The sequence below is a fragment of the Elephas maximus genome, chromosome 21 (assembly GCF_024166365.1).
Source record: "Elephas maximus indicus isolate mEleMax1 chromosome 21, mEleMax1 primary haplotype, whole genome shotgun sequence".
NCBI classification, from domain to species: domain Eukaryota; kingdom Metazoa; phylum Chordata; class Mammalia; order Proboscidea; family Elephantidae; genus Elephas; species Elephas maximus.
The window spans coordinates 49,856,836-49,917,783 of NC_064839.1; the positions used below are offsets into that span (position 1 = coordinate 49,856,836).

Sequence of the window (60,948 nt, forward strand, 5' to 3'; positions counted from 1 at the left end):
AAGTCAATTCCAACTCACAGCGAGCCTGTAGGATGGAATAGAACTGCCCTATAAGATTTCCAAAGCTGTAATCTTTACGGAGGCAGCGGCCATATCTTTCTTCCGTGGAGTGGCTGGTGGGTTTGAACCGCCGACCTTTTGGTTAGCAGCCAAGTGCTTAACCACTTCACAACCAGGGCTCCTAATGACTGTCTACCATACACTATATGTTACGGATCAAATTGTGTTCCCTCAAAATATGTGTTGAAGCCTAACCTCTGTACCTATAAATATGACCCTGTTTGGAAATACTCTTTTGTTATGTTAATGAAGTCATACCAGAATAGTGTGGGTCCTAAACCTAATCACTTCTGAGTTATAAAAAAGAGATTAGACACAGAGATATACACAGGGGGAGACAGATGCCGAGGAACGCCAAGGATGGCCAAGGGCTGACAGCAGTCGTCACGAGGCTTACAGAAGGAAAAGACATAGCTGAGACCCTGATTTAGACTTTTAGTCTCCAGATCTGTGGGACAGTAAGTTTTTGTTCTTTAAAGCCACCGACTTGTGGGATTTCTGTTACGGCAGCCCTTGGAAACCAAGATACTATCCATAAAGCATTTCACTTCATCTTCACAGTCACATTGCTGTCTCCATCTTACAGGTGAGGAAATTGAGGCTCAGAAAGGTGCAATAACTCGACCAATGTCCCTCAGCTACAGAATGGCAGAAGTGAGATTCAAATGGATATCTGGTGGGGAAGACCACTTCCTTTCTACTGGGGCTTTATCCCCGGTTCTCTCAAAGCCGCAATATTTTAGTGATGTCGTTAAGGTGTTCGTGCAGTTGGAGGGCAACAATATCAGGCAAGGGATGGGGGCTTACCCATAGAATGATTTGCAAGCAGGCACAACAAGGACTGTCTCTCCACGGGGGCCATCCGCTCCCTGCCGCTGGCCCAACACTTCACTTAACACAACCAATGGCTGCATTTACTTGACAGCCACTGTTGCCGACTGAATCGTGTTCCCCAAAAATGTGTACCAACCTGGCTAGGCCATGATCCCCAGTGTTGTTTGGTTGTTCGCTACTTTGTGATCTGATGTGATTATCCTCTGTGTTGTAAACCCTAACCACTATGATGTTAATAAGGCAGAATTACAGGCAGTTATGTTAATGAGGCAGGACTCCATCTACAAGATTAGGTTGTATCTTGAGTCGATCTCTTCTGAGAAATAAAAGAGAGAATCGAACTGAGAGGAGGGGGACCTCCTATCACCAAGAATGAAGAACCAGGAGGGAAGTACGTCCTTTAGACCCGGGGTCCCTGTGCTGAGAAGCTCCTAGTCCAGGAGAAGATTGATGACAAGAAACTTCCTCCAGAGCCAACAGAGAGAGAAAGCCTTCCGCTGGAGCTGGCACTCTGAATTCGGACTTTTAGCCTCCTAGACTATGAGAGAATACATTTCTCTTTGTTAAAGCTATCCACTTGTGGTATTTCTGTTATAGCAGCACTAGATAACTAAGACAGTATCCACGGATGTAGCCAATCCTGTTGGGTTTCTAGAGTAGTGGTTCTTAACCAGCAGTTCTAGCCCCCCCGGGGTGTGCTTAGGGAGTTTGGGGAAGGGGGGTCGTCCATTGTCATAATGACTGGGGCAAGCAGTGTCTTCAAAGGGATCTTGCGATGCACGGAACAGTCACAACCAAGGAAAAGCTTTCACTGCCCAGCAAACCTTCCATTATCTCAACGGGCATTCACGAAGGTGGACACTTCTGCTAACATGCAAACACAAGGCATCTTTTATCCAGCTTTAATATACACAGAATATATTAGCTTGTATTCACATGTGTATAATGTGCAAGGACCTGCAGTCTGGTCAAGGAATTGAGGGTATAATGAGAGTGTGTAAGAGGAATTCTAACTCCTTCAAGTGGACAGAGGAAGGCTTCCTTGAGGAAGTGATGATGGAGCAGAGGTTAACCAGGGAAAGGGGGAAGGGAGAGTGATCCAGGCAGAGGGAACAGCATGTGTAAAGGCCCTGGGGCGAGTGAGGCAAGACATGCAAAAGAGACCATCAACGAGATGGATTGACACAATGGCTGTAACAATGGACCGAAACACAGCAATGGCTGTGAGGGTGGTGCGGCACCAGGCAGTGCCTCGTTCTGTTGTGCAGAGTGGCCATCACTCAAAGCTGACTCACAGCACTGAACAACTTTCTTTTTCATTCTGCCTTATATCACTGCTAATTTTTCCCCCTGGGGACACCATGTGTGTCTCTGTAGGGTTTTGTTTTGTTCATTTGTTTGTTTTTTATTGTGGTGAAAATGTACACAACAAGACATACACCACCTCAACAATTTCTGCATGCATAGTTCAGTGACAGTAATTACACTCTTCAAGTTGCACAACCATTCTTGTTTCCCTTTTAACATAAGCTCACTGCCCCCTAAGCAAAAACTCCTCCTTCCCCCTCCCTCCCATCCCTGGAAACCACTAATAATCTTTGGTTTCTATATCATTGCTTATTTCATAGCTGCTAATTTCTTTTCACAGCTGACTTCCACATTGAACTGAAAGCTTCTTGAAGACCAAGACCATGTCTTATCCAGCACTGTATACTCCCAGCACCTAACACAGTACCAGAATCGCAATTCACAATTCAAAAAAAAAAAAAAAAATTAGGTGCCATTGGTTTGAGGTCAGGAAAAACTATAAAGGCCATTCAGATTGGGGGGAGTTGGAGGTGGGGGTGTAGGCAAGGCTCCTGAGTACCTGTGCATAACCTACAGCTTCTTTAGTTTCATGAATCATTTCCTTTCTTGGGGCCTCAGTTTCTCCCTCTTTAGCATACCAGCTTTAGATGAGCAGATCAGGAAGGGCCCTGCCTGCAATGGCAAATAGAACCTCAATGTGTGGTACCCCTCAAAGCACGGAAATCCATGCTGTTTTAGTTAGTAAGTGCTGCTACAACAGAAATACCACGACTGGGTGGTTTTAACAAACAGGAATTTATTATCTCACAGTTTAGGAGGCTTGAAGTTCAAATTCATGCCACTGGCTCTGGGGGAAGTCTCTCTGTTCAATCTGAGGAAAGGGTCTTGTCTCTTCTTCAGCTTCTCTTCCTGGGTTCTCTGACGAACCTGTGGTGTGCATCTTCCCCTCCCTCCATGCTTGCTCGCTTGCTCTGCTCTTTCATATTTCAAAACAGATTGATTTAACACATACCCTACAGTAATACTGTCCATTAACATAAAAAAGAGAACCCATTCCCAAAAGGGGCCATAACCACAGGCATAGGGGGTTAGGATTTACAACACATGTGGCGGAGGGGGGGACACAATTCAATCCACAACTCATGGCCTCATTAACAGTAAACATGACTGTTACTGAGACTCATTTGGATGCAGATTGGATGACTAGACATCAGACACTGGTGATCTATTTTGAATCAGAAACTGACCATTTGAGAGGCAGAGAAGGACAGACACATAGTGACTGGATAGGACAGTGTGGAGTGTTCCACAGGGTTTCTAAGGCTGTAATCTTTCCAGGAGCAGACTGCCACATCTTTCTCCCACTGAGCGGCTGGTGGGTTTGAACCACCAACCTTTTGGTTAACAGCCAAGCACTTAACCACAGTGCCACCAGAGTAGGACAGGGAAGAAAAATCACAACCAGCTGCCAAACAAGATTAGCTCTGAGGCTTCGAGCAGGAGAGGGTCTTCACCCTCCTGGAGGGCAAACACTGTTTACTTCTTATTCCCTCTGAGGAAACTGAAGAGCTTGTGCAGACTCAGAAACAATGGCAAAGGGACCAGCAGAAGGTTCTGGGGGTTCTTTGTGCCATCCCACAGGCTTTCAAATGCTGGCTGCTATAGGCCTGATCCTAAAGAGAATGCTTTTCAGATCTCTGCGTTAACTACCATCAGTGGACAGACATTATCTATACTTACATATCAGCTTCCCAGGTTTTGCTGGTTTAGAGTCAAGTGAACAAATGTCTAGCTATCAAGGAGCACAAATAGCTCTGGTATGTTTTAAATTTTGCAAACGGCAAAGCTTGCCTGTTTAGAGAGGTGGATGGAACCCACAGCAATTAGTGTTTTATAATTTGTTAATGTTTCAGATGCACAAAGATACAGCTTAAAACGTGTACTTTAATGTCTTCAGTGAGAGAAGAAACACATTTGAAGAAACCATAATCAGGTTAGGCATATTAATATGATTGTGTATTTTTACAAAACGTAAAAAAACTCTCGTTGTGTTTCAAAAAAGGACACCTGAAGCCTGTATCCGTTTTACCACTAAATTGTCCTGTCTTGGATACTAACGACGGGCTGATTGGGGTTTAATTATGGAGGCTGGGGTTGGGGAGACTAGCTGAATGTGGGGGATGAAGCTGGGAACCCACCTGTGGGAGACGGGTTATTGGAAGGCTCCACCCAGCACACTGGGCTTGGTGAAGTCATCACACTCCGCGCGGTCTTGCAGACAATGTGGTCTTGTTTTTATCAAAACATGTACAGCCTTGCCCTAACCAGGTTCAGGATAACAACTGATAGTTTTCTTGCCAAAACGTCTCTTCCTCTGGAAATACCAACTCTCCTTCACCTAGGCCTGGGTATTGTGAACGGTTACCACGCTGGAAGTTCGGGTCTACCCAGAGGTGCCTGGGAATAAAGGCCTGACAATCTACTTCTGAAAAAGCAATCACTGAAAACCCTACGGAGCGCAGTTCTACTCTGACACACATGGGGTCATCATGAGTCAGAATCAACTAGACACCAACTAGTTTGGTATTTTTGGTTTTGTGGAAGGAGTGTTGAGGAATTCGTAGACTGTCTGGAAAAAAACCCATACCCCTAGTCATTATACTCCAGTCACACTGGCTTTCCATGGGTTCCAACTGCTGAGAGAGGTCTTTGGATGGCGCAGTTTGTACTCGACTACTAACTGAAAGGTTGGTGGTTCAAATCCACCTGGCGATGCAGTGGAAGAAAAGCCTGGCAATCTGCTTCCATAAAAGATTACAGCCAAGAAAATCCTATGGAGCTCAGTTCTGCTCTGCACCACATGGGGCCACCATGAATCAGGATCAACAGCAAAGTGTTCACCCCTGAGCCTTTGTCTTGCTGCTCCCTGTGCTCTTTCAGATTGTGCCCTTGTAGGGTAATGCTATTCAGCTATATGCATCCCCTCCCTAATGGAGTCAGCTTTGCTCTCCCCAGAAGCATGCTGGGGATGAATTCGTGATGGACTCGGGCTAAGGTAAAAGGCCGGGAGTGGCATGACTGGGCCAGTGGCCAAGGCCGAAGAATACCTTAGCAACAAGAAGGAAAACATCTGGGCCTCGACGTGAAGTCCCTGGGAACACTGACTGCCCAAGGACGTGGGAGAAAACAATGAGCCTTGGTCCCAACTGGAACGCTATATAAGCTTGGGTCCCTTGCTAGGTGGTTGCGGAAAATACTCCAGCCGGCCACCACTGGAAAGCAGCTGCTTGCCCGTGTCAGTAGTTTCCCTGAATAAATGTATGAATCTGGAAAGGGCTACGTGTCAATTCTTCGGATTTTCTGCCAGGACGCACAGTGAGGGTCTGTCCTTGCTGGGACTGCCCCTCGACAGCCCTCACGGTCACCTCTGCTGAGAAGCCTTCCTTGACTGCCCTACCCAAAGTGTGCCCCAATATTCTTTACCACATCATCATGTTTATTTCCTCCACAGCACTTGTAATGCTCTGTGATCACTTTGTTTCCATTGCGTTCTTTGTTTGTACATTTATTTTTTGTCTGAATTCCCCTGTTAGAGAGTGAGTTCTATCACTGCACACTCAGAGACAAAGACACTGCCTTACAGTAGTAGCCTTACACAGCAGGCACGCAATGCATATTTATTTTGAATAAATGAATGAATGTGCCTGTTAAAAAAAAAAAAAAAAACTCGGGTGCTTCTCCTCCACCCACCATTTTATTATGAACATTTCCTAACATACAGAAAAGTTGCAAGAATTGCCTAGTCAGCACCCATACCAGCCCCTAGAGTCTACAACTGTCAGTACTTCGCTAGAGTTGCCCCGTCACATATCTATCCTTCAATCCACCCTTCTTTCCATCCATCAATCCATCTTACATTTTGATGCATTTTAAAGTAAGTTGCAGACATTGTTATGGGTTGAATTGTGTAAATCCTAACCTCTATGCCTGAGGTTATAATCCCATTTGGGGATGGGTTGTCTTTGTTATGTTAATGAGGCAGGATTAGTGTAGAGTTTGTCTTGAGTCAGTCTCTTTTGAGATACAAAAGAGATTAAACAGACAAACGAAGAAGCAGAGATGGGGGAGGAGAGATGCCAAGCCTCATGGTGATCTTCAAGGATCCAGGAAACAGAAGCTCCAGAGACAAGGACCTTCCTCCAGAGCAGAGAGAGGAGGCCTTCTCCTAGAGCCAGCACCCTGAATTTGGACTTCAGCCTCCTAAACTGTGAGAAAATAAATTTCTGTTTATGAAAGCCATCCACTCGTGGTATTTCTGTTATACCCACTAAAAAAAAAACCCACTGCCGTTGAGTCGATTCCAACTCCTAGCGACCCTATAGGACAGAGTAGAACTGCCCTGTAGAGTTTCCAAGGAGTGCCTGGCAGATTCGAACTGCCAACCTCTTGGTTAACAGCTGTAGCACTGAACCACTATGCCACCAGGGTTTCCATTTCTATTACAGAAGCACTAGATAACTAAGACAGACATCTTCACCCCTAAATACATGAGCATGCATATTTTTAAAGAGTTCAATACTTATTTATGATTTTTAACGCACAATTTATCTACATCGAAATGCACAAGTTTAAAGAGTGCCATTTGCTGAGTTTTAATGAATGTATACACCCATGTAACCAAAACCCCTATCAAGATATACAACATTTCCATCACCTCGAAAAAGCTCCCTCATGCCCCTTCCTAGCCACTCTCTGCCCTTGTTCTCTCCAGAAGCAGCCACTTTTCTAATTTTTTTCACTCATTTTGTCTGTTTAGGACTTCATATAACTGAAATCATATACCGCATACTTGTTGAGTCTGGCCTCTCACTCAGCTTTGTGTTTTGGAAATTCAGCCAGGTCGTTGTGTTTATCAGTAGTTCATTCTTTTTAACTGCTGAGTAGGAATCCACTGTCTGAATGTATCACTTAAAAAAAACAACTCATTCTCCTGTTGACGGGCATTTGAGTCGTTTCCAGTTTGAGACTATTATAAATAAAGTTACTGTGAACGTTTGCGTACAAGTTTCTGATTAACACGTTTTCATTACTCTTGGGTACATACCTAAGACTAGAATTGTTTAGTCCATAGGGTAGATGAATATTTAGTTTTGAAAGAAACTTCCAGACTTTTTTCTAAAGAGTTGTGCCAGGAAACTGTGTAAGGGCACTGTATTTCTGTTACGACAACGCTGAGCTTTGGATTATATGCCTACAAATGAGACTCTGAGAGTCTTTCACATCTGAGGTTGTGAGCTTGTCTTGTAATGCTGGCGTCAGTGTTTTTCTAACACCAAATTCTCTAAGTAATTAGGTACGCAGAAGACTGCTGAGTTGGCAAACCCTCCCTTTTCCCAGAACTTCTGCAAAGATCCGAAATAATAGGCAAGTAATCTCACCACAGTGTTACGGTAATACATGTAATTAACATAGTTTCAAGGCAGTAAATTCCAGGGTGATGCCCATCTGATCTAGCTTAGGGGGCAGACTATGAGAGGGGCCTTTCTACTGGGCCACCTTGAAGCGTGCCAGTGACAAAAGCCACAAGGCATTTCCCAAACACACACACACACACACATTCTGAAAGCCTTGGGTCACGCAATTACCTACCCTGTGCCTTTACTGAACAACAAAAAACGAGTTGCTGGTTGCCCTCAAGTGGACTCGGACTCACAGTGGCCCCACGTGTGTCGGAGTAGAGCTGTGTTCCACACGGTTGGTTTCAATGGTAGGTTTTTTGGAAGTAGATCATCAGCCTTTTCTTCCAAGGCACCTCCGAGCAGATTCAAACCTCCGACCTTCCACGTTTCCACCACCCAGGGACTCCACCTTTACTGGAGACCTTAGAAAACAGGAAAATAGCCTTGAGCCCCAGGCATGGTGGGGAAGGACCTTAGGAGATAAAGAACAGGATGTGGTGGTTTCCCTGGATTCTCTTTGGATTGAAAATGACCGAAACTAACCCAAACAGGCATAAACAAAAAAAGGAGGTACATTTTTTGACTCGCCTAACAGATAGCAGGCGAGGCTGGAAGGAAGAGCTCGTTACTTCATTAGGCCACCTTTCCTCTTTCTAGCTCTTTTCAAACAGACTTTATGCCTTGGCCCAAGCTTAAACCCTCAATGGAAAGAGAGCCTCTGTTTCCTAATGTTCCAACAAAACCCTAGAATGAGTTTCATTGGCTGGCTTGGGTCATGTGCTCATCCTTGAGCCAATCAAGGCCAGGAGGATGAAACAGGTTGATTGGCTGGGCCTGGGGTCACGTGCCCACCTCTGGATCACATGAGGTGGCGTCAGTTGCGTGAAAACCACTGCTAAGCATAGAGTGGGGTGATTAATGTCACCGCATAGCTTTACAAAATGTAAAAGGCTCTTGTTATATTTTAGAAAGAGATAGGTGAAATCTACATCCTCATTTTTACCACTAAATCGCCCTGTCTTGGATACTAATGATGGGCTGACTGCGGTTTAATCATGGAGGGAGAGGATTAGGAAGGCTGGCTGGGTGTAGATGTCCAGAGTGCTGAGATCCAGAAAGGGAGGCAAGAAGCGGGCCAGCAAAGCATCACAGGTCTACTACAGGCCCTTCTCAGCCTGCCTGACGTTATGCCCAAAGATATTAGCTACTGAGGGCAGAAGCCATCATACTTAGCAAGACCTTGAAAAACTAAACATCCGGGACATGAAGGCAAACCACCACAAATTTGTCCAGTAATCTGTAAAAGCAAGCAGTGCTCAGCCTCGTTCTTTACAAAATTTTACTGAATTTAATTATAAATCTACAAAAGTCTCTTGAGATTTCTTAGTAAAAGACAAAGAGACACATGCCACTGGGGAAAGACTTGTTTGCTGCAGTAAAAATGGGTGAAATAATAGAAAGAAAAATGCAAAAAGTAAAAGGCATCTCTGTCAGCATTGCCATTGGAAAAGGCATAGCAAACACTGAAGAGTCAAAGAAACCGGAATTAGAGGAAAGTATGGTGTGTGGGAGGTTTTCTATACAACTGGATGAAAGTACAGACTTAAAAAAAAAAAAAAAAAACTATGTTGTAGCTAATGGCATTTGCTAGAATTTGTTTCAATAAAGAAATAATACAAAAGACCACTTTTTGTGAACCATTAAATGAAGGACGTGCCAGGGAATATGTACTCTCAGTAGAGGATATTACTTCTTTAATAAGAATGTTTTATGGGAAAGCTTGTATAAAGAGAGCTCAGACCTATGTGGGGATGTGTGCGTGTATGTGAGAGAAACAGACGGAATTTCATATACAACAAAGGTTGTTTTTGTTGTTGCTAGATGCCATCAAGTGGACTCTGACTCACAGGGACACCAGATATAACAGAATGAAACACTGCCCAGCCCTGTGCCATCCTCACAATCATTGCTGAGTTTGAGCCCATTGTTGCAGCCACCATGTCAGTTCATCTCGTTGAGAGTTTTCTTCTTTTTTGCTGGCCCTCTACTTTACCAAGCATGATGTCCTTCTTCAGGGACTGATCCCTCCTGATAACATGTCCAAAGTATGGGAGATGCAGTCTCACCATCCTTGCTACTACGAGCATTCTGTGTACTTCTTCCAAGACAGATTTGTTCATTCTTCTGGCAGCTCATGGTATATTCAATTTTCTTCGCCAACACCATAATTCAAAGGCATCAATTCTTCTTCAGTCTTCCTTATTTGGTGTCCAGCTTCTGCATGCATATGAGGCAATTGAAAATACCATAGCTTGGATCAGATGCACCTTAGTTATCAAAGTGACACATCTTTGCTTTTTAAGATTTTAAAGAGATCTTTTGCTGCAGATTTGCCCAATGCAAACAAAGGTAGCACCACCGATTAATGGATAAAAGGTAGTAAATTGCTTAACAGATGGTAGTAAGAAAACTAGCTCACTACATAGAAGGCAATACTATAAAACCCTTGTATAACACCTCATATAAAAGTGATCTCTAATAAATTCAAGGGTTATAAGTAAAAGATAAAACTATAAAGCTAATAGAAGGACCTTAGGAAAATATTTTTGAGCCAGGGCAGAGGAAAAACTTCTAAAAAAAAAAAATTCAAAGCATAAATCATAAGACTACACAATTAGTGAATTTGACTACATCAAAATTAAGGATGCCATGGAGAAAGTTAATAACACAGGGGACCAAATGGGAGAAGATATTTACAATGTCTACAGTGGACAAGGACTTAATATCTAGTCCAGTGCTCTCCACTGGAAATATAACATGAGCCACTTACATAATTTTAAATTTTCTAGTAACCGCACTAAAAAAGGCAAAAAATTAACAAGAGAAGTTAATTTTGATAGTACATTTTATATGCCCTGATATACTCAAAATATTAGTATTTTCACATGTAAAGCAATGTAAAAAGTCATTGATGACATTTTTACCTTTCTTTTATACTACATCTTCGAAGTCATAAGTATATTTTATACTTACAGCTTATTGCAATTTGGACCAGACACAAGTGCCCAATAGCCACATACAGCTAATGGCTACCATACTAGACAGCACAGATACAGACTATTGATAGACCTCCTGCAAATCCGTAAAAAAAAAGTAACCCCGATAGGAAAATGGGAAAAGACATCAGCAGGCAACTTATAGAAGAGGACACCCAAAAGGCTCACAAGCATCTGAAAAGATGTTCAAACTCATTAGTAATCAGGGAAATTAAAATTAAAAAAATGAGATAGCGCTTCATACCTATCAGACTGACAAAAATTAGAAAGTCGAATATTGCCAAGTGTTGGCAAGAATGTGGGTACCTAGGAATCCTCAGGTACCACTGGAGCAGTGGAGAATGGCACAGCTATTCTGGGGAGCAATTAAAAGGAGCCACACACACCCAAAGGCCAAGCAATTCAATTCTGGAGTCTACATTTTAAAAGAATGCCCACCAAGGTCTGTGGTGGAAAAGGTACAAATGGGCCCAACGTACTACCTTTTGCAGTGGTAAAGAGTCAAACGTAGGCTGGGAGAGAAAGAATACACAGGCTGCCACCACGGCGGCATTCAAAGGAACAGATTCAATGCACACACGGTAATGGGAATGGATTTAAAAACAGATGTTTGTGAAAAAAGTAATGATATAATATCATAACGCCATTTACATAAATTAAAAATACCTCACACACCTGCGCACCAATATTCATTGCAACACCTTTCACAATAGCCAAAAGGTGGAAACAACCGAAATGTCCATCAACAGACGAATGGATAAACAAAATGTAGTATATATACACACAATGGGATACTACTAAGCCGTAGGGAGAAATGACGTTCTGATGCATGCTGTAACATGGATGAACCTAGAGAACATTATTCTGAGCAAAATAAGTTAGTTACAAAAGGACAAATGCTATATGATCTCACTTATATGAAATAAGCAAATATACAGAAACCAAAGACTGTTAGTGGTTCCCAGGGGTCGGAGAGCGAGGGAAAGGGGAAGTTTTGCTCAGGAGCCACTGAGTTTACGTTAATGGTGGTAGAATAATTTGGAAAAGGATAGTGAGAATAGTTATACAGCATGACAAACGTAATCAATGTCACTGAATTGTACATGTAAAATTTGTCAGACAGGGTATCTTTTGCTGTATTTTTCACAAAAAAATGAAGTAAAAAATATATATCCCACTCAATATAAACGCACCACACAAAACAACATGTTTTGCTAAAATAACCAAACAAATAAACACATTAAGTAAGAACAGTTATCTGGTGGGCTACAACAATGGGAATGGCCTGTGGGAATAAATTTAAAAAAAGAAAAAAAATTAAACAATGAGAGGCCGTGAGTGGAGCACTGATGATGGTGTGTTATGAACCAGGAAGCATGCTTCATCCAGCCATCTCGCAGTTCTGAAGGAGAGAAGTCAGAAATGGGTCTCACAGGGCTAAAATCAAGGTGTGGGCTACCCTGGTTCCTTCTGAAGGCTCCAGGAGAGAACCCCTCCCTTGCCTTTTCCAGCTTCTACAGGCCACCTGCATTTCTTGGCTTTGTGGCCCTGTATCACTTTAACCTTTATGTCTGTCATCTCATCTACTTCTCTGACGCTGACTCTCCTGGCTTCCACTTTTCAGGACCTTGTGGTTACATTGAGCTCAGCTGGACAGTCCAGGATACTCTCCCATCTCATGATCCTTAACTCAATCACATCTGCAAAGTTCCCTTTGCCCATGTGAGGTAACATTCACTGATTCCAGGCATTAGGACCTGGATATCTTCAACCAGTTGCCACGGAACTGGCTCCAACTCATGGCGACCTCATGTGTGCAGAGCAGAACTGTCTCCAGAGGATTTGCAATGGCTGATACTTTGGAAGCAGCTCTCCAGGACTTCTTCTGAGGTACCTCTGGGTAGACTCAAGCCTCTGACCTTCTGTTGGCTGCTGAGAGCATTGACCATTTGCACCACCCAGGGACTCCTAGGCATCTTTAAAACCTGTTGCTATCGAGTCCATTCCTACTCCTAGTGTCCCTATAAGACACAGTAGAACTGCCCCATAGGGTTTTCTAGGCTGTAATCTTTACAAGAGAGATCACCAGCTCTTTCTCCTGTGGAGCAGGTGGTGGGTTCAAACTGTCAACCTTTTGGTTAGCAGCCAAGGGCTTAATCACTGTGCCATCAGGGCTCCTGGGGCTCATTTAGGGGGCCGTTACTCTGCTGACGACAGAGACCTTGGGTAGAAACTGTAAAATTGACCCAAGGAAGAAAGCAGTTGCAACCACCAGGGTCAGATGCGTTTGTTGAACCCCCAGAACCCTCCCTCCCCGCAACAAGCTCACTCTCCAGTCTGCTTTGAGGGACAGCTGAGACCTCTTCTGCTGGTGTGCTTGGTGTTTCTGTAGTCACATTTCCGTCCTTTTGTTTAAAAAGAGTAAACCTCCTCTTTTTTAGGTGGCAGGAGGTTGGGATGATTATTTTTGTTTTGTTTTCCACTGACAAGGCTTCAGAGTCAGCTAGGCTAAGGTTAAAATCTTTGTTCAGTTACTCACCTCCTGTATGATGCAGGCCTGTTTCCTAAAGCCTCAGATCCTCAGTGACCCTCTCTTTAAAACAGAGAAACAAGACCAGACTTCTCAGGATGGCTGTAATCTAATGCCTTGCTGGAGAAGGCTGCTGAAGAAATGTCAGTTTCTCTCCCTCTTCCCCTTGGAATTTACAGCTGCTCTCTGCGTCTTTTTTTTTTCTCTGCGTCCAGGAGTAGGCCTCCACTGTAAAGGCCCAGACATGTGCGCGCACGCTGAGTCCAAGAGCCAGCACCACTACGCAGTGATCTTGTTTCATCTGAGGATCAAGAAACATATAACTTCATTCGCGGCTTCCTCAAAAGAGTGCCCCACCTGGAATGCAAGTGAACCAACTCAGATTGAAGCTGCAAGCTTGATGGGCAATAGCTGCCAAAATAATCCCCCCTCAGACTCAACAGCACTGGGACTGGGCAGTCCCTTAAAGACAAAGATCTTCCTAATCTAACAGCATTGTGCTTTGACAAGTCCCCCCATTCCAGGAGCAGAAACAAAATCAGCCAGCATTTGTTCTACAACGTGCCTGGATTCTCATCTAGGATGTCTGCGAGGGGTGGGTGGTGGAAAAGCCCCTTCAAAGGCAGGTATCCTTTCAAAGGGAACGTCTCTTTTTTCCTGCTCTGGGAAGTGGGGCGGATCAAATCTCATCTTTCTGCCAGAGGCGTTTTCTTTTATGCAGTCACATCCCCCTCTGCTGGAACTTTTGGATTTTGCAGCAGACGTTTGTTAAGGAAAGTGAAAAATCAATACTGCAGGCATTCTGCATCCAAACCAGTGCTTCTTAAGCTTTGTGTATGTGAGAATCTTCCAGGGTGATGTTTAAAAAAAAGGGGACGCGTGTACCCCATGCCCATTTCCTAAGATTTAGGCACTACCATGGGAGAGACAGCTATGCTTCCCAGGTGCCCCCAATAAGAATGATGAACCCCCAGGCCTCTCACCCACCCTCGGCGCCACGCCATGGCAAGTATGAAATCATGCGTCCAACATCAGAAAGCACTTTCTCATTTCTGCTTTATCCACAGGAGCAAAAGGAAGGCATTTACTCACATAAATCACCCATCTCTACGGAAAAACCAACCTGCGAAACTAGGAGGGTAATTATAAGATTAATGAAAAGATGAGGTAAGGAATCTGACCTTGTCCAAAAAGAGGTCTGGCCTTAGCCCCAGCTTCCAGAAAGTGATCTCTAAGCCCTTGGAATACGGTTATGGATTAAATTGTATTCCCCCAAAATATGTGAATTCCTGTGGCCCTGTTTGGAGATAGGATATTTCTTGTTATGTTAATGAGGTCACATCAGTATAGGCTGGTGCGATGAGATGGATCACTTTTTGTGTGACCTTTCTAGCTATGCCCTTGTAACTCCCACCCAACTGGGACTATGTGATAGGGTAACTGTGGCCCACCAAAGGGATTAGTCAGTATTGCCATCCCGTTGGGCTTGAAACGAGCCACCCCAGACGCAGGAGAGAGATGATCCCACCACCATCACCAAGGAGGAAGAGTCGGGAGCCAGCAAGTCTATGGACCCAGGATCCCTACACTGAGAAGCTCCTGGAACCAGGAGAAAGACAGAGAGAGAGAGAGCTATAAACACTGATGACAGCTAAAAGCAACAGCAGAGATCTGCCAGCAGAGACCCAGTGTGGTGGGGCTTCCCTGCCTATAGAGGGAGAAAGCTGAATGCCTTTGGGCAGAGGCTGAGGGCCTGGGAGAGGCATGTCTGCAAGCATGGCTGGGAAGAGGCTGTCCTGAGGGAAGAACTCTATCCCGAATATTCCTGAGCCTGAATTGTCACTGTTAATTCCCTAATAAACCCCATAACCGTGAATATCTTCTGTGAGTTCTGTATGGCCACTGAGATGAATTACCAAACCCAGGAGAGAAGTAGAGACTGATGTGGAAGGATGGTTGGTGTCACAAACGGTAAAGATGGCGGAGAGAGGAGGCATGTCTGACCTCTGCCTCACAGGAATCAGGCTTGGGCTGTTAATCTTGATTCTCCTTCCCCTTGTGAAGAAAGAGGAGGTCAGACACCACCCTCATGCCATTTTTACAGCTGGGTCCTAAATCCAATCACTTCAGAGTTGTAAAAAGAGCAGACTAGACACAGAGACACACACACAGGGGAAGAAAGACACCATGTGAGGTTCTTCTACAAGCCAAGGAACCAAGGAACGCCCAGGGCTACTGACAAGGAAGGAATCCTCAGGGCAGAGATCCTAACATGGACTTTTAGCCTCCAGAACTGTGAGAAAATAAACTTCTATTCTTTAAAGCCACCCACTGTGGCATTTGTATTATGGCAGCACTAGGTAACCAAGGCAAGAGAAAGAGGTGGCAGTCTGACTCCATAAAGATTACAGCCTTGGAAACCCTATGGGGCAGTTCTACTCTGTCCTACAGGGTTGCTGTGAGTCAGAATCAACTTAATGGCAATGGGTTTAGATACCTAAGACAAATGACATGCCTGGTAGGAGTATCTTTGTTGCTGGGGCCTTGGGCCACACTGGACAGTCTCACAATGTGATTCATGGTGGGGAGTGGCCATGCCAGAGAGATCAACAATGTGATTTACAGTGGAGGCTTTGGGTCACTCAGTTCAATTTCTGCAGCTCAGTCTCCTGAGGGGTGGAAACAGAGGTCAACCACCTAGGCTGTCAACTGTTCCTACATGGTGGAGCCCAATAAAGACTCTGGACACCAGGCTCAGCAAACTTCCTTGGTTGACAATACTCCATGCACGCTGTCACCCTCTGATACAGGGAAAGTAACATGTCCGTGACACCACGGGGAGAAAACAGTGGAAAATCCACATTTGGTTCCTTCATGCACTTCCACCCTTGACTGATCCTAATCTGTATCCTTGACTTGAGATAAACCATAACCATGAATATAACAGCTTCCAGTGAGTTCTGTGAGTCTTTCTAGCAAATGATCAAACTTGAGGGTGATTTCGGGAGGCCCCCCAAACTTGCAGTCGATGTCAGAAGTGAAGGTGGTCCTATGTGGACTGTGTTCCCTCTACACTTTGTAGTTGGCTAACTCTCCCAGATGGGTTTTGCTTTTATTCAATTCAGCTAACACAAGTGCCACTCTAAGTGCAATCTGGGCTAGCCAAGGCCACTATATTGCACAACTCCAGGGGGCACCACTCACAACATGCAACTTGGCAGCTCTGTGGCCTTGGTTATAAGAAGGAGCAAAACGTAGTTGCTGTACCCAGTGAATGCATTATATAACAAGTGAGCAGACTTGTAAATAATTAAATTACAGAGCCGTGTGATCACTGCCAAAAACAGAAGTATATATGCGGCACAGAGATAGGGCTGAGGAGGAAATGACTCTCTCATAAGGGTGAGAAGGCAAAGGGTGGTGAGAGGCGGGAGGCACCTGAGAGAAGGTGGCAGCACACTTTTTTTTAAGGGTTTGAAAGATACAGTAGAGTTTCTCTAGCAGACCACAGGAGTGGGGCAATTCATACAGCAGAGAGAGCCCACGCAAAGACCTGCTGACAGGAACTACAGGGAGCACTTGGGGAACTGTAAGCAATGGGGCTGGTGAGTAGGAAGGGACTAGATCACAAAAGGTTTTTCTCTAGGTCAGTTTTGACAGAAGAGATGGATAATATTCCCACACACAATACAGTCCTCGGGGGCACCCCACTTCCGTGCAATTCCGATTACACCACATCTAACTTCACCCCTTCCTCCTCTTATCCTCCCTGGAAGCATTTTGAACACACGTAGGAGTGCTGTGATGGTTTTTAAGGGTTGGGTTTATAGCACATATACGACAGCCGGTGACGGCCGGGTATGGGCCCGACGCTCCAGGCTAGTTGATTCAGCAGGTGAAACCCTGGTGACGTAGTGGTTAAGTGCTATGGCTGCTAACCAAAAGGTCGGCAGTTCGAATCCACCAGGCGCTCCTTGGGGCAGTTCTACTCTGTCCTATAGGGTCGCTATGAATCGGAATCAACTCGATGGCAGTGGGTTTGGTTTTCTTTTTTTCTTTTTTTGAGCACATGTATAAGGGGGCAATGGTGGTTCAGTGGTAGAAGTCTTGCCTTCCATGCAGGAGACCCAGGTTCGATTCCCAGCCAATCTACCACTCATCTGTCACTGGGAGCTTATATGTGGCTATGATACTGAACAGGTTTCAGTGGACCTTCCAGACTAAGACCAGGAAGAAAGGCCTAGTGATCTTCTTCCAAAAATCAGCCAACGAAAGCCCATGGATCACAACGGTCCGATCTGCAACCAACCACAGGGATGGTGCAGGACCAGGCAGAGTTTCGTTCAGTCGTGGACTGGGTTGCTGTGAGCCGGGGGCCAAAGTGGCGGCAGCTAACAGCAACAATAGCACCTATGCGGTAGAACGCACAAATTTTAAGTTTGCATCTCTGTGGTTTTTACATAGACATGCATCTGTGTAACCACCCAAAACCCATTGCTGCCGAGTCAATTCTGACTCATAGCAATCCCACAGGACAGAGTAGAACTGTCCCATAGGGTTTCCAAGGAGCAGCTGGTGGATTCAAACTACCAACCTTTTGGTTAGCAGCCTAGCTCTTAACCACTGCACCACCAGGGCTCTGTAGCCACTTGGATCAAAACACTGAACTTTTCCAACAACCCAGAAGGCTTTTTTGCCAGTATAAACACCCCCCAATATAAACTCTATTCTGACTTTTATCACCACAGATTAATTTCTCTGTTTTTTACCTCAATATAAATGGAATAGACAGTACATAGTCTTTGGTGTCTGGTTTCTTTTGTTCATCCTTATATTTGTCATATCCATCCATGTTTTCTGTGTATCCATAATCTGTCCTTTTCTACTGCTCAGTAGTATTCCATTGTGTGAACATAACACCATTTGCTTATCATTCTGCTGCTGCTGATGATGATAAGCCGAATCACCTTATTATGTCTTTTGGAAACTCATTCTAATTTTTTTTGAAATCATCTACAAACAGCCGTATTTTAACTTCTAGCAGTAACAAGCTATTTGAGACATAACTCACAACTGCTCAAGACTCAACAGGCTGTAAGCTGTAAAGCGGTGCTAGGAGAATCCGTTTTGGGTGTCTGGGAGTTTTGACAAGCTCTGAGCAGGACAGTGATATAGTACACAGCCCAGAATTTTAGAAAGTTCCCTCTGGCAGCTGAACACCCCATCTCTATAACTGAACCAAAGCTCTTGTTAGGGCAGCCCTGTGCTTTGAAGACGCAGACAGCGTAATCGAGAAAAGAAAATGCTTGTTCGTTTTGCTTTGTACTTCTGCCACTTCTCATTCCGTTTTGGAAGAGCCTACAGCTGAAATTAAACTTGCGGATCAGGGGCCAGATCTGTTTCTCCTGGCCCTGCACCTGTTAGAAATGGTATCGATTCAGCAGACGAATGTCCTCATGTCATGGTGAGGCCCTTCCATTCTGTCTCCAAAGCCAGGCACTGGGGACAGCATAGCACCTGCAGCCTGGGCCAATGCTTAGGGACCCAAAACCTGTCGCTCTCTGCCGTGACGAGAGAATAGACAAAGAAGTGTAGGTTTCTCCAAAGAACCCCAGTCTTCAAAGGTAGGCAGGAAGTTGGCTTAGGTGTGGAGGATAAAGACTCATGCAATGGAGAGTTTGGGGAATGTCACCGAACCCATTTCTACACCCACGCCCATCGCCTTCAGCTCAATGTCTCTGGCCATAGTTGACTGGCTCAGGGCCACACACCTGCTTTGGAAGCTCACTTTCTCTCTCTCAGGAATCTGGAAACAAGGTTCAGAGATGCTTCTCAGCCTCTGCTGATCCCTCTTTCAGAGGACACATGAGCTGGGAAAGAAGAGAAGGCCGTGTACTTCTATTCACCCAACAAATAACATGTACCAGGCACTGTTCCAGACCCTGAGATGAGCAAGGCACCATGGTCCCTGCTTTCATGGAGCTTACATTTTAGTGGGGAGGAGAGAAACAAAAGTCAAAGATAAATTCATTACAGACTTGATGGAGTCTTGATCAACCCAACCTCAAGCTCAGTGAGAGAAGCCCCACATTGGGCAGAAATGGCTCGGCTCTAGCTCCCCTGCCCTGCTCAGTCACTGGCTGGGGCTGGCCAGGAACAGCATGGCCTCGGCTTGCAAGCAGAGGTGTTTCCTGGAAGTGCTAGCATTTGGAGGCTGCCAGCTAACTGCATAGCTTGCAGCTGTTGTAAACCTTTCCAGGAAGGGATCCAGGCAGTGCACTCCATGGCTACCATACAAGCCCACTCAGATTCAAGGGGAGGAGAATCAGGCTCCCCCTCATGATGGGGAAGTGACAGGATTCTAGAAGAACAAGCCAGATGGTAGTGATTGTTGTGGCCACCTTTGGAACATGCAATTTGCTGTAACACGTGAACACATCTTTCACATAGAAAGGTGATAGAGCACAGAGATGACCACCTTAGGTCTTGGAATCAGCCCAGAGTGGGTTCAAATCCTGGCACTTCCACTCACTAGCTGTGTGACCTTGGGCAAGTTACACAGTCTGTCTGAAACTCAGTTTTCTCATCTGTAAAATGGGGAAAATGATACAGCACCTTCATGGGGTTATTCTTAGAATTAAATGAGGTCATACATGTGAAAGGCATAGCACTTTGCCTACTTAGTTTTGCAGTGATGCTGTAACAGAAATACCATTAAATAGGTGGCTTTAACAAATAGAAATCTATTTTCTCACAGTTTAGGAGGCTAGAAGTACAAATTCAGAGCACAGACTCCAGGGGAAGGCTTTCTCTCTGTGTTGGCTATGGAGGAAAGGCCTTTTCTTCTGAGTTTCTGTTCCCTGGCGATCTTCATGTGGCCTGGCATCTCTCTTCCCCCATCTCTGCTTTCTTCTTTGCTTGTTTAATCTTGCTCTTTTATATCTCAAAAGGAGATTGACTTAAAACACATCCTACACTAATACTCATTAACAAAACAAAGAAAGCCCATTCCCAAATAATTATAACCACCATATGGGTCAAGATTTACAACACATATTTTTGAGAGACACAATTCAATCCATAACACCTAGCATGTAGCAAGTGCTCAGAATATATCAACATCATTGTTATGACTGAGTGGCAGGAAAATCACAGTAGCTTAACACCAGTAAGTCTAAAAAGTGGTCCTATGGGTTGCAGAAGCCCCAAAACATTATGAAGTGCAACCCCTACAGTATGACTTTATCCCCAGCGAGGCATTTGGCATGAACTTGGGCTCTTGGTAAGGACACTGGGTTACCCAGAAGAGCTTGAGTTGTATTTAATACAGTTATTTAGGTAGAAAACCTGAGACTTTTATCAACACTGAAGTGATCACTTCAGCTCTCTAAAGCAGGGACTGTCTGATTCATTCTTGGACCACCAGGCAGAGCGCTGGCACGCAGCAGGCTACATTAAATGTTCACTGCGTCGAACTGCATCTAATAAAGGATATAACTTTCAGTTTTCTGGAAAATGCACAGATGTACAGTGTCATCGATTGAATTGTGCCCCCAAAAAATATCTGTCAACTTGGCTAGGTCATTATTCCCTTGTATGATTGTCTACCATTTTATCTTCTGATGTGATTTCCCTATATGTTATAAATCCTATCACTATGATATATTAAAATGAACTAGTGGCAATTATACCGACGAGGTTTACAAGATTAGGTACTGTCTTGGGCCAATCTCTTCTGAGATACAAAAGAGAAGCGAGCAGAGAATCATGGGTATCTCATGCTGCCGGGAGGGCAGTGCTGGGAGCAGGGTGCGTCGTTTGGACCTGGGGTCCCTGCGCTGAGGTGCTCCTGGACCAGGGCAGGGGTTGGGGGAGTGGTGACGGGGAACTTCCTCCCGAGCTGACAGAGAGAGGGGGCCTTCCCCTAGAGCTGGCACCCTGAATTTGGACTTGTGGCCTGCTGGATTGTGGGGGAATGGCTTTCTCTTTGCTGAGCCAGCCACTTGTGGTGGTTCTGTTGTGGCAGCACTAGACGAGTAAGACATACAGCATCGTCTGACGCAAGATAAATGTTGGCTCTTTCTTTTGTTCCAAAATGGAAACGGGAAAACATGCCTTTTTCTTCTTATTAAAAGTCATGCATGTTCACCGTAAAAAAAAAAAAAAAAAAAGTACGTATAGATATATATACAGATACATATACCTTCATCTACAAAGGAGCCTTGTGACACAGTGGTTAAAGCACTCAGGTGCTAACCAAAAGGTCAGTGGTTCAAACCTACCAGATGCTCCACGCAAGAAAGATGTGGCAGTCTGCTTCCATAAAGCTTACTGCCTTGGAAACCCCACAAGGCAGTTTTACTCTGTCCTATCGGGTCACTGTGAGTTGGAATTGACTTGAGGGCAATGAGTTTGGTTTCGGTTTATATATCTATATTGGCATCTCAAAAATATATTAAAAAGACTTAATTAAAAAAAAAAAAAAAAAGCAGCCAGTGCCCAGAAATAACTATTAACATTTTGGCAAACTTCATTTCAGAAAGCTTTTTTTTTTTTAATAAAAATAGAAACATGGTATAATACTGTTTCATAAAAGAATGTTTTTCACGTGGTAACGTATCCTCCCGAGCTGGGCAAGGGTTTACATATCCACAGGGAGTGAGCCACAGAAACAGGCACAGAAGGAAGATGCTGGCAGGCTGCCCCCTTCTTGCTCTTCCCATGACTATGACACGGAAGCCTTGGGCTGCCAGTGCAGGCTCGGCTGAAGCCCCGGCAACTCAACTCTGTATTTGGGATGGATGAGGTACTGGGTGTCTGGCTCAGATGCCCAACCCTGCCCAGCTCAGCCCTTCCCTCTCATCCCTGTGACCCTCTTGTCCCTCCCACCCACCAGGATCACTTCCTCTTTTCACCTCCTTAGCTGAAGAGTGAGTTCACCTCTGCTCCTTCCCCCAGTCTTGGACAAGCAGAAGGGTTAACACTTAATGAGCTCCTTGAGTCCCCAGCACTGTGCCAAGGGCTTTACCTCCATTACTCACAGCTACACTGTGAGGGTTGGTACTATCACCATTGTTCCCATTTTACAGATGGGTAAGTTGAGGCTAGAGAGATTAAGTAACTTGCCTAAGGTTATACTAAGCAAGTGGTGGAGTCAGGATTTGAACCCAGGGAATAAGACTCAGTGTTCTCTCTCCTAATCTCTGAATTGCTATCCTATATTGAGAAACAGTCCCTGGGTGGTGCAAATGGTTAAGGGCTCAGGTACTAACCAAAAGATTGCTGGTTTGAATCCACCCAGAGGCACCTCAGAAGAAAGGCCTGGCCATCTATGTCTGAAAGATCAGCCACTGAAAACCTTATGGAGCACAGTTCTACTCTGATATACAGGGGTCACCCTGAGTCAGAATCCACTCGACAGCAATTGGAAATATATATATATGCTGCTGTTGTTGTTGTTAGGTGCAGTCGAGTTGGTTCCAATTCATGGCAACCCTATGTACAACAGAATAAAGCACTGCCCAGTCCTGCAACATCCTGACAATCATTGTTACGCTTCAGCCCATTGTTGCAGCCACTGTATCATTCCATCTTGTTGGATTTCGCTGACCCTCTACTTTACCAAGCATGATGTCCTTCTCCTGGGACTGATCCTTCCTGATAACATGTCCAACGTATGTGAGGCATAGTCTCGCCATCCTCTCTTCTAAGGGCAATTCTGGCTGTACTTTTTCCAAGACAGATTTGTTCGTTCTTTTGATAGTCCATGGTATAGTCAATATTCTTCGCCAACACCACAATTCAAAGGTGTCAGTTCTTCTCTGGTCTTCATTATTCATTGTCCAGCTTTCCCATGCATATGAGGCGATTGAAAACACCATAGCTTGGGTCAAGTGCACCTTAGTCTTCAAGGTGACATCTTTGCTTTTCAACACTTTAAAGAGGTCTTTTGCAGCAAATTTGCTCAATGCAATGCGTCTTTTGACTTCCTGACTGCTGCTTCCACGGGTGTTGATTGTGGATCCAAGTAAAATTAAATTCTTGACAACTTTAATCTTTTCTCTGTTTATCATGATGTTACTTATTGGTCCAGTTGTGAGCGTTTTTGTTTTCTTTATGTTGAGGTGTAATCCGTACTGAAGGCTGCAGTCTTTGATCTTTATCAGTAAGTACTTAAATTCCTCTTCACATTCAGCAAGCAAGGTGTGTTATCTGCATAACCCAGGTTGTTAGTGAGTCTTCCTCCAATCCTAATGCCCTGTTCTTCTTCCTATAGTCAAGCTTCTTGGATTTGCTCAGCATACAGATTGAATAGGTATGGTGAAAGAATACAACTCTGACACATACCTTTCCTGACTTTAAACCACGCAGTATCCCCTTGTTCTGTTCAAACGACTGCCTCTTGATTTATGTACAGGTTCCTCATGAGCACAATTAAGCGTTCTGGAATTCCCATTCTTCGCAATGTTATCCATAATTTGTTATGATCCACAGTCAAATGCCCTTGCATAGTCAATAAAACACAGGTAAACATTTTTCTGGTATTCTCTGCTTTCAGCTAGGATTCATCTGACATCAGCAATGACATCCCTTGTTCCACGTCCCCTTCTGAATCTGGCTTGAATTTCTGTTGGTTCCCTGTCGATATACTACTGCAGCTACTTTTGAATGATCTTCAGCAAAATTTTACTTATATGTGATATTAATGATATTGTTCAATAATTTCCTCATTTGATTGAATCACCTTTCTTGGGAATGGCCATAAATACAGATCTCTTCCATAGCCAGGTAGCTTTCTTCCAAATTTCTTGGCGTAGACAAGTGAGCACTTCCAGCACTGCACCTGCTTGTTGAAACATCTCAATTGGTATTCCTTCAGTTCCTGGAGCCTTGTTTTTCACCAACACCTTTTGTGCAGTTTGGACTTCTTCCTTCAGTACCATCAGTTCCCGATCATATGCTACCTCCTGAAATAGTTGAACATCAACAAATTTTTTGGTATAGTGACTCTCTGTATTCCTTCCACTTTCTTTTGATGCTTCCTACGTTGTTTAATATTTTCCCCATAGGATCCTTCAGTATTGCAACTCGAAGCTTGAATTTTTTTCAGTTTTTCCAGCTTGAGAAATGCTGAGAGTGTTCCTCCTTTTCGGCTTTCTATTTCCAGGTCTTTGCAGTTCATTATAGTCCTTTACTGTGTCTTCTTGAGCTGCCCTTTGAAATCTTCTGTTCAGTTCTTTTACTTCATCAGTTCTTCCTCTCACCTTAGCTACTCAACATTTAAGAGCAAGTTTCAAAGTCTCTTCTGACATCCATTTTGGTCTTTTCTTTCTTCCCTGCCTTTTTAATGACCCTTTACTTTCATGTATGAGGTCCTTGATGTCATTCCACAACTCATCTGCTCTTCGGTCATTAGTGTTCAATGTGTCACATCTGTTCTTGAGATGGTTTCTAAATTCAGGTGGGATATACTCAAGGTTGTATTTTGGCTCCTGTGGACTTGTTCTAATTTTCTTCAATTTCAACTTGAACTTGCATATGAGCAATTGATGGTCTGTCCTGCAGTCAGTCCCTGGCCTTGTTCTGACTGATGACACTGAGCTTTTCCATCATCTCTTTCCACAGGTGCAGCCAATATGATTCCTGTGTATTTCATCTGGTGAGGTCCATGTGTACAATCACCGTTAATGTTGTTGAAAAAAGATATTTGCAATGAAGAAGTCGTTGGCCTTGCAAAATTCTATCATGCAATCTCCAGCATCGTTTCTATCACCAAGGCCTTATTTCCAACTACCAATACTTCTTTGTTTTCAGCTTTCGCATTCCAATCACCAGTAATTATCAACGCATTCTGATTGCATGTTCGATCAATTTCAGACAGCAGACATTGGTAAAAATCTTCAATTTCTTCATCTTTGGCCTTAGTGGTTCATGCATAAATTTGAATAATAGTTGTATTAACTGGTCTTCCTAGTAGGTGTATGGATAGCATTGTACATCAGGATAGATCTTGAAATGTTCTTTTTGATGATGAATGCAATGCCATTCCTCTTCAATGTGTCATTCTCGACAAAGTAGACAATATGATTGTCCAATTCAAAATGGCTAATACCAGTCCATTTCAGCTCATTAATGCCTAGTATATCAATGTTTATGCATTCCATTTCATTTTTTATGATTTCCAATTTTCCTGGATTCATACTTCGTACATTCCACATTCTGATTAATTGATGTTTGTAGCTGTTCCTTCTCATTTTGGGTCGTGCCACATCAGCAAATGAAGGTCCAGAAAGCTTGACTCCATCTACGTCATTAAGGTCAACTCTACTTTGAGGAGGCAGCTCTTCCCCAGTCGTCTTTTGAGTGCCTTCCAATCTGAGGGGCTCATCTTCTGGTACTGTATCAGACAATGTTCTGCTGCCATTCATAAGGTTTTCACTGGCTAATTCTTTTCAGAAGTAGACCACTGGGTCCTTTTTCCTAGTCTGTCTTAGTCTGGAAGCTCAGCTGAAAACTGTCTGCCATAGGTGACCCTACGGGTATTGAATACCAGTGCCATAGCTTCCAGCATGAGAGCAACAAGCAAGCCCTCACAGTACGACAAACTGACAGACTCATGGGGAGGAGTATATATATATGTGCTGCAAAACAACTCAGGTAGGGGCAAGAGGCGAAAATATATTTATTGAGTGCTTTCTCATATTTTCTTTCTTTCACCAAAATGCCAACCCTTTAAGATGAAATAGTTGGTTATTTCCCAACAAAGAAATAAAGTTCAGAGAGGTTAAGCAACTTGCCTGGAGTCACCCAGCTAACAGCACTTCAACCCTCACCTGCTCAAGGCAAAGTCTTCCTTGCTCCTTGATAACACAGGCTTGCACCTCTCAGCATAGTTGCCCCTCTGTTTCTCCATTTAGAAGGGCTGCAGACACTGTCTTAACAGAAGGAAGCCAAATACAGCATTGCAGTGTGGTAAATGGACTCAGAAGTCAGACTGCCTGTGCGACCTTGGATAAACTACTTAATCTCTCTGTGCCTGTTTCCTTATCAGTAAAAAATGCAAGTAAAAATAGCCCTACTTCACAGAGCTGTGAGGGTTAAGTGGATGAGTTTATGTGAAGCACTTAAGACAATGCCTGGCATTGCCTGGTCAATGCAATACCAAGTGTTAGCTATTATTACTATTAATAGAAGCCAGACTTTAGTACAAAACACTACTTTGCCCATTGTATTTTCCTTTGGCGCAAACAAGGCCAAAGTTGGAACAGGTATTAGTTTCCTATTGTTGCTGTAACAAATTACCAAAAATTCAGTGGCTTAAAACAACCCAAACTTATTCTCTTACAGTTCTGGAGGTCAGACATCCAAAATGGATCTCCCTGGGCTAAAGCCAAAGTGTCAGCGGGGCTAGTTCCCTCTGGAGACTCCAGGAGAGAATCTGTTTCTTGCTTTTTCCAGTGTCTAGAGGCCACCTGCATTTCTTGGCTCACGGCCTCTTCCTCCATCTTCAGAGCTAGCAGCATAGCATCTTCAGATCTCTCTCTGGCTCTTCTGTCTCCCTCTTCCACCTGAATGATCTAACAATACCTCTCCATCTCAAGATCAACTATTAGCAACCTTAATTCCATCTGCAACCTTAATTCACAACCTTTGCTATGTAACCTAATATACACACAAGTCCCAGTGGTTAAAAAGTACACATCTTTGGGGGGCCGTTACTCTGCCAACCACAGAAGGATACCTAGGAGGCCCTTAACCCGTCTCCATTAAACCTGTCTTTGCTCAGGCCTTCTTACCACAGCCTTGACTGCTTATGGTAGCACCCTGTGGCCAAGTTCTCAGAGGTCCTCATGGCTGGCACCCTCTTGGGACAGCTAGGAAATCCCTTAAGGCCACCTATAGTCCTTTATGGATTGGATTTTGGTCTTTCAGGGCCATCAGAGTAAAGCATCTGCAAGTTCTCAAACTTGCTGGAATTGGCCGCCTTTCTTAGCTTGACTCTGAGGCATCCTGTGGGAAGATTCCATCCAGCACCCCATCTCCAACATTATTTATAATTCTCTTCTTTCTATTGGTCCCAACAACAAAATATTATTAATTTACAGCAAAATTATAACCTACTCCAATCATTCAATAAGAAGTATAGACTGAAGAAATATAACCAGAATGCTCCATAGAAACAAGCATGGTGAGACTTCAGCTCACTTACTTTGGATATCAGGAAAGGCCAATCAACAGAAAACGACAGCACGGCTGGTGAAGTAGAAGGTGAGCAGAAACGAGGGGAAACCCTCAATGAGATGGACTGACAGAACAGCCACAGCAATGGACTCAAACGTAACAACCATCATATAGACGGCAGCAGACTGGGCAAGGCTTTGTTCTGTTATACATAAGGTGATGAGTCAGAGCCAACTCGGCAGCAACCAACAACATGTACCAGCTACTGATTTAAAAATAAAAGAGACACAGACCCTGCCTTCAAGGAGCTCACTATTGGGGGCAGGGGTGGGGGGAGATGTAAGAGAAACAGGTAAAAGAAAAAGTGGTTAGAAAACAGTTTGTAATTACTTAGTAAAATGGGGCATAGCAAGCCCTGCAAACCAGCAGTTCCGCTCATAGGTATTTACCCCAGTGGTTTTAAATGTGACTGCACATTAGACTCACCCAAGGAGATTTTTAAATCCCAGTGTTCGAACCCCACCCCAGAACAATTAAATCAGAATCTCTGGGTGTGTGGTCCAGGCAACAGTGGTTTTTAAAGTTCCCCAGGTGATTCCATTGCACAGGCAACCAGAAAACTGAAGTCTAGCACTGTGCCCCCCTCCCCGCCCCGAGATTCTGATTTAAGGGCAGGTTTTAAGCATCAGGATGTTACCTAAGTCCCTGTGTGATTCTAAGTGCACTAAATTATGAGAACTATTTTTTTTTTTATTAGTCTAGTGGAGTGGTTCTCAACATGTCGGGAGGGGCATGTCTGCCCCCTAGGGGCCATATGGCAATATCCGAAGACTCTTTTTTTTTTTTTAACTTAAAAATAACATTTAGACTTTTATTCTGTTGTTGTGTATCAATGCCTACACTGGCATTCATGAGCTAGTTTCCTTTTATTTTATGTTATAGTTTGATTTTTTGTTGTCTGTTGATTTCTCGTTTTCATTAATTAGAAGTGAAGCCCTCCTTTTTCTCTTTTACATACTCATATCTTTTTTATACGTATTTTGTTGTTGTTGAGAATATACAAAGCAAAACAGACACCAACTCAACAGTTTCTACATGCACAATTTAGTGACATCGATTACATTCTTCGCGTTGTGCAACCATTCTCACCCTCCTTTTCTCAGTTGTTCCTCCCTTATTAACAAACTCACTGCCCTCTAAAGTTCCTATATAATCTTTCGAATTGCTGTTATCCATTTGACACCATATAGATAGTTCTTAAAAGAGCATAATGCTCAAGGCAGATTTTTTTAATAATTAACTAAACTACTGTTTGGTTTTAACGAGCCTTCACGGGATATTTTTTGGTTTACAGTTTAAAGATTATCTCAGGGCAATAGTTTCAGGGGTTCATCCAAACTTCTTGGCTCCAGGAAGTCTGGAATCCATGAGAATTTAAAATTCTGTTCTGCATTTCACCTCTTTGGATCAGGACTCTTCTATGGACTCTTTCATGAAAACGTTCAGTAACGATAGCTGGCCACCATCCAGTTCTTCTGGTCTCATGGCAAAAAAGGCATTCGTTCACGGAGGCAATTAGCCACACATTCCATTTTCTCCTCCTATTCCTGATTTTCCTTCTTCCTCTGTTGTTCTAGAAAAATAGAGACCATGAAGACATTTTTTGATTGTCACAAATGGGGGTGCTACGGGCATCCAGTGGGTAGAGGCCAGGGATGTGCCAAAACATCCTACCAGGCACAGGAGAGCCTCCATCACAAAGAAGGATCCAGCCCCAAACGTCCATTATGTCAAGGTTAAGAAACTGACCAAGAGAGACCCTTGCATGTGTCTGCCAGGACCAGGAGCCATGTCAAACCAGTTACCATTGGGTCAGCTCTGACTCGTGGCCACCCCATGTGCTTCAGACTAGAACTGTGCTCCCTAGGGTTTTCATTGTCTGATTTTTGTAAACAGATCGCCAGGCCTTTCTTCCAAGGTGCCTCTGGCTGGACTCCAACCTCCAACCTTTAGGTTAGCAGCTGAACGCATTAAGTGTTTGCACTACCCAAGAATGTTCATAGTAGCACTGTAACAGAAAAAACAAACCTGGAAACAATCCAAAGGAAGAGATGATGCTATGGCAGCATATTCATTCCAGACATCTTCAGGGAACAACTGGTAGGGAGAGAGGAAGAAACATGCCAAGGGTGAGAGAACAGGGATTTCTCTTAGGCAGTAAAGAGATTTCTAGGCTGTGGCTGCCTTCCCAACCATCTCCAGTGAGTCTATGTGTCTCTTTCCGTTTTGGCTGCTTTTTAGTTTAACATTTCATGGGAAATTTTATCCTATTTGGTCTTTTTAAGTAATTTGGACCACTGAAATTCAGAAAAAAAAAATCAGTATGTATGAAAGTATTTCCTGCAGAATGAGACTTATATATATAGTCAGACAGATAGATATAGATACATGTGTATATATACATGAAAACCCTGGTGGCGTAGTGGTTAAGTGCTACGGCTGCTAACCAAAGGGTCAGCTGTTCGAATCCACCAGGCGCTCCTTGGAAACTCTATGGGGCAGTTCTACCCTGTGCTATAGGGTCGCTATGAGTTGGAATCGACTTGACGGCACTGGGTTTGGTTTTTTTGGTATATATACATATATACAAACAAACCCAGTGCTGTCTAGAGAGTAGCAAAAAAAAAAAATGTAAATATCTAGAAAAGGCAAAGATAATAGTACATCAACTCATTTCAATGTTATGTAGCCATTGAAAAGGATAATTATGAAGGTGATTTAGAAACATGCAGAAACGCCTGTGAAATGACAGAAAAGTGAAAAGGATAGGAAATAAACAGCACAAGCACAGTGATTACAACTCAGAAAAACATGCTGGCCTGTGGACAAATACTAGAAGGATTTGCAGAAATAAACACTGCCATGAAGAAGATGCTAGATTGAAACCAAAAAAAAACCTATTGCCTTTGAGTCGATGCTGACTCATAGCAACCCTATACGACAGAGGAGAGCTGCCCCCACAGGGTTTCCAAGGCTGTCATCTTTACGGAAGCAGACTACCACCATTCTCCCTCTGAGCAGCTGGTGGGTTCGAGTCGCCAGCCTTTTGGTTAACAGGGGAAAGGTTAACCACTGTGCCACAAAAGCTCCTTCCATGCTAGAGTTACAGGTGATTTTTCTTTTTTCCAAGATTTTCTTTAATGTTATTTTTTTATACTTAAAGTTCGAATCCACCAGGCACTCCTTGGAAACTCTATGGGGCAGTTCTACTCTGTTCTATAGGGTCGCTATGAGTCGAAATCAACTCGATGGCACTGGGTTTTTTTTTTTTTTTTAAGTAGACATCTTTTGGAATGACTGCCCAGCCCACACCTCTCTTTTGTGAACACCATGTCCCCACCCGAAAGGACCGTTGTTGTTAGGTGCTGCCGAGTCGGTTCTGACTCATAGCAACCCTATGCACAACAGAAGAAAGCAATGCCCAGTCCTGCACCATCCTCACAATGACTGCTGTCTGAGCCCGCTGCCGCAGCCACTGTGTCATTCCACCTCGCTGAGGGTCTTCCTTGCCACCCAAAAGGGTGGATCCCCAAAAATCCCACTTGCTCTGTGTGGCCCTGTGTCTGAGCCTGGACACCTGTTCCAAGCTGAACCAATCAGATTCTCTCCACTGGAACTCTGAAATCAGGACTCTTGTTGTTAGATGACGTCAAGGCAGTTGCGACTCTTACTGACCCCATGTGTAACAGAAGGAAACGTTGCTCAGTCCTGCGCCATCCTCACAATTGTTGCTATGTTTGAACCCATCCATCTAGTTGTAAGTCTTCCTCTTTTTCGCTGACTGTCTGCTTTACCAAGCACGATGTCCTTTTCCAGGGACTGGTCCATCCTGATAACATGCCCAAAGTCCATGAGACAAACCAAGTCTTGCTATCCTCGCTTCTAAGGAACATTCTGGCTTGTACTTCTTCCAAGGCAGATTTGTTCGTTCTTCTGGTAGTCCATGGTACATTCAATATTCTTCCCCAACACTATAATTCAAAGGCATCAATTCTTTGGTCTTCCTTATTCGTTGTCCACCTTTCGCATGCATATGAGGCAAATGAAGATACCATGGCTTGGGTCAGGCACTCCTTAGTCATCAAAGTGACATGCTTGCTTTTTAACACTTTAAAGAGGTCTTTTGCAGCAGATTTGCCCAATGAAATGCTTCATTTGACTTCTTGACTGCTGCTTCCATTAGGGCTAAAAAAAACCTGTTGCCGTTGAGTCGATTCCAACTCATAGTGACCCTACAGGACAGAGAAGCACTGCCCCCTAGAGCTTCCAAGGAGCACCTAGTGAATTCAAACCGCTGACCTTTTCGTTAGCAGCCATAGCACTTAACCACTATGCCACCAGGGTTTCCACCATTAGGACTAGAGAGATGCTAATCTTTTTTTGTTTTTTTTTTAGATAAAATTCACCATTTTACCATTTCAAAGTGGACAATTCAGTGGTTTTTAGCATTTCACAATATTGTGCAACCTTCGCTATGGTTCTAATTCCAGAATAGTCTCATCACTCCAAAAAAAAAACTCCGTACCTGTTAGCAGCCACTCCCTGTTACGGACTGAACTGTATCCCCCCAAAATATGTGGTATAAACCCCTGTACATGGGATATAATCCTCTCTGGGAATAGGGTTTTCTTTGTTATGTAATGAGGCCATATTAGTGTAGCGTGTGTCTTAAGCCAATCAATTTTGAGATGTAATAGAGCAGCTTAGGCACAGAAGCTAGCAAGAACAAACTAGGGAAGATTGTGCCACATGGAGATGGCCAAGGAACCAAGGAACTGAAGTTAAAAACAGACAAGGACCTTCCCCCAGAGCCAAGAGAGAAAAAGTCTTCCCCTAGAGTATATGCCCTGAATTCAGACTTCTGGCCTCCTAAACTCTGAGGAAATAAATTTCTGTTCATTAAAGCCACCCACTTGTAGTGTTTCTGTTCTAGCAGCACTAGATAACTAAAACACTCCCCATTCCCCCCTCCCCCAGCCCCTGGCAACCATTAATCTGTTTTCTGTCCCTATGGATTTACCTATTCTGGGCATTTCATACAAATGGAATCATATAATACGTGGCCTTTGGTTACTGGTTTCTTTCACTTTAGCATATTTTTTCAAGGTTCACCCATGTCACAGCATGTATCAGAACTTCATTCCTTTTTATGGCTGAATACTATTCCGTTGAATGGATATACCACAGTTTGTCTATCCATTCATCAGTTGGTGGCATATTCGTTCGTGCACAAGTTTTTATGTGAACATATGTTTTCAGTTTTCTTGGATGTGAACTTATTAGAGGAATTGTTAGGTCATACGGGCAGTTCTACTCTGTCCTATAGGATCACACTGAGTTGGAATCAATTCAATGACAACGGTTTGTTTTTATGTAACCCTACCTTTAACTTCTTGAGGAACTGCCAGACTGTTTTCCACAGCAACCTGCACCATTTTACATTCCCACCAGCAGTGTACATGGGTTCCAATTTCTCCGCATCCTTGCCAACACTTGTCCTTTCCCCTTTTTTATAGTCATCCTAGTGAGGGTGAATTGATATATCATTGTGACTTTGATTTCCATAATGACTAAACATGGTATCTTTTCATGTGCAGTCCGCTGGAGGCTAGTCATCAGGCGCTTATCTGAGGTCTGGGGCTCAGGAGAGAGGAAGGCTGGAGCTCTGGGAGTCATCTGTACAAATGAGGCCCTCACAAGGGTTTAAGAATGCATAAGGGAGAGCTGGAAACCCTAGTGCCATAGTGGTTAAGAGCTACAGCTGCTAACCAAAAGGTTGGCAGTTCAAATCCACCATGTGCTCCTCGGAAGCTGTATGGGGCAGTTCTACTTTGTCCTATAGGGTTGCTATGAGTTAGGATCGACTCGATGGCAGCGGGTTGGTTTTTTGCTTTAGGGGAGAGTTAAGACTCCTTTGTCAGAGATTTACCACGGACGTTTCTGAAGCACGCAAGTTCCTGGGCTCCTCCCCAGAGGAACCTGCATGCTACACGTTCCCCAGGTGACTCTGAGGCACCTTGGGGTCTGAGGAGGTCTACCTTAGTAGGGAGGGCACTGGGCCCAAGAGCAGGGTGCTACACGGAGAGGGAGTGAGACGGTAACTAAGTGGCCAGGTGTCAGGGCACGGGTCCTAAGCGGCTGCTGAACCACATGATGGCGTCCCTGGGCTGAGGGCGGCACGCTGCGCGCGAGGAGCCCCAGGGCAAGACCTTTGCCTCACTTGGCCCCGGGCCGCGCGCCGGAGGCCGCTCCGCCCCCCCTCGTCGCTCCGACCTGCGATTGGTCGCGGCCCTGCCCGGCCCTCGGCTCGGCCAATGAGGCGGGCGGGAGCGCGCCGGAAGTCGGAAGCCGGAAGCCAGCGACGGCGCGGGCGGTGCGCCCAGCCCCAGCTGTTACCGTGGGCCATGTGGGGCTTTCGGCCAGGTCTAACCGCGCGGCGCTTCTTCTCGCTGCGGCTACTTCCCCGGCCGCCGCGGCCGCCCAGGGCGCGGCTGTCAAGCGGGCCGGCGGAGACGGTCGGCGCCCTGGAACGGGCCATGGATGAGCTGCTGCGCCGCGCCGTGCCGGCCACGCCGGTCTACGAGCTGCGCGAGAAGACGCCGGCGCCGGCCGAGGGCCAGTGCGCGGACTTTGTCAGCTTCTACGGCGCCCTGGCCGGTGTGGCCGAGCGGGCCGAGCTTCTGGGCCGCCTCGCGCAGGGCTTCGGCGTGGACCACAGCCAGGTGGCCGAGCAGAGCGCCGGCGTGCTCCAGGTGCGCCAGCAGCAGCGGGAGGCGGCGGTACTGCTGCTGGCTGAGGACCGGCTGCGCTACGCTCTGGTGCCGCGTTACCGCGGCCTCTTCCACCACATCAGCAAGCTGGACGGCGGCGTGCGCTTCCTGGTGCAGCTGCGGGCCGACCTCCTCCAGGCGCAGTCCCTGAAGCTGGTGGAGGGGCCGCACGTCCGGGTAAGGGGCCGCCGCTGACCCCCCCAGGCAGCGGGGAATGCCGGCTGCGGCTCCGCCTTGCGTTCAGGCTTCTGCGTCTACCCCTCACCTGCTCCTCAAGCCCCAAACACTCCGCCTGCCCTTGCCTGAAGCCTCGCACACCTCGCCCGAAGTTACAGTCTCCCAAACTAAGTCCCCTTCCTTCCCACGCTCTCTGAATCATTGCCTCCTTAGGACACACCCCTGCCTCCCTCTAGGCTCTTGCTTTCCTGCAATCCTCAGGTATATAGGGCTCCTGGATCCTCGGCACTGGGCTACATTTAAGGTCACCGTCAGGCTCCTTGCGCTTCATAGTCTATTATTTTAGACGAGAGGTTTCGCCTATATAATAACCTTGAAAGAAACAGTACTGAACTGAGCCGTAGTCAGTCTTCCGAGAACTGGATGTGCCGGCCAGAGTTAACTGAACACCCACTATGTGTGAGACACAGCTCTAGAAAGTTGTGTGAGATGCACAAAGGTGACTAGAATTCAAGGTCACCACCTACTCGGAGTCTTAATGTATTCGGCCTTCTCTTTGCTGCATAACTTTGGGAAGGTCGTTTTGCCTTCTGGAGTTCAACCCTGAAATGTGATGATTGTAAATTGACTTCTTGGGGTAATCAGGCGCTTAGCACAGTGAGTGCATGGTAGATTCAAAGCAATACTTTTAAGTTTCAGTGATTATGACTGTAGTTGAATATAGTCCTTTTGTGCTATTAGTGCTAAACGTGGAGGGCTCATTAACCTGCCTTTTACAATATGAAAAGTGATGTAAATATGTCAGGAAGTTTCTGACATTCAGAATTTGTTTAGGTGCAGTTGGCTTTAAAAAAATTGAACAGTTGGTTGCCTTCTAATTCATTTAAGAACTCTTAACATTGACATGATAGTTTCCATGTTCCTTGCCTGACTCTTAGATGGATGTTAGGTGTATTCCCTTTCAAAACCAGTTTCCATGAAGACAATCCTGACTCACAGTGACCCCGTGTGTGTCACAGTAGAACTGTGCTCCATAGGGTTATCAGTGGGTGATTCTTCAGAAGATCACCAGGCCTTTCTTTCAAGGCACCTCTGGGTGAACTAAAACCTCCAACTTTTCAATTAGCAGCTGAGTGCATTGACTGTTTGCACCACCCGGGTACTCCTGTATCCCCTTTTACAGTCAAGGAAATAGGTATTGAGGTCATATGACTTGCCCAAGAACTCAGACCAAATAGGTATCTGTCTGATCACCCACCCAAATCTGGTGTTCTGTGCACTCCCTATAATGTACATTGCCAGCATGCTTTGTGAGTTACAGAGGTTATCAGAAACTTCCTTATCTTTCTTGGCTATTTAGCCTTCCCATTGCCGTCATTAGATGTATAAAAATTTGGTATCTTTAAGGATGGAATTGTTTCGGAGTGGTAAAAATGGCTATGATTTATCTGACTAATTTGCACTGTTAAGTCTTACATAGGGCCATACGCCTTCAGCCAGGAAATTCCCAGACTGAGAACACACAGTTGCTAATTGCACCAGCACCAAACCTATCACGGATTCCTATTCTGTTGAGTAGACCATGTTCCTGGCACCAGCCCAGTCTTAACAGCTGAGTCTTCCTGTTTCGCACACTGCTGACATAATCACACATCCCCATCTGATTCCTCCAGGAGAGGGTTGGGTTTAGTCTGCAGTCCACGCAGGCCTTTTTTCTTTGAAGCGAAGACCAGTGCCCCGTGGTGGTCTTTCTGGAATTTGACTCATTGCATAGAAGGCTTGGGAATTAGGTAGCATTGCCTGTCCCCAGAACAAGATCGTCCATCCATCTAATACTAGTCCTTGAGCGTGCATCCTGTGCAGGGCACGCTCAATGTTCCAAGGTCACTGCCCTCATGGAGCTTCCCCTAGAGCGTGAGAAGAGTTAACACTGAACTACCTGCATCTGCATGACACAGTGGATGGTAAGTGCCTTTCATGCGTGTGCTCATGTAATCCTCAACAACCCATAAGGAACTGTTTTACAGATGAGGCAGTAAGAGTTTGCCAAGGTCAAGTACAGTGCCCAGAGTACAGAGCTAGTGAGAGCCAGAACTTAAGCCCAGTCTCTGTGACTCCACAGTTATGTACTTCATACTGAGTTTGGAAGTTTACAGTTTAACCAGGTCCAACCTGCATTTGTTTTCTCAAAATTTGCCTTTTACTATAAAATTGAGGGTAAAATAAAGCAAATAACTCAGTTAATGGTTTTGTTTTATTTAGTTTCACTAAATGAGAAGTTTAATGTACTCTGATTGTAATTATATTTAATTTTTTCAAGACTTTTTACAGACTTCTATCTTATAAGCAATTTCAAAAGCAGTTGCCATGGAGTTGAATCCAATTCCTGGCAACCCTATGTATGGTATGCTCCACAGGGCTTTTAATGGCTGGTTTTTTTTGGAAGTAAATCACCAGGCCTTTCTTTCCAGGCACCCCTGGGTGGACTCAAACCTCTAGCCTTTTGGTTAGCAGCCTAGCGTGTTAACCACTGGCACCACCCAGGGCCTGCATAAGCTTCTTATTTCTCTGAAACCACAGTCAGGTCTTTACGATCAATCACCAAGTCTCACTGGCCAGGATAGCAGTTCAGAGTCTTTCTTTTGGCATTTGTGGTGCACACCAAGCCAACCTGGACCATGTTTCCAGCTTTATCTTCCATTACCACTTCCCTCCAAAGACCCTTTCTCCAGGCTGGCTCTTGGATTGGAAGTTCCTGAACCTATATCATGGCACAACTCCTTTTTGGAGGACCCACCCACACTTCAAGAGCTAACTTCGACCCCAGCGTCTTTACTAAACTTTCCCCACCTACTCCAGCTCAAGGTTCTGCACCTATTTTGAGCTTCATAGTGACTCAACAGCAACATGGTTTGGATATAACTCACCCAGAAGCCTTTTCTAGTTGCCCTGTGATGACTTTTCCATTTGTCTGTCTGGAAATCCTAGCCTTATATCCAGTGTGTATAACCATCAGTAGCTAGATCTGTTCACTGCCTTCTCCTTTGCTTTACATGGTTGAAGTTTTTACAAATCCCTATCATTTAAATCATTCAGAGAATGTGCATTTCTTTATCTATTCATAGAATTTGTCAGCCAGGATCTGATACTGTAATCATTCAATGTGTATCATCCATTTTGATCCCCTTTCTTTTATCTCATTTTGGATTTTGCATCCAAGTTAAAGAAGAAATAGGGGTAGACCTTTTGACTTTTAGTAATTCAGCGTTAGAAGGCACCAGAAGCTTGGCACACAGGACTTTAGAACAGGGGTCCCACACCCTCATGGGCCTGTGGTGCCCTGTGGAAGTGCTCTGTGTTCTTAAATGTGGAGTGCTCTAGGGAGCTCTAGTCCCCAGCACTCCTTACCCTGTATATGGCTGCCCCGTCCCACACGTGTTCCTTGCCTGGCCCTGTTGACCTTTGAACTTGGTAGTTGAGTACAGTGACTGTGCTGTTGTACAGCTTTTGGGGACTTGGTCCCGAGCGTTTATCCTGTCACAGGCTCCTTGCTTATTGAATCCTAAAGGTGCAAAGGCACTTTATGAACAAGTGGCAAATGTGAGGCCACAAAGCCATGCAGATTCCATGTAGTTTACAGAACAGTGGCTAGAGTGGAGGTCCCCGGGTGGCACAAGCGATTTGCACTCAACTGCTAACTTAGTAGTACAGCACAGCGGTTAAGTACTAACTGAAAGGCTGGCGATTCGAGCCCACCAGCCGCCCAGCAGGAGAAAGATACAGCCTTGGAAACCCTTTGGGGCGGCTCTGCTCTGTCCTGTAGAGTTTCTGTGAGTCAAAATCGACTTGAGGGCAGTAGGTTTTTACTAACCTCAAGGTTGACAGTTTGAACCTACCCAAGCAGTACCACAGAAGAAAGGCCTGGCAGTCTGCTTCCATAAAGATTACAGCCAAGAAAACCCTATAGAGCTGTTCTACTCTGTAACACCTGGGGTTGCCATGAGTCAGAACTGACTCTAGGGCAACAGGTTTGGTTTTGGGTAGTGAGGAGGAAATACTGGGCGGGAAGGGAGGGGCCTGGTGTACTTTTAGCCAAGCTGTTTAACTCCCCAAGCCAGTGGGCCCTGCAGGCAGGCGAGCAGATTCTGTGGGCTCAAGTCAGCCTGATGACTTCTGAGAAATGCCCTAGGGACATAAGGGAGCTTTGCTAAAAGCACAGTTTACAGATGAGGACATGACTTGTCAGGGCTTTGGTCTCTGACCCAGGATTGTGGTGATGGGATGGACTGAAGAATCAGAAGACTGACCTTTCTGATCTGAGTGACGTCCAGCATGCAGCCCTGCTGCACATGACCCTCTGGGGCAGATCACTTTCCTGGGGTATTTTAAGTCAGGTGAAGTTTCTCTTCTCTCCCATGGGGATCATTAAAGTTCAGAGTCAGTACCAAGCCTCCTTGCTGGGAACAGAAGCATTGTTTTGAAGAAAGTTTTACAAGCCGGCGGTGGTCAAATACCTGTGCTCTAGTTTGTGGGATAGCAAGTCTGATGCTCAGAGAAGATGAACTTGGCCCAACAGTAATGCGAAAGGGGTTAGAAGCTGGAGTATAATGAGAAGCCTCAGACTTACTGATTCATTTGGTATAGGTTTGTAGGAATTGTTGGATTGTAATAAGTGAATTGATCCTAGCAGATTTATTCTAAGAATTTTACTTGTCTTGATAATTAAGGAATTTGTAGGAAAAGTAATTGTCAATATCTTTGACTTGCGTAATCTCAAAACACCCAACTTTCTAACCTGTGGAAAATGGAACAGTGAAGAGTGATATAAACTCTGCAAAGCAGTGTAATCACACCAGAAACAGAAATGTTCCCTCTGGTTACAAGATGGAAGATTCTCTTTTTTTAAATGCTTTTTTTTTTTCCCTCCGTGGAAGTTCCAGGTGAGTTAGAGGCTCGTCACTGTGCCTGGATTTGTGACCTCTGGGTGGAAGTAAGACCAATTTTACGCGTTGTTTCGTGGATCTGGGCACAGAGAGGCACAGATTCAAACCTACCCTGTCATGTGCTCTCTGTGCCCCTAGTCTTCAGTGCCGTCAGTGGTGCCAGGCTTGTGACAGGTGACAGCTAGTCTTAGCCAGCTATGACTCCTAGAAGGTGCCAAAGCCTTCAGGAAGAAAGTGGCACCATGTGCTCCCAGACAAAGTGTCCTGGTGCACTCATAGGTGTGTGTGCACATAGGAGCCCCCAGGTGGCACAAACAGGTAAGCGCTCAACTTCAAACTGAGAGGCTGGCGGCTTGATCCCACCCAGAGATGCCTGGTAATCTGCTTCCAAAAGGTCACAGCCTTGAAAACCCTGTGGGGCGGTTCTACTCTGACACACATGGGGTCGCCATGAGTCAGGGTCAACTTGATGGCAACCGGTTTGGTGTGCATGGAGCTGCGCTTCACTGATGCCTGCCTTTAAGTGTCGGTAGGTAGGTGGGTTGGTGTGTGGTTATAGGCTTTTCATTTTTCTCCAAAGACATTTCTGAAGGCCCAGTTGAGTGGAAGAGTTATATTTCTTAGAGATAAAATCCCCATTGGAACTGAGTTGAATCCCCAGTAAAGAAGGTCTGAACACTGGTAGGCAACTTGTGAGCACTGGAAAGTTCTTTCCCTAGAGATAAGATGGGAGTTGAATTTAGACTTAGAGCCTTAAGGGAAAGCAATTGATTCATAGATTGAAGACCAGTGACCCAGAGAAGTCTGACAACCCCCTGAGAAATGTTTTTCTTGTTGATTCCTAAGAGATGGCAGACACTCCCTACCCAAGTGTTTACCTAGATGTAAGATGGCATCTGTGGACTCTTCTTACAGTTACGAGATGGGTCTAGAAGTTCTTCAAGTGCCATTATTTCTGGGATCTGCTACCTGTCTGTCTATATGTCATTTGAAACTTTCACCGTATTTGTGATCAGAATGGTGCAAGCCATGACAGCAGCATAGAAATACTCTTTGTACAGGATATTGACAGTAGTGTTTCAATAATGCGCGGAGCTGTCTTGGACTGTACGTGTACCTGGTTACTCAGCCGGCTCTGCATGCTGCTCTACAGCTATTTCAGATGTTTAATACACAGCCCGAGGATTAGGGCTACAACAATAACAACACATTGTTAAGGAGTGTTTTTTTCCTCTAAAATACAAAGGCCATGTACAACCTTTATCAGTTGTTTTCAACTCTCTTCCCCACCTTGGAACTTCTGAGTGATGAAAATAACTTTTTTTCACATATAAAAAATGGATGGGGACAGTGGTGGTTCAGCAGTAAAATTCTCACCTTCCACACAAGAGACACCGGTTCAATTCCCAGCCAATGCTCCTCATGTGCAGCTACAGCCTGTCTGCCACAGGAGGCTTTGTGTTGCTGTGATGCTGAACAGATTTCAGCAGAGTTTCTAGACTAAAACAGACTAGGAAAAAAGGCCTGGTGATGAACATCTGAAAATCAGCCGACGAGAACCCTGTGGATCACATAGGTCTGATCTGCAGCCGATCAGATGGCACTTAGTTCCGTCGTGCATGGGGTTGCCATCAGTTGGGGGCTGACTCAACGGTAGCTAACGTATAAAAAATGGGAGCGCTTGATAACCAAAAACCCAAGAGCAGGATAGGAGACTTCTTTTTCTCTGCTGAAAGAAAAGGTGGCTGTCCTTCTAAACAGTGTCATCCAAGGTAACTGATCTTAGCAGTACAGAATAAAGTCAGCCTCCTGTGAAGGACCTGGCCACAGAACGAACACCAGCTTAAAAAAAAAAGGTAGCATCACCAAAATGTTCCCAGTGGTTATATTTTCGAGTCTGGTCTCGTTGATAAATGATTGCTGAATTAATGAGTATAAAGCATAAGAGAGTTCTTTCCCTCCTGTCACTTGTGATCCAGTAACCTTGCCACACTGAAGCCTCATTCCAGCCCCAGCAGCTGTCACCAGTGTTGGAACTAAGCAGTGGAGACTTCTAACCTTTAACCTAGTTTCCCAGTGCTCATGTACCAGTGTCACATTGGCTAGCTGTTAATAGCCCAGAATAGAATGAAGCTGCTTCTAGAGGGGGAGTGTTCATCAACCAGACCATTTCTTTCATAAATAACACTGAACCAAGGTACTTCCAGCTTTTTTCTATCAGGAACGTACCTCTGGCAGAAATAGAGGTGCCCACGGGGCTCACATGGGGCTCAGATAGTCCGTTACTGACCAGTGAGTGCAGAAGCTCCTATCCTGGGGCCCATGGACCCCTCAGGGTAATCCAGAGATGAATTCCAAAGGGATCCATGAACTCCAGGAAATTGCACAATTTTGTTGATGTGTTTGCATTTTCCTGGGGTGAGGGTCCATGGTTTTCAGCACACACTGAAGAGTGGATGAGAACTCCAGGAAGATGAGGAACTCTTAGGACCAAATGCAACAAATGGAGTTTTATAAAGAGCCGTTCTAAACTGACTGTCGTCTGTACGGACTAATCAAAAAAACCAAACCCATTTGCATCAAGTCGATTCCGACTCCTAGTGATTCTATAGGACAGGGTAGAACTGCCGCATAAGGTTTCCAAGGAGCGGCTTGTAGATTCGAACTGCTGACCTTTTGGTTAGCAGACAAACACTTAATTGCTGTGCCACCAGGGCTCTCTATATTGACTAGCAAATGTTACTTTCTTTCCCTGCTACTTCCTAACCACCATCCTTCCAGTCTTTCTTCGTTTCATCTGATACCCATCCATTAACCATTTTCCACATGGAAGGTACCACCAAGTGCTTTGGGAACTATAGAAATGAATCTGAAATGGCTTCTACCCTATTGGAGCCAAGGAAAGGAGATTAGATACGGAGCATTATTATGGACTCCAGAGTTAAAAGGAATTGCAAAGGTCATCCAGTCGACCACCTAGTCAATGCTGAAATCCTTTATAAAGTGCCCTCACCAAGTTCTGGTCTAACTTCGGCTTGGTCATGTCCAGTGGTGGGGCTTCATCTCTCCCAAGATAGCGTCTGGGGAGAGCCCTCAAGAGCATCTTCACATCAAGTGAAGTCCAAGTCTGGCATCCATGTCTCCTACCAGCTGGCCCTAGGTTATCCCTCCCCGCCCAGTAGAATCACACAGAACAAACCTGTGGTCTTATCCATGCACTCTTATCCAAGTGCTTAACTATTTAAAGATGGAGCTCATATCTTTCTACAGACTTTGGGCCGCCACCCCCACACCTGCAGTGTTTCCTCAGATAACAGTTATGAGTGCTTTCATTGTTTACCAGGAAGGCATCCAAATGTGGAATGGCCCTATAAAATTTTTACAGCTTTTATAGAACTGCCATTTACAGGGGTTACCCATTATGTTTTTTGTGATCTTTATACAAAGAATCAGAAGGTCAATTCTGTACTAGACATACTGAAATGTTTACATCATTCAGTAAAACATTCAGTGTATCTGTTAGTATGTGTTTCATCTATGAGTAACAGTCCCAAACTGGTAGTGGTTTGAATAATAATTTCTTTCACAGAAAAGTCTGTGGTTAGCAGCCCAGGGCTGGCAGTGTGATTCTGCTCTCTGGTGTCCTCTGCTCTCCCCTACTAACCTTCATCCCCAGAGTTACCTCGTAGCCCAAGATGGCTGCCTTAGTTCAAGCCATCACTCTGCTTTCTAGCCTGTAGTTGGGAGGAAAGGACAAAGAAGAAGATGGGCAAAGGGCATTTTCCGGCTATCTTTAAGGAAGTTTCCCAAAGCTGCCACAGGCTACCCCTGGTTATCTCTCACTGGCCAGAACTTGGTCACATGATCACTCCTAGCTACAATGCCATCTTTGTCCTGAGCTGCTATGTGTCTCGCTAAAAAATGGGGCTTCTGTTAGTTTGGAAGAAAGGGTAAACAACCCCTGGGGGACAACAAGCTATGTCTGTTACCCTCAACATCCTTTGCTCCAGCTGTTAGAAAGCTTCCTGCCATGACCAGAGGACCATGACACCCTGACCCGAGATGTGTCTGCTCCTGCTTCCCGCCTCTCCTCACACGCCTCTGGCTCTTCTAGCCTTGCTTTAAAGGTTTCAGTGCAATTGCATCTTCAATGATAAAACTGACTCAGGTCATTTTTGGAAGAAGATATAAGTGAAATGAAACTGGGATAAGATGATCTTATCAGATCTGAAATGCATTGATTGTCAGACGCACTCTTATTTTATATGCAGTATTTTTTTTTATGGTTCGGAATTGACTTCATGGCCACGGGTTTTTAAGGTTAAACAAAATGCTACCAATTAAACTATGACATGCCGTCATTAGAAGGATGTGTCCTGACTGCAGAGAGGTTGAAATATGAAAATATGCATCTTAACTCATTGCCATCGGGTTAATTCCGACTCATAGTTACCCTATAGGACAGAGTAGAACTGCCTCATAGGGTTTTCAAGGCTGTAATTCTTCACAAAGGCAGATGGCCAGATTCTTTCTCTCGAGGAGCAACTGGTGGCTTGGAACTACGGACCTTTCAGTTAGTAGCCAAGCGCTTTAACCACTGCATCACCAGGGCTTCATGAAATATGGTACCTGGAACCAAGGACTTGTTTTCTTATGAAACCTGGGAATTCTATCCTGGCAAATTAAAGAATGTTTAATTCTTCAGCTGTGGACTCGCTGAGCTCCAGGCCAGCCATGCTTGCCTTCCTTTATGATGCACCTCCTGGCACTATATTCATTTTATATTTTTAGTTAGGTTCACTGTGGTCAATGAAGTGGAACATATTTGATTTGGGCAGCTTAGTTTGAATTGCGTATTCCCATTCAGGTATCTTACAGATTAAAATCGTTATGCCTAAATCATAGAGTTGAATATTAAAGTCCAACCTGGTTAGAGATAAGGGTTCAATAGAGCTATCTCAGAAAAAAGCAACTTAGAAAATCATCTAATCATCTTGTGTGGTCTTTTTTTTTTTTCTTTCTTTTTTTGAAGAGTAGCAAACATTTTACATTAAAAATTTTTATATTGTGGTGAAATGTATATAACAAAACATTTGCCATTTCAGTCATTTTTTACGTGTAAAGTTCAGTGACATTAATTTTATTCATCATGTTGTACAACCATCACCGCTATCCATTTCCAGGTTTAATAGAAACTCAGTGCCCTTTAAGCAATATCCCCTCCCTACGTCCCCCTCCCACCTGGCCCTGATAGCCGCTAATAAACTTTGACCTCTATGCATTTGCCCATTCTGGATATCTTTAAGTGGCGTCACATGATACTTGTCCTCTTGCGTGTGGCTCGTTTCAGTCAGCAGAGTGTGTAGTCTTCATTTGTACCATGTTTTCCTGTTTTCATTCCATTTGCTGGTGACGTTGGAAAAGTGGGTTTGATCTGCTGTAGTTTGAAGGCCCACACTCAACTTTGATGTCTTCCTTTGCAGGAAATGGACGGGGTGCTGAAAAGCATGCTCTCAGAATGGTTCTCTTCTGGGTTCCTCAACCTAGAACGGGTCACCTGGCATTCACCATGTGAGGTGCTTCAGAAAATCAGTGAGTAAGTATTCACATTTGTTCGTTCTTAGATTTTAGCTGGAAGCCACTCTCCACTCACACGTACGTTTCATGGCAAAGCTACTAAAACCCAACGTGATCTTCACAAATGTGGCCACTGCAGCAGCTGATCCGAAAATAGTGGCGGAGGACGGGGCTCAGGTGGAAGCTGATGTGTCTGTCACTAAACTTACTGGAGGGTCTTATTTATGTCCTCATATTAAAAACAAGCACACCCACTTCATGGCTTCCCCAGACCCTATCATCAGAGTTGTACAGATTCACTGGACCCCGTATTTGCAATAGTAATCAAAACAGTGTTTACTTTATCTTGTTAAAATTTCTCATTTGGGCAGAATCTCTAAAATGACAGTATTATACATAATTACAAACTTGTCTGAAAAAAATAGTTGCCATCGAGCTGACCCCAACTCATGGCGACTCCACGTGTGTCAGAGTAGAACTGTGCTCCATGAGGTTTTCAATGGCTGATTTTTTTTTTTTTTTTTAGTTTTTTTGTGCTTTAAGTGAATGTTTACAAATCAAGTCAGCCTCTCATACAAATATTTATATACACCTTGCTATATACTCCTAGTTGCTCTCCCCCTAATGAGACAGCATATTTCTTATATCCACCCTCTATTTCTGTGTCCATTCAGCCAGATTCTGTCCCCCTCTGCCTTCTCATCTCCCCTCCAGACAGGAGCTGCCCACATAGTCTCATGTGTCTACTTGAGCCAAGAAGCTCACTCCTCACCCGTATCATTTTCTGTCCTATAGTCCAGTCCAATCCCTGTCTGAGGAGTTGGCTTTGGGAATGGTTCCAGTCTTGGGCTAATAGAAGGTCTGGGGACCATGACCTCCAGGGTCCTTCTAGTCTCAGACCATTAAGTCTGTTCTTTTTATGAGAATTGAGGGCCTGCACCTCACTGCTCTCCTGCTCCATTAGGGATTCTCTGTTGTGTTCACTGTCACAATAGTCATCAGTTGTAGCCAAGCACCATCTAGTTGTTCTGGTCTCAGGCTGATATAGTCTCTGGTTTATGTGGCCCTTTCTGTCTCTTCAGTGGCTGACATTTCAGAAGCAGTTCTCCAGGCCTTCCGAAGTACCTCTGGGTAGACTTGAACCTCCAACTTTTCTGTTAGCAGCCACCCAGGGACACAGCTTGTCCATGACACAGTAATCACGGGCTTGCGTGTCACAGTTGTCCTCGTAACCCAAAAAACTTCTTTCCACCTCAGAATCTTCGTATTCTATGTTGTTTGATGCAATCTCATGCTTGAAACTGTCACACTATCAGGAGTGTAGCAAACTTAAAGGGCTGACAGTGCCTGCTTCCATTCTACATGCTGGCAACCAAGCAGTAGTCAGACAAGGCAGCTAGACAAACAGAACCCAGGGACAAGTCTTGGCAGCAATGACGGTTACGTCAGACCTGCAGGAGCCAAAGGAGATCAGAGACTTAGAACATTCAGCAACTAAGCACTTGACTAGGTTTCTGCACATGTGAAAATGCACTGCACAGATGCATCCCGAGAGTATCACAAACTTATTTTAGAACTGGTATTAAGAATTAGAGCACAATTTTGTATGTAAAATGGTCATTAATTGTGATTCCTCTGAGTCGTTAGGCAACCCCCGTGGAGTAGTGGTTAAGAGCTATGGCTGCTAACCAAAAGGTCAGCAGTTGGAATCTACCAGGCTCTCCTTGGAAACTCTATGGGGCAGTTCTCCTCTGTCCTATAGGGTCGCTATGAGTCGGAATCGACTCAACAGCAACAGGTTTGTTGTTTTGTTTTGTTTTTTTCAGTCGTTGCTGTTTCACATGAAAATGACTTTCTTTGACTCTTCCTGAAGAGTCCGTTAAAGCTGTATTTAAAGAATTTATTTCCAGACTTAATGGTCTGACTGAGACTAGAGGAATCCCGGCGGTCATGGTCCCCAAACCTTCTGTTGGCCCAGGACGGTAACCATTCCCGAAGACAACTCATCAGACATGGAAGGGACTGGGCAATGGGTTGGAGAGAGATGCTGACGAAGAGTGAGCTACTTGTATCAGGTGGACACTTGAGACTGTGTTGGCATCTCCTGTCTGGAGGGGAGATAGGAGGGTAGAGAGGGTTAGAAACTGGCAAAATTGTCACGAAAGGAGAGACTGGAAGGAGGGAGCTGGCTGACTCATTAAGAGGAGAGTAAGTGGGCGTATGGAGTAAGGTATATATAAGGTTATATGTGACAGACTGACTTGATTTGTAAACGTTCACTTAAAGCTAAATAAAAATTATTAAAAAAAAAGAATTTATTTGACTTTAGTGAATAATAAGGAATCAGCGGTAGTTCTTTAACTTGTAAATTAACACATTTTTTTTCTTTTTTATCTTTTTACAATATTTTCACCAGGTCCGAGGCAGTGCACCCTGTAAGAAATTGGATGGATATAAAGCGCCGCGTCGGACCTTATAGAAGATGCTATTTTTTTTCTCACTGTTCCACTCCCGAGGAGCCACTGGTGGTTTTGTACGTGGCCCTGACCAACGATATCACCAGCAACATCCAGGTACCTTTTCGCAGTCTACTCGGGAGCAAACAAGCCACCCTGGAGGCCTGAAGTGTTTTTATTTTTTAACTTAGTTTTATCCTGGTTTTTTAAAATAAATGGCTTTGAACTTTTTGTGCATTTTTGGATTGGTTAGATATAATCTCCAGATTCGGGTTGTTGAATATAGCCATGTAATATATGGGAAGTTACGAAAAGAGAACAGCATTCATCCAGGTATGTTGATTTTGAGTTGAGGCTTGGTTGAACTCTATTTTAGAACATTTTTGTGCAGCAGGAAATGGTTGTGATTGACGGAGAGTTAGGATGCTTGACTAGTGTTTCGGCATTTGTGAAATGCCTATAAGGAGTTTAAAAGGCACATGATTGAAAAATAAACCACTTACCGTATGCCTTCTATGGGCCCAGAACTTTGCTGGGTAAGTGGAGTTTGTGAAAATTCTGATCATTTCTACCTGTAGCAAACGTGTCTTCTTCATGAGGAGTCCAGCAAGAATGGCTGAAACATTCACGCAGGTGAACCATCTTAAACAACAAAGGAGATGAAGATGAATGATACGGGGGGGGGGGGCGCCATTCCTTAAACTATAGAGTTAGTTCTTCCCTGAAAGGGCAGGGCCAGGCATGGGGCCTGGGGCTGGGCTTGGGAGGAGTCCCCAGTTCTATTTCATGATCCCCCAACTTAGGGCACATCCTTAACTTCTGGGGGCTCACAAACCCCTTTGAGAATCTGGTGGAGACGAAAGCAGAGGGCCCTTCCCCAGGGGAAATGCATAGAGTCACACATGTTATACACAACTTCAGAAAGCCCATGGGCTCCCAGAGACCATCCGTGAACTCTGGATTCAAAACTCTTACTTCCAGAATCAAAGGTAGCTGGTGGAAGTTCATTAGTTTCAATGTGTTCTTCAAAAGTGAACTGGTCCTTGTAGCTAAACAACAAATTGGCTCACAAAATAATGAATTATCACCTGTAAGTCCTGTCCCATTGCCGTCCAGTTGATCCTGACTCATAGTGACCTTAACTCCTTCAAAAAATCACCTATGTGAGACCAAATGGTCAACCATTACTTTAAAACAAAGATGAGAAGGTAATGAGGCAGGGAAACTAGATTACTGGAAACAGAACAACCAGAATGGAAATAATGAACACATTTACTCTTCGTGAAGAATGTAACCAATGTCAGTGAAAAATTTGTGTAGAAATTGTTGAATAGGAACCAAAACTGCTGTGTAAACCTTCACCAAAAACACAATAAAATATTTAAAGAAAAAAAAGTAAGCTGGTTGTACTTGCATCAGAGCAAACTAAAAGGTAACCACCTGCTAGTCTGCTGTTATAAAGTGGCTTTCAGAGTATTAGGGTTCAGAGGAACCCTACAATCAAACATAGAATCAAGAAAATCATACTTGAGTCAGTGACTTTCCAATCCAAGTCATCTTCTTGATCGCTTTGTGTGCTTATCTGAGTGTACGTTTCCATTTAGGAAAAACAAGAGTTTGGGCTTCACTAAAGAAGACATTTAGGTAGCTAACAGATACATGAGGAAATGCTCACGATCATTAGCCATTCCAAAAAAACCAAACCCAGCACCGTCGAGTCGATTCCGACTCATAGCAACCGTACAGGGCAGACTAGAACTGCCCCATAGAGTTTCCAGGGAGCGCCTGGCAGATTTGAACTGCCAACCCTTTGGTTAGCAGTCATAGCACTGAACCACTATGTCACCAGGGTTTCCCATTAGCCATTAGAGAAATGCAAATCAAAACTACAGTGAGAGTCCATCTCACTCCAACAAGGCTGGCGTTTATCCAAAAAACACAAAATAATAGATGTTGGAGAGGTTGTGAAGAGACTGGAACGCTTATACACTGCTGGTGGGAATGTAGAATGGTACAACCACTTTGGAAATCGATCTGGTGCTTCCTTAAAAAGCTAGAAATAGAACTACCATGTCCAACAATCCCACTCCTTGGAATATATCCTAGAGAAATAAGAGCCTTTACACGAACAGATACATGCACACCCTCGTTCATTGCAGCACTGTTTACAATAGCAAAAAAGATGGAAGCAACTAAGGTGCCCATCAGTAGGATGAATGGATAAATAAATTATGGTATATTCACACAGTGGAATACTACACATCAATAAAGAATAGTGAGGAATCTGTGAAACATTTCATAACATGGAAGAATCTGGAAGACATTATGCTGAGTGAAATTATTCAGTTGCAAAAGGACAAATACTGTGTAAGACCACTGTTATAAGAACTCGAGAAATAGTTTGAACAGAGAAGAAAATATTCTTTGATGGTTACAAGAGGGGGGAGAGAAGGAGCCAGGGAGAGGGGTATTCACTAATTAGATTGTAGATAAGAACTACTTTAGGTGAAGGGAAAGACAACACACAATTTCAGGCAAGGTCAGCACAACTGGACTAAACCAAAAGCAGTTTCCTGAATAAACTGAATGCTTTGAAGGCCAGTGTAGCAGGGGCAGGGGTTTGGGGACCATGGTTTCAGGGGACATCTAAGTCAATTGGCGTAATAAAATCTATTATGAAAGCATTCTGCATCCCACTTTGGAGACCGGCATCTGGGGTCTTAAACGCTAGCAAGCGGCGATCTGAGATGCATCAATTGGTCTCAGCCCACCTGGACCAAAGGACAATGAAGAACACCAAAGACACAAGGTAATTACGAGCCCAAGAGACAGAAAGGGCCACATAAACCAGAGACTACATCAGCCTGAGACCAGAAGAACTAGATGGTGCCCGGCTACAACCTGATGACTGCCCTGACAGGGAACACAACAGAGAAGCCCTGAGGGAGCAGGAGAGCAGTGGGATGCAGACCCTAAATTCTTGTGAAAAGACCAGACCTAATGGCCTGACTAGACCTATTAGCCCAGGCAGGGACCATTCCCAAAGCCAACTCTTCAGACAGGTATTGGACTGGACAATGGGACAGAAAAAGATGCTGGTGAAGAGTGAGCTTCTTGGATCAAGTAGATGCTCGAGACTATGTGGGCAGCTCCTGTCTGGAGGAGCGATGAGAAGGCAGAAGGGGACCAGAAGCTGGCTGAATGGACACAAATAGAGGGTAGAGATAAGTGTGCTGTCTCATTAGGGGGAGAGCAATTAGGAGTATATAGCAAGGTGTATATAAATTTTTGTATGAGAGACTGGATTTGTAAACTTTCACTTAAAGCACAATAAAAAAATTTTTTTAAAGTCATAAAATGTAAAAGAAAAATTATATAGGACTGCCTGTGGCAAATCACTAAAGGGTAAAAGAAGGGAGGTCTTTACAGAAAAGTGAAAGAAATTGGAGTTAATCTGTCCTGCCCAAAGGTTAGTGTGTTGTCCCTGGGTATTATCAGAGTATGTTATGTAGGGTTTAGTTTGCACAAAGGCCTGAAAAAGAACAAAAAGGGACATAGATAGCACTTCAGCAAAATTTGCATGTGAATTTCAGAATGGTAGAAATTACATTACTAACCAAACAACCCGGGGTAGTTGTCAAATTGCTGCCGCTGGAGAGGTTTCGAAATACAACAGACAGCATTCAGCTCTGGTGATCTAAACCTAAACAGCTCCCTTTCCATGAGAATTGTCCTTATGGCCCCAAGCAGATTGGTTGAAATGTGGGGGGTGAGTACACCAAAGGCCATGCTCACAGTTGCCATTAATGTCTTCCAGGCAATAGTGAAGGAATGTCCTCCCTCAGAAGCCGAAGATAAGAACAAAATCATCGCCGCGATTTTTTACTCCATCAGTTTGACCCAGCAAGGTCTACAGGGTGTTGAGCTAGGAAAGTTCCTTGTAAAACGTGTCATAAAGGAGCTGCAGGTAAGTGTATCAAAGTCAGACACTACGTGTTCTGTCCTCACCTCTGATTATCTTACTTGAATACAGCCCCATTCCCACTGATGAGTCTTGCAGGGTATTGGATTTCATGACTGGCGATAAATACTGCTGATCATCCCTCCCGATGGGTGAAGATAGGAGCCAAAAGGGAGGGAGGAAGCAGTAGTAAAATGTCAGAGGCCCCTGTGCAGTTCCTGGGAGCTGTGAGCTTATCAGAGAGATGGAGGTGATGTGGGACAAAGCCATCCAACCACCCAGTTCCCAGCCTCTAGGTTGTCCATGCCCTGCAGGTTTGTCCTAGGATGTTGGCTCTGCCTGGGGGACTCTCTGCTCTAGAGTCCCCAGGACAGTCCTAATTCATATGTGGTGTCCTAGAGTTGCGTCACTCCCTTTTCCACCATTTGATTCCTGGACCCATGAATCCTGGCTGTGGGAGAGACAGCAGCATATATTGGACACTGGTTTAGAGCATATACGTCCTCTAGGAGAACATTGCCCCAACCCTGCAAAGTATTGCCACGTAGCTGGTGCTATAATTTGTGTCTTCAGAAGGCCATTCCATCATTTTATCAAGCCGGCCACTTCGGGATGACGGGAAACATGGCAAGACCAGTAAATTCGATGAGCATGGGCCTGTTGCCGCACTTCATTTGCTGTGAAGTGCGTCCCTTGATCCGAGACAATGCTGTGTGGGCTACCGTGAAGGTAGATAAGGCATTCTCTAAGTCCATGGTGATAGTTTTGGCAGAAGCATTGCATGTCTGTCCCGATAAGAACAAAACGCTGCCCTTTCCATGATGGAAGCTGCCCGGTGTAATCAACCTTCCACCAGGTTGCTGGCTGATCACCCAGAGGAATGGTGCTATAATCAGAGACTCATTATTAGGCTCTGCTGCTGGCAAGTTAGGCACTCAGCAGTAGCTGTAGCCAAGTTGGCCTTGGTGAGTGGAAGTAGAACATACTCCATCCCTGCCACCATGGCCACTTTGTTTGTGAGCCCACTGGGCAATTAGAGAAGTGGCTAGGAAAAGAAGATGACTCGTTTCCACAGAACACATCATCCTATCCGCTTGATTGTTAAAATCCTCCTCTGCCGAGGTCACCCTTTGGTGAGCATTCACGTAGACACTGATATCTACTTCTTTGGCCCATTCAGAGAAACCTATCTGCATATTTCTTCCCCATTCCTCTTTGTCACCAATTTTCCAATCGTGTTCCAATTGTGATCATTCAGCCAACGCCTTAGGTCCTTATGAGTCAGAGTATTCTGATTACTGCTTTGACTCCGCTGTCCATTACAGTAACTACGCCCATCTTGTCTTTGTTAGTTGAGTGCCACCACTCGGCCCCTACAACCACAGGGTCCAGTCAGCCCCATTGTAGTTAGGTGTCTTAATTCGGTTAGGGTAGTGCTTACTGTCATATCTGACTTACATAAAGTAGCAATCACAGGAGTCTTCAAGGATGCTGGGGCTCCCTTTACAAATTTGTTCCTCACTATCGTGGTAAAAAGTATCCTCTGGGCACTCCACAGATGGGTCTGTGGGTCCAACATGATAAATCAACTTTAACATGCTAGTTTCTCTAAGCCTTTGGATACCTTCTATAGTATACCAAGAGAGCTCTCGCATTTCAGCTTGATTTAGTTCAGGCCACCACTTGATCCATGCTTCAGTGAATGAACCAAATAAACTATTAGATCCTTTTCTAACTTCTCAAGCTGAAACATTGAAGATTCTGTGCTTAGTGGGCCCATATCAATAAACTCAGACTGATCCAACTTTATGTCCCACGCCCTTAATAGCCATTCCCGCGTATATTCCCAGGTTTCTGTTTGTATATGTTAGAAAAGTCAAGCATTTCTTTGGAAATGTAGTGTACCTCCTCCTGGGTCATACTTTGCACTTTACTCTTGGAGCTTGCTGGGACTTAAGTCTAATTATAGTTTTAGAAGCAAAAATGAGTGGTGGAGGTGGGTCCTAGGGACATTCAGCAATGTCTCGTAAACCATCTGCCTCAGGCAGTGCCCCAGGCATTGCCACTGGTGCCACCCCAGGTGATATCTCAGACAAAGACTCTTCAGGCACAACTGAGTTAATCTCATCATATGAAAGGGGACAGGATAATGGTTTTACTGGGGAGAGTGGCCTAGCAGGCAAAGATGGAGTAATCTCTTCAAATGGGAATAAGAGGGCTGGTTCTGTTGGCAGGAGTGATTCAGCGGAATTTAGGGGCTCAGCGTCCCCAGCTTCCTGCCCATATGTGCCTGTCCCGAGTTTCAGGATCCCATTTCTTCCCAGTCAATGCCCTCACTTTAACTTCCAACACCCTTTGAGATTGGGGAGTCAGTTGGCATTTTAATTCAGCCGCTCTTACGATAAGACTCTAGGTTTGGTTTTTGACAATGTCAGCTCTGTTACTATAAGAAATACTTTCAGGGCACAAGTGTCAACTTTCAGGTCTTGAATGTAGCAATTAAGCTGTGACTCTGTAGCTTTGAGCTCATCCCTTTCTTTTACCACTTTGTCTATTGAAAGTAAGACCAACCAACCAGCTTCCTTATACTTCTCACTCTGATAAAATTGTAGAAAAGTATTAAATACGTAATTAGCGAGAGCCTCACCTCATGCCATGGATCAGCAGTGCCCCTTTACTACTGGAGGCAGAGTCAGCAGTGCCTTCAAGACTAGCCAGACTTGAGAAAACTCAAAAAACACCATCCTTAGGATTTTGTTCCTCTAGAACCACTCTCAGTACCAAATACCTTGGGCTAGGTTCTCTAGAGGAGCAAAACCAGTGAAGCATATATACATAAATATATACAGAGAGAGATTTATTTCAAGGAAATACTCACAGTTGTGAAGGCTACCAAGTCCCAAATCCATGGGTCAGGTGTCAGGCTGGAACCTCCTGACTCACGTGGTTGCAGGGGCTGACTACCCAAAATCGGCAGGTCAGAAGGCAGGCTGTTGGCCCACATCTAAGAACTGAACATCAGAGGGTGATGAGTCGGATGGACGCAGGATTGAGAAAGTGAACTTCGGCAGAACATCCGTAGTTCCTGGATGCAGGCCACACCCTCAAGGAAAGTCTGCTTACATCAGATCACAAAATGGAGGATAATCACATAATACTGAGAATCGTGGCCTAGCAAGTCGGCACATTAACCGTCACGTTACCCAAAAATCAACCCCCTTGCCATCAAGTCGATTCCAGCTCACATTGCTGATAATTGGCTCTGAGAGTTCTGTCCCCGCTTGGGGTGGGTGGCTTAGCACGGACAGTGCAGGCACAGCTCTTCCTTTGAGAAAGGCAGAGTAGTGGTATTAGAATATTTACATGTCTTCTGTTACGCTCCTAATCAGTTTTACATCTGAGGATTTGGGACCCTGTTGGGATCACCATTATTAAGATAGATCTCTGCTCCTTTTCCCTGGAGGTGGTAAGGAGCCACGTCTAATTTTCTTCTGAGTTCCTTCTTCATTGCTGCGGGTGTTGATGAAGGGGAGGGAGTGAGGATGTGTATGGGTAAAAGGGCAGCGAAAGGGTCGAAACCACCAGCATTTGGACAATTCTCCCGCAGACTGTCATCCTCACTAAATCAGAGCCGGCCTCTTAGCTCAGTGGCCAGCCTGAGGGTTTCCTGAACGACTCTCGGCTCAGCCCGAGGGCAATGGAGAGAATCTCGGAGGAAGCAGTGTTACTTTCTGCGCACAAATGTACATCACCATTTGTAAAAGCAGAAACTGAGGAGTCGCCTTAAATGCCCAGTGGAAGGAACACAGAAAAATTATGATACAGCCATATATTCTAATATTACTGTGCCACTAAAATTGGTTTTGAATTTTTAATGATGAGAAAATGTTCATGATATACATTCATCAAGCAGGATATAACTGTCTCACCCACTGCCTAGGGAAAGACCTGCAGGAATTATACAAATGGAGATTAGTTGTCTCAGACTAGTGGACTATGCTGGTGTTTTTTCTTCTGTTAGGTTTTTTAAAAAATGTCCATAGTGAGTATGTATGCCTTTCATAACCAGAACACTCTGATTTTGGGGAATGATCGTTGAGACTACAGTAGAAGTTGAATAATGATTGAACATACAATACAGAGAAACACCCCTGGCCTTTCCCTGTGCCCCATCCTCTGCACCCATTATGGTAGAGCCAGGCAATCAGTTACTCACTCAGTCCGTAGTCATTGGGTACTTGTGTACCAGGCCCCACACCAGGCTCTGGGGCAGCAGCGCAGTCCCAAGCAAGGGCCTGCCTCATGGGAGGGCTGTATGGTAGAAGATTGCACGCCATGGTCCACTTCACGGCGGCACAGCCATTTCACTTTGGGCAAGTCCTTGGCTCGTGGGCCTCATTGTATCCACAGGATGAGGGTGCCAACAGTGACACCATCCTAAAGACTGGCCTCAAGGACTCAGGATGCCTCCAGGGCCTGGCACACATCGGGTTCCTAGCAGGTGTTCCTTGAACAAAGAAAACTAGTGTGCATAAATGTCGCTGTGTAAACTATAAGGCAGCGTGCACAGATTAAATGAGATATAAATGATAAATTGACAGTTTTTTTTTTGCTATCAGTGAAATACCCACTGAATCTCTTTTGTCTCTCTGTGTCGTTCCCTCTGCCTTCCTTTCCCCACCCCAACTGTGCTTCACAGAAAGAGTTTCCTCACCTTGGAGCATTTTCAAGTCTGTCACCTGTACCTGGATTCACCAAGTGGCTCCTGGGCTTGCTAAGCTTGCAGAAGGATCATGGGCGAAGTCAGCTCTTCACCGACTCTGAATCTAAGGATATCTCCGAGATCACTGGCGGGCCCATCAATGAGACCCTCAAGGTCTTCCTCAGCAGCCACGAGTGGGTGAGGTCTGAGAAACTGGTGCGGACACTGCAGGCGCCCTTGATGAGGCTCTGTGCCTGGTACTTGTATGGCGAGAAGCACCGTGGTTACGCCCTCAACCCTGTCGCCAACTTCCATCTACAGAACGGGGCTGTGATGTGGCGTATCAACTGGATGGCCGACGTGAGCCTCAGGGGCATCACCGGGTCCTGCGGCCTAATGGTCAACTACCGCTACTACCTGGAGGAGACGGCCACCAACAGCACTGCCTACCTGGGCTCAAAGCACATCAAAGCCTCTGAGCAGGTCCTCAGCCTGGTGTCCCAGTTCCAGAAGAATAGCAAGCTGTAAAAATTAACCTTTCCCAAAGCAGGCATTCCTGGCTGAGAAAAGGATAATTTTCTGGATGGGTCCCAAAGGGTTATACATCCAAAGAAGCTTTTATAGTAAAGCAAAAAAAATCCCACTGTGTTCTCTTCCCCATAGCAGGGCCCCACCCACTGTCGTCACACGGGGAAGTGAGCGATGCTGATGCGAGGTGGTGGTGGGCGCAGGTGAGTGTGTGCCCACAGATGGAGGAGCGTGACCAAGCGAGGGCGCCATGCCTGCTCCAGAGGCTGCCAATGACTGTGGCCTGGCTGCCTGCCCGGGTCAGGGCTGTGGCCTTTCCCATCTTCCAGAAGGTTCCAGGGTGGATCAGTCAGCCTCAGAAGACCAGGACGAGCAGCCCAGATGAGAGCAGATTTTTCCTTTGAGCTTGTAGAAAATAAATCAGCGGCGGTTGCTTTAGCCGTTTCTCTCTGCTCATTACAAAGGGAATTTGATGATTATAAATACATGAAAAGGTTTGTGACTTTGCACAGAGTTTTTAGTAAGTTAAATCACTGGTTGCACACAAAAGGTGCTGCTGCTTGGGGCATAAATTGGATTCTAGACTTTAAATTACAGCAATCCAAGTTCATACTGAACTGAATGTCAAAGAACAAGTTCTGTGATGCATTAAACACGTGATTGTTTCATACAGTGTGGTGGTTGTCTTTGAGATTCTGGCCATTGCAAGGCTGGAGTCATCTCTGGAATGTCAGCAGTGCCGGGGACCCCCAGGGGCCCAGTGGGGCAGTGAGTGCTCTGTGAAAGGGCCGGGTCTCCAGAGGGCTACGTGGGAGGGGAACAAGATGGAGAAGCTGGAGACTTCGGGTGTGGGAAGAAGGAGGGTGTATGTTTGTGTCTGTCTGTCTTGGGAGAGGGGGTTGTGTGCCTGTGTACGCATGTGTGGGTGTGGGTGTTTTGCTCTTTGTGTGTGCGTATATGTGTGGATTTGTGCGGGTGCATGTGTGTATGTCTGTGTCTGCGTCTGCATGTATGTCTGTGTTCACCACGTTCTCAACTATTTTCAGGTATTCAGGTCCCCTCGCCTGCCTTACTCTTCATCGTCAAGACCAGCCCATCGTCCGTCAGCATTGTCTTCTGTGTATGAGCTGGCAACAGTGTGACGGTGGTCCCCGCTAGAATTTTTGCTTTTTCTGAGCCCTGGTGGAAACAGTCTCCTGTATCTTTGCATTGCTTTGGGCTAATTCTGAAGGCCCTCCATCTCTAGAATTCCTTGCCAGCGAATCACCAGCAAACAGCCTGACATAGTGCTGGGCCCCCTTCTAGGGGCAGAATTTTGTGGCAGGTGGCAGGACCTGTCCCTAGACCCTCAGTCATACTGAAACCTTCTTTGGCCTTCATATCTTCTTTCTCAGCTTTTGGCCTCTAAGATTTCAAAGACCAACAGTCTTCTTCTGTATCACCTTCTTCCTCTTGAATGCCATGGAAAGATCATGAAAAGTTCTGGAATCACTCAGACCAGGGCTTCCAGCCCAGCTCAATGACTTCTGAGCAATCTCATTTACTTCCATCTTCCAGCTTCCTCATGCAAAAAAGAACAATAATCCCCTCCCGCCCCCATGGAGTTGTCAGGAGGATGGAATAAAGATGATATTTGTGGAGGGGCCTAGAGGTATTAGTAACTATTAGTAACCTAAGTCACTAGGAACTAGGGCTCCTAGGATAGGTCTGAAAATAGTGTGAAATTAGTATCATTGGTTTAGGACTGAGGCCTCCCTCTCCAGCAGGTGAGCTCATCAAATCACATTACTCTTGTTGTGTGTGGTTAAGTATATAAGTTACAAGACATTTGCCATTTCTGAAGAAGGCAGTGGACCTTGCCCCAGCTAAACAAACGGATACGCACAGACAGCACGCTTGGTTTTTTGTAGTTTCTGGGAGCTCCCAGCCATTCACAGACCCCAGATGCAACATCCTGTTTTGAGGAGATTGGGGTAAAAACAGGCCTCATAGGCTGACATAGGGCCAGCTCCTCAGAATGTTCTGGGGCATACTGGTAGCAGATCGTCTTGCCAAGCTGAAGACCCAGCCCTTTCAGGGAGCACCCACGTATCTACATACAACTCAAAAGTTTCAGAACTTCAAGGGATACGTGGGTGAAACACAGACACACACCAGCATACACAGACACACAAGCCCCCCCCCCCCGACGGACACACACAAACATACATCCTCCTTCCCACACCCGAAGTCTCCAGCTCTCCCTCCCTTTCGCTTCCCTCCCACATGTCCCTCTGAAGACTGTGCCCTTTCACAGAGCACCCACGTATCTACATACAACTCAAAAAGGTTCAGAACCACTGCCTTAGTGATAAATCAAGAAAAGGGGGGTCAAGTCTGGCCCAAAGAATAATGGGATGATCGTTGAAATGGCAACATTTCCTTTCTCTTTTGGCCTTACTTTTCCTGACCCCCTTTTCTTGCCTGCAGAGCATCCCCAGGCAGCTGTGGCCATAACCGTTGTGTGCCTGGGCCTCAGCCAGTGCAAGTGCCAGTCTTCTCCTGGGCTCCATGGTCACTGCCCTCACGGAGCTTATGTTCTAGAATGGGAAGAGTTAACATGCCAGCTGCCTGTGTATGGCAAGGAACCCTGAGACCCACCAGTCCTAATGCCCACATTTCACACCTCATCTCTTAACATTTTGTTATGGAAGTTTTCAAGCACACAAATAGAACAGTGTAATGAACTTGTACGTACCCATCACCCAGCTTCCACAGTCATCAATAAGTTCCCATTCTTGTCAAACTTCATCTTTTTACTTTGCTAATGCCTCCTTGCATTTAGCAGAAGCTCAGTGAAGATTGGATAGATAGATGGAGGGTGGATGGATGGACGGAGGATGGATCAGTGAGTGGGTGATAGATGGATGAATGGATGTGCTAATGTCCCTTCTCATGCCTCACTCCAAATCACTGAAGGAAAGAGAGCCTGTGACCCCTCCATTATGTCACACTGAGCTACTAATTCCCCCCCTCACATTGTGTATGTTACAGGAGAAAAAAAAACCCTGTTACCATCAAGTCGATTCTGACTCATGGCGACCCTGTAGGACAGAGTAGAAGTGCCCCACAGGGTTTCCAAGACTAAATCTTTACAGAAGCAGACTGCTACGTCTTCCTCGCCTGGAGCAACTACTGGATTCCAACTGCTGACCTTTCAGTTAGCAGCCGAGCGCTGAACCACTGCACCACCAGGGTTCCTATGTCACAGGAACCCCCCTCATTCTTCGATTACCTCTCACACTTATTGTTAGAACCCCTAGAACAGCGGAAATTGCTGAATGAAACAGCCTGCCTCCCCACTTCCCCTGAGCGATGGTAGACTGCCCTCCCACCTCCCCACGCACTCCACCTTGGAGTCCACGGATCCCAACTCAGAGCGAATCCCCCTTCCATACCGCTGGTGTGAGGCCAGACACCCATCATCTCCCAGCAACACCGTGGAACAGACCCATTCACTTACGCAGTTCCACTGCTTTGGAGTCTATGGTTCAGACAGGCTCCAGGTTTGTCATCCAGTCCCAAGGGGTTTCAGGAGATGCTCAGCCCTACGCTTTGTGAAATTCACATCCTAGCAGTGCTGAAAGCTGGTGCCCTCGCCACCACTCCCAGTGAGCCTGCACTGGCTGGTTCACGCCCAGATCTGTTTCTCTAAAAGACAGCATTATGGTCAAGGCCAAGGCTTTGGAGCCAGCTGGTGCCCAGTTCAAATCCCAGCTCTGCCACTTCCCAGTAGGTTGGCCTGGAGCAAGCCACCTACCCTCTTCAGCAGTGGCAGCCACAGCAGCTTTCCTGTGGGATGCTGAGAGGCCGACAGGCGGCAATGTCCGTACAGCGTTCACCCCGACGCGTGGCACAGCAAGCACTCTTACTATCGTCATGATCACAGACGTCCATGCAGCACAAATCATCTAGGCTTGTACTGAGGACCACTGGCGCACTCAAGTGAGCGTGCGTCCTGGGATCCATCATCTGCTTATTTGGGAACTGAAATGTTCAGCTGTCTCCAGTTTTCTGGCTTCTGTTCACCATTTCTCCACAGCGACAAGTGATTAGCGGCCTCTGAAGGAGACAGGGCAGGAAATTGCCTTCACTGAACTTCTACCCCATGCACTGCCACGTAAGTGGTACCCCACTTTGCAGACCACTTGCCCAGGCTAAGCAGCAGGCCCAGCCCTCCCAGCCAGCACCCTGCTGAGCCGGTTCCTTGGGGCCTCTGGCCTGAACTTGCCAGAGCCAGTCTGCTGCACCCTGGTCTCACTCTCCCAGGGAACTCCCCTCTAGAGCTTCACTGTCCCTAGTGAAGA

General features: G+C 45.1%; 1 protein-coding gene across 1 annotated transcript; it reads left to right on the forward strand.

The window, feature by feature from the left end:
- The first annotated feature begins 33,849 nt into the window (after positions 1–33,849).
- MLYCD (malonyl-CoA decarboxylase) lies at positions 33,850–57,257 on the forward strand. The gene is made up of 5 exons (XM_049864642.1): positions 33,850–34,435; positions 44,862–44,974; positions 47,372–47,528; positions 51,229–51,378; positions 56,072–57,257. Exons 1-5 carry the CDS (start codon positions 33,893–33,895, stop codon positions 56,600–56,602), a joined length of 1,494 nt encoding a protein of 497 aa, XP_049720599.1. The 5' UTR covers positions 33,850–33,892; the 3' UTR covers positions 56,603–57,257.
- Positions 57,258–60,948: the final 3,691 nt, after the last annotated feature.

Excerpts from the sequence above, each read along its gene's own strand:
- MLYCD (XM_049864642.1), top strand. The coding sequence starts at position 33,893 with ATGTGGGGCTTTCGGCCAGGTCTAACCGCGCGGCGCTTCTTCTCGCTG. Across the intron at positions 34,436-44,861 it reads TGGAGGGGCCGCACGTCCGG|GAAATGGACGGGGTGCTGAA; the intron begins GTAAGGGGCCGC and ends CTTCCTTTGCAG. Across the intron at positions 51,379-56,071 it reads GTGTCATAAAGGAGCTGCAG|AAAGAGTTTCCTCACCTTGG; the intron begins GTAAGTGTATCA and ends TGTGCTTCACAG.